The following is a 58,185-nucleotide window of genomic DNA, read 5'->3' as shown; positions in this document are numbered from 1 at the left end:
GGTATAGGAGTGGCCTTATTGGAGGAAGTGTGTCACTGGAGGTGGGGTTTGAGGTTTCAAAAGCCCAAGCCCCTCCCCTCCCCTTCTCTCTCTGTCACTCTGTTTCTCTCTTTCTCTTCTTCTTCTCTTCTCTTCTCTTCTCTTCTCTTCTCTTCTCTTCTCTTCTCTTCTCTTTTCTTCTTCTTCTTCTTCTTCTTCTTCTTCTTCTTCTTCTTCTTCTTCTTCTTCTTCTCCTTCTCCTCCTTCTCCTCCTTCTCCTCCTTCTCCTCCTTCTCCTCCTTCTCCTCCTTCTCCTCCTTCTCCTCCTTCTCCTCCTTCTCCTCCTTCTCCTCCTTCTCCTCCTTCTCCTCCTTCTCCTCCTTCTCCTCCTTCTCCTCCTTCTCCTCCTCCTCCTCCTTCTCCTCTCCTCCCCTCCCCCCTCCTCTTGCCCCCTTTCCCCTCCCTTCTCCCCTTTGCCCTTTCCCCTCCCCCTTCCCCCTTCCCTCTCCTCTCTCCCCTCCCCCTTCCCCCTCCTCTCTCCCCACTCTCCTCTCCCCCTTCTCCCTCCCTCCCCCTCTACTTTGAACCAGCTATTTCTCCAGTACCATGTTGTCATGTTCCTTGACATGATGATAATGAACTGAACCTCTGAAACTGTAAGCCAGCCCCCTATTAAATGTTGTCCTTTACAAGAGTTGCCTTGGTCGTGGGTCTCTTCACAGCAGTAGAACAGTAACTACGCAGACACTGTCACAGCTCTTAGTTTTGCCTATCTAGTTCTAAAACCAATCTCTACAAAACTAGTTGTAGAGCTAGGTGTGGTGTAGCTCCTTCACTTGGGACGGAGTCTTAGTTATGGGTTCCATTGCTGTGAAGAGACACCACGACCATGGCAACTTTTATAAAGGAAAACATTTCATTGGCGTTAACTTACAGTTTCAGAGGTTTAGTCCATTGTCATCATGGTGGGAAGCATGGCAGCATGCAGGTAGACATGGTACTGGAGCTGAGAATTCTACACCTTGGTCCGAAGGCAGCAAAAGCAACTGTAAACCAACTGGGCATAAGTTGAACATATGAGACCTTAAAGCTCACCCCCACAGTGACACACCTCCTTCAACAAGGTGACAGCTATTCCAACAAGGCCATACCTCCTATGGCCACCTCCTATGGACCAATCATTCAAATATATGGGTCTATGGGGTGGGGGCTTCCTATTAAAACCATCACAGAGCCTAAGGTAGGGGGATTGCTTTAAGTTGAAGCCAGACTAGATAATATATAATAAGGTCCTGTTTCTACGCCCCCAACCAAAAAACCCATCACCCCCTCACCCCAACCAAACTTAAAACAAAAGCAACAAATACCTCCAACAAGCTGATGGGGAAACCAGCATAGCATGAGTCTTCTTACAGTTTAGTGGCCTAAGAGTGCACTTCCCATGCAGATGCTGGCTGGCTCCCTCAGTGCCTTCCTATTCCTAGCCCTGTAGTGGTTCTGGACCACCTCTCCCTCACTCCACTGATTTAAGCCACTGAGAATACAAAGGAGGAACATATATATGGGACCACAGCTCATTTCAGTCTCAAATATGACAGCCTACATACTCTACTCTTCCTTTGGGTTTCTGTTGAATTTTGCATAACCCTGCTTAGAGGGAGCAGACTTGGCAAGCAATCTCCTTTGCTAGAAAACAGAACCCAAATAGGAAGTTAGGTCTCCAAAGGGACAGTTGTGCAGACAGATCCGGACCCTGAAGGTGGGTGGGGCTCAAAGCTAATACAAGGACTCTGGCAAAGGAATGGGAGCTTTGGATCTGAGCTCCAAGAGCTGCTCAGATCTTTCTGGCAGGGAGGCCCAGGGCTCTTACGCACGTCTTCCAGGACAGCAATGGAAGCAGAGAACTCATCCAGAGTGCTAGCTGTACTGCTGCATGTTTGAGAACTCCCAGGAGTCAGGGCGGACCCAGCAAACCTGGAAGAGCTAGAGCTCCGAGTGTTGTCCTGGTTCCAAGAGTTAGCCGACGCCAGATGAATTCTCCCCAAATGCAAACTGCAGACTTTCACAGGACTGTTAGTAATAACTTTGCTTTGAGTCTTCTTTGCCCCATCCCACTGTCCCCACCCACTCTGCTTTTCACTTCACAGGATAAAGCTGGGAGAGCTGAATTCAAACACTCCATTCAGATCACATTCCCATCAACAGTGTAGAGGTGCTCTTTCTCTCCCGCTTTCTCTTAGAAAAGACACGCGTGCGGTGTAAGTGTGTTTCCTGGCTTTCTTACTGTAAATTATTTTATTTTATTTTATTGGTGGTTTTTTTGGTATTTTTTGAGACAGTCTCGTGTAGTCCAGGTTAGCCTTGCACTCACTTGCTTTTTAGTAGAAGGTGGTCTTCAACATTTATCTTTACCTCTCAAACACTGGTATTTCAGGTACTTATTATTTTGAGTGGCTATATGTAAGTGCTTTAAACCAAACCCAGGTCCTCTGCATGAACAATGCATCCTCCTAACTGCTGAGTCATCTCTCCAGCCCGAAGAAGAAGAAGAAGAAGAAGAAGAAGAAGAAGAAGAAGAAGAAGAAGGAGGAGGAGGAGGAGGAGGAGGAGGAGGAGGAGGAGGAGGAGAAGAAGAAGAAGAAGAAGAAGAAGAAGAAGAAGAAGAAGAAGAAGAAGAAGAAGAAGAAGAAGAAGAAGAAGAAGAAGAAGCAGCAGCAGCAGCAGCTTTAGTCCATTTGGGCTGCTATATAAAATTATAATCAGGGGTCAATGGTTAAATTTTGGAGGTTGGAAAGGCCGTGTTCAAGGTCATGGCAGATCTTTTTAGAAGAGCACACATTTCGTTCATTATTAAAACTCCACCCTCGGGCTGGAGAGATGGGCCAGAGGTTAAGAGCACTGACTGCTCTTCCAGAGGTCCTGAGTTCAATTCCTAGCAATCACATGGTGGCTCACAACCATCTGTAATGGGATCCGATGCCCTCTTCTGGTGTGTCTGAAGACAACGACAGCGTGCTCATATACATACAATAAATAAATTGTTAAAAAAGAGAGACTGAGTTGAGACACACCCATTGCACTGTCCCCTCTTGGCATCATTTGACGTTAACTGCTTCTTAGATACTTTGCTCCAAATATGTTCACAAAGTGGATTAAGATTTCAATATTTGAAACTTTGGAGAAAGTCAGTCCAGAAAAGTAAAAATAATTGGGGTAGATATCTAGCTATCCCAGACACTTGGTGGAACAAAAAAGGATGGGCTGATCCCGTTCTGTGTCTCTGGGGTACCTGTGCAAGCAAGGGCAGAGGCAAGAAGAGGAAGACAGGAAAAAGAAGGCCACCTGGCTTCATTCCACCTGCATTCCTAAAGAGCAGAGACCAGAAGGAATGGCCACTTGGGGACACACCATCACTACAGATGAGCTTTCTCCCTGGTGGGACTGTGGCCAGATGACCTTGGTTTAATTATAATCAAGAAAGGACCAGAGGTAGGCAAGGATGGTGCAGACAACTGGTAATCAGTGAATCGGGAGACTGTGTCCATATTCCATTCTCTTTCTCCCTCCGTTACAAGGACATCATGTAATGTCTTGCCTTCACCTGAAAGTATAGTCCTATCCTCTTGTTTAAAGGAACATGCTCATAAATTAAATGAAAAATTTAAGGTAATGAGGTTTTTAGTGAACACTCTGTAAACGGCAGCACTTCAAACAAAAAAGGAAACCGCTCAGCATTTCAAAGTACTAATCACAAAAGAACAACCTCTTGTTGGGCATGGATGTGGGCAGAAATATGCACACAACACATTCTAAATTGCTGCCCAATTACTCAAATCTAGGGTGTCTATTACAGCACTACAAGTGCCTTTCTCATTTAGAGTCAGGGTGTCTCTATGTAGCCCAGGCTGGCCTTTAATTTAAGATCTTTTTGCCTTAGCCTCTAGAATGGGCAAGCACCATCACGTTTAGCATGTGAGTGTCTTTTCATTTTTTCTCAGTGTTCTTCAGTTTAGATATAAATGTAGATTAGCCTCCTATACATATTTATGCTTGCTTCTACAATTGCTCGAATCTAGGGATGCCTATTACAACATTACTCTGTCATTTATTTATTTTATGTATATGAGAGCTCTATCTGCATGTACGTCTGAACGCCAGAAGAAGGCATCAGCTGTCATTATAGATGGTTGTAAGCTGCCAGGTGATGGCTGGGAATTGAACTCAGGACCTCTGGAAGAGCAACCAGTGCTCTTAACCACTGAGCCATCTCTCCATCCCCCTACAGAGGTCTCTTGAGTGCAGCAAATGGACATGTCAGTGCAGCCTACTTCCTACTAGGGACATGTTTGCTCAGTACTTTTTAAGCTCTAGCCCTAGGGTCCTGCAAACTCTGGACTGGGATGTCTTGTCCTGATAGGAATCAATGTGTGCTTCAGCAGCTCTTGGTACAGCTCTTGGCAAGGGAGAGGCTTGCAAGTTGGCAGAGCCATGGGCTGGAAGAATGAAGACCAAACAGGAAGCAGAAGTAGGAAGCTCTATCTCTTTTTCCTGGGTCCATTCCATTTTAAAAAGCTAAGCCGGGCAGTGGTGGTACATGCCTTTAATCCCAGCACTTGGGAGGCAGAGGCAGGAGGGTTTCTGAGTTCAAGGCCAGCCTGGTCTACAGAGTGAGTTCCAGGACAGCCAGGGCTACACAGAGAAACCCTGTCTCGAAAAACAAAAAACAAAACAACAAGCTAAGTTTCCAAAGACAGCTAGGTTTCAGTTAGTGACCACTGAAATCTGAATGTCTGTCTCCCTCCCACCCCCAATTCATATGTTGAAATCCTAACCTCTGGGAGAGGGGATTAGGAAGTGGTTAGATTGAGTGTGCAAAACTCTCACAAAAGGGACATCCCAGGATGCTAGCTGACCCTTTCCACCACGTGGTGGGCGACGCAAAAAAGCAGCCAGTTTTCAGGGTTATGGAACAACGGTAGGCTTGAATTCAGCACAGGCTGAGCTTCCCAACAGCCAGAAATGTGGGGAGTGAATCTCTGTTGTTTCCAAGCTGCCCAGTTTGTGATTTTGGTTCTCTGAATGCAGTAATCCGAGCCTACCTGTTTGTTTCAACCTCTACAACCGCTCCTGTGACTTTATCAGCAACTTGGCAGAACACAGTCAAGACAGATGCTGAGAGAAACCTGAGACAACTCTGTTTATCCTACAGGAGAGGGCTTGACTGAGTGAGGAGGAGGGCCTGCTCTGTCGTCAGCCTTTCCAGAAAATTCCCAGACACTCCTTCGGGTCCTGCTTGTCACAGCTTGGCCAAGCCATTCCAGAGAGTTGCTTCCTGCCATAATTAGCTTTAGCTGGGCCGTGCCTTCTCATCAGAAACCCAAGTCTCCGAGTTGCTTGCTGCCACACACCATTTGGCTCCAACAAATCAGTCTTATCTCATGGCTCCCGGCAGCTGGGCTTACGTGTCTCATTTCTGTAAGCCAACTTAGACGAATTACAGCTTCGTAATTACATAGTTTCTCCGCTTCACCAGCCAGGGAAACACTTTGGGGAGTTGGTTGATGCCCCAGGCTTTGCTTTTGCTCTGGCCCGTTTCAACTTTCTTCTTCTTTAAAAAAGGCACCTACTCTCCAGGAGTTCAGAAGACTGATGCCAAACAAGCTGGGACAGTCCCACATCACAGTAACTAATGTGCACATCGTGGTGGGTGGGTGGGTGTGCTCGGTTCTCTCTCTCTCAAATCCTTCCCACATCCAGATTCACATCCTGTTCTTGCATGGATTCAAAAGGCCCATGCAGACCTGCCAAGTTCACAAAGAATCCAAATACAGGCAGCCCACTTCCCAATCTGCAGATGCCTGCTGTCCCCAACCTCTCCATCCATCTACTTCTTGTTTGAAAAAATCTCTTTGAGTTCTTTGGGTCAATCCAAGAAATAAAAAAAGAGCAATGGTGACTTGACATTTTTTTTTTCTCCACGTCTCTATTTTCACAAGGAATGCAACTCCAGGCTAGAGGAAAGTCTAGCCTGTTGGCATGACACTGGAGTATCAGGTCTCAACAACAGCAGCAGATGAGGAAGGTCGGCAGGAGCGGCTTGGGCCTCTAAGATCATACCATGAAAGCAATGGAAAAACTCACCTGTATTAAAACCAGCTCTCTGTCTTCAGGCTTGGGTCAAAAATTGCCTTACTTGGGAGGTGGGGGGGGGGGGGGTTACAGATTAAATCCTATGCTAAATGCTCAGGCCTGAGGATTTATCTGTAGCTATATAGCCTTAGAATTCTTAATGATGACTAACCAAAGATGTCTACTGGAATTTTTCACAGCTCCTAATCCATTACTCTTAGAACATTCTCTAGATGGTGCATGTCTTCGTATCACTGTATTCCAGCCAGGGTGCTTGTCAGCGCTGGATACGTTCTGTTTGTATATGACAGGACAGATCTTCAGGGGAAGATAAAGACTCTGGATATCTTGAACTCAGGGTGCTCACACACACCCATTTGGACACAACCAGTGTGCTGGCTGGTTTTGTGTGTTAACTTGACACAGGTTGGAGTTACCACGGAAAAAGGCGCTTCAGTTGGGGAAGTGCCTCCGTGAGATCCAGCTGTAGGGCATTTTCTTAATTAGTGATCAAGGTGGGGGGGGGCATTGTGGGTGGAGCCATCCCTGGGCTGGTAGTCTTGGTTCTATAAGAGAGCAAGCCAGGGGAAGCAAGCCAGTAAGTAACATCCCTCCATGGCCTCTGCATCAGCTCCTGCTTCCTGACCTGCTTGAGTTCCAGTCCTGACTTCCTTTGGCGATGAACAGCAATGTGGAAGTGTAAGCTGAATAAACCCTTTCCTCCCCAACTTGCTTCTTGGTCATGATGTTTTGTGCAGGAATGTAAACCCTGCCTAAGACAACCAGTGAGTAGGCAGTTAGCTGCGTAGGCTTGTAGACCAGGAGAGGGCTTGATATCAGAAATGAATAGAGTGACAACTCATCTGCTCGTTACTGGAAGGTGAATCACAGGAAGGGCAGTGTCACATGACTGGTCAAGGAATGACTGCTGCACTTAAAAGACATGGAGTAGGCAGGATGGTACCTGGAGGTTGAGAAATGCTCAGAGAGATGGGAAGGAAATGGACACACAGACATGGGAATCAGGAGAGAAGAAAGAGATCCATTCCTGCTATGCAGACGCTCACAGTCGACTGAGCCAATTACAATAAGAGGGCGCTTTATCTCACGTTCCCAGGAAGGTATAATCCAAGCCGAACAGAACATCTGCGAGTTCCTTTCTGGTTTATCCATTTTTTGCATATTTCTCCTAAGGCCCGAACTCCTTTCCCATAAAACAGGTAACTGAGAAGTTACTTTATTATATATAATAATGTAATTACATATAATGTATAAGGATATCATTAGCAAGGTTGTTTTCTTAGATGAATGCAGTTATATCAATAGGATTCTTTGATGCCACGGCAACTTGGGGAACTCTCTTTCTCAATCCCTTTCCATCATCTCTAAAATTAATAGCTTGCAGCATGTGTAAGCTTCATTTGAGACTGAAAAAATAAAACTAAATCTTAAATTTCTCCACCTGTGTGTAACAAGTTTCAAATGATCATCATCGCAAAACCACCCACATCAGGGCATTGGCATGATTTTGCACATGATGAAATAAATAGCCATATGCTAGCTAGCAAATATGAAGTTAATTCTCACATACTAAATATGTAAGAATTTATACTATTTTCTGAATTTTGGTTTTGTTTTGAAGCTTGCAGCTTTTAGGATTCATCCTTTAAAAAAATTAAGAAAAAAAAAGCCACACATTTAAAATTCTTTTCTGGATACAGATAAAATATTTAGTATTATTGTTATTTGCCCAGGCCTCATCAATAATTTAGTAGGTCAACCTAAGGGAGTTTGTACACTATCCAAGTCATGAAGTTATAACCCATCTAATGACCTTGGGAGGAAAATTCTGAGACGTGACCAGGCCCTAGAAAGGGACGTGTGTGAATGTAGCTCTTTCCCCTCACTTCACACCCATGTCTAAGGTTATATGAATAGGCGTTTTAGAGTAGTTGTTATTAAAGATTTATTTTACTTATATGAGTATGCTTTAGCTGTCTTCAGAGAGCATTAGATCCCATTACAGACGGTTGTGAGCCATCATGTGGTTTCTGGGATTTGAACTCAGGACCTCTGGAAGAGCAGCCAGTGCTCTTAACCGCTGAGCCATCGCTCCAGCCTGAGTAGTTGTTATTACAGTGCATGGGTTGCTTGTCCATGACTGCATACTTTGGTTCTGTTGCTGAGAAGTCTCCTTTTCAAGTGTGTGCATTATTTATAAATGATTTTTAATAATGTATCATCACCTATATTCTCAGCCAATGATCAATAAGAAAGAAACGTCTCTTAGCCGTCTTCCTTACAGAAGTGTCACTTTTGTTGTTTTGGTCTGGAGTAACTCAGGGTTGCAGCAGTCATCAATAAATGATGCTGATGTCATAAAAAGAAATCCGAGCTAACTAGAGATGGATGGGGGATGGGGAACTAGCTTTATCTGCCTTGAGAGTGTCTGATGTTTGGTGACTAACGTAACAGAAGAAGTGGTATCTCTCTGAATATGCTGTCAGACTGCAGCATGCTCTCTGGCTGCAGCTGAAACAGTGTGACTCATTCAATGTAACTGCAGTTAGGGCAACAAGAATTGTTTCCACTCTGTCTTACATGTCATGAAGCCTACTGTCCCATAGTAGTTGGTCACAAACTATTTGTTCAGTGAATGTATGATTGAATGAATAGATACAAACCAACATCCTATCAGCTCGTGAACAGTGGGCATAAGAAGTTATGAAGACCATGATGAAGTCCCTGAGACTGGCAAGAAGAGTTTATTGAGAGAACACAATTTGCTAACTTTATTTTTCTTTCCTTTTTATTACTTGCTGTGATTTGAATCTACAATGTCCATATTTCAGTCAGGGTTCCTTAGAGGGACAGAGTGGATAGAATGGACACACACACACACACACATAAAGGAAATTTATTGGAGTGGTTTACAGGCGAAGGTCTGGCTAGTCCAACAGGGACTGTCTCCTGATTGAAAGGCCAAGAATCTGCTAGTTCTTCAGTCCATGAGGCTGGACGTCTCAGCTGGTCTTCAGTCTACACTGGAATCTTAAGTAATTCTAGTTTCAGCAAAGGGATGCCTCAGCAGCAGGACAGATGAACTTGCCAACAAGAGTGAGGGCAGGCAGGCAAAGAGCAGAAGCTCCCCTCTTTCATGTCCTTTTATGTGGGCTGTTACCAGAAGGTGTGGTCTAGATCTAAGGTGGGTTTTCTGGCCTCAAATGATCCAATCAAGAAAATCTTTCACAGGCCCGACCAGCTGCTGGGTTTTAGGTCGTTCCAGATATAGTCACGTTGACAACTAAGATTAGCCATCACAGTCCCTAACAAGATCATGCGTTTAATCAGTTGGGAAGGTTGTAGAATACTTAGGAGGTGGCATTCTGCTGGGGGAAGTGGGTCACTGGGGGTGAGGGAGCTTAGACCTTACAGCCTTAAAGGCCTCCTAGTAGAGACTTCTGTTTGCTTCCTGATGGCAGGTATACTGTGACCCACTGTCTTGTGTACTTCTGCTGACATCCCTTGTCCACCTGGCAGACTGTAAATGCTCAAACTGTGAGGCAAAATAAACTCTTCCTCCTTCAAGTTGCTACTAAGTCTCCGGTCACAGTGTAGCAGTGAGAACAGAAACTACATTGCTAATGTTTATTCATTATATTTGTCATGTCTGGTCACAGCGCAGCAGTGAGAACAGTAAGTAACTCCATTATGAAATGTACTCATATTCATTGCATGCAGTGATGAAGCCATGATGCCAAGAAGTTTCACGAGGACACCTTCAGTCCTGTATCTTTCTCCGTCTCCAGAGGGTCTCCTTCCTCTTCCCAAATAGCCCCCTTCCTACTTTCATCTCATTTACAAAGGAGTCTGCTTTCTGCATGGCTGTGAACTTTATGTCATGTCTTTGCTATTGCTCTTGGGTAATTAGGAATTGGCTATGATGTGCTTATTTGAATAAACGGAGATAAAATGCCGTCTTCTCCATCTACGTTTTGAGAGCACGTTTTAGGCATCACCCTCACACCCTTGTAACCCCTGTCCCTTTCAGTAAATGTTCCCTTTTGGCAGTGCTCAAGAGAACTGGCTCCTGCTGGAGCTGTACCTCATTATCATAGCTTGCTACATTAACATTTTATCCCGTATCTTTATTTCTACTTTATTTTGACTTAATTTTTTTTAGAGACAGGGTCTTACTATGTAGCCATTGCTGACCTGGAACTCACTATGTAGACCAGGCTGGCTTTAAACTCACAGTGATCTGCTAGCAGCTGTCTTTCAAGTGCTGGAATTAAAAATGCACACCTCTCCACTTAGCTAGCTTAATGCTTTCAAAGATTTTCTTCCTTCCTTCCTTCCTTCCTTCCTTCCTTCCTTCCTTCCTTCCTTTCTTTCTTTCTTTCTTTCTTTCTTTCTTTCTTTCTTTCTTTCTTTCTTTCATGCATATGGCTACATTGTAGCTGTACAGATGGTTGTGAGTCTTCATGTGGCTGCTGGGAATTGAATTTAGGACCTCTGCTTGCTCTGGACGGCCCTGTTCACTCTGGTCAACCCTGCATGCTCCCGCCCAAAGATTTATTATTATAAATAAGTACACTGTAGTCAACTTCAGACACACCAGAAGAGGGTGTCAGATCTCATTACAGATGGTCATGAGCCACCATGTGGAGCAGTCAGTGGTCTTACCCGCTGAGCTATCTCGCCAGCCTTAATGCTTTCAATTTCTATATCCGTGTGTTTTCTTTTGCTTTCTTCTTTAACACTACAGTTGTCTTGGTTTTGTCTTATTTTGAGGAACTAGGTCTTATGTATCTTAGACTGGTCTCAAACTCTTTATGTAGCCAAGTGAGGGAGATCTTGAACTCCTGATTCTCATGCCTCTACTTTCCACATTCTGGGATTCCATGGGTACACACACACACACACACACACACACACACACACACACACACACACACACACACACACACACACCCCCCACCACACACACACACACACACACACACACACACACACACACAACACACACACCACACACCCCCATACACACTCGCACTATACACACCACACACACACACACACACACACACACACACACACCTTGGAGTTAGAAATAGAAGGAAGTAAGATGGCTTTCCTTACATTTATTCCAGGGTTAATCTCTCCTGTAAAGACTTTAAGAATTATATCAATATATATCAATATAACAATATCTACATCTGCCTGTTTGTCGGTCTATCTATCAGGTGGGCCTGGAGCTCACTATGTAGCCCAACCTGGTGTAGTGGTGGCACAGATTTGAGGGCAGCCTATGCTACATAGTAGGACCCTATCTCCCCAACTGCTCTTTCCTCACAAAGGCTTTGAACTATTGAGGTTGCTAAAAGTTTTAAAAATGACGGTACTTTGACTTGAACCTTAATTTTAAAAATATTTTATGTGTACATGTACATGGCTGAGTGTATGTCTGTGCACCACACGAGTGCAGGAGCCTGCAGAGGTCAGAAGTACATCTGCAGTGGGATCTCTTGGATCTGGAGTTATAACAAGCTGATGTGTGTGTGCTAGGAACTGAAATGTGGGTCCTCTGCAGGAAAATTAAGTGTTCTTAACCTCTAAGCCAGCTCTCTGACCTTGGACCTTAATTCTAGCTATTCCTAACCTATTTGAACAATGAAAAGGAAAACAAATGCAATTCTACAATTTTAAAACAAGAGGAGAGAGGTAGAAAGTTTACTCTTGGTGAACAATTTTTTTTTCTGTGTATTTCATGTAAGACAACACTGCCAGTCCTAACTGTAACTAGCACATTACACTTGAGCTGTTGGGTTAGGTGATGGACTAGATGAATGTTACAAATGGAAGTAAGGAAGTTCTTCCTGCTTCATTCCAGGATTAACTTCTCATTTAAAGGTTTTAAAAATTGTATATATATATATATATATATAATATATTGTATGGTATAATGTAAAAATATATACACATATACACATACACACACATACACCATATATACATCATATACACATATATACCTCATATATAAATTATATATACACACATATACACACATATACACATACACATACATATATATGAGACAGTCTCACATTGTAGCACAGGCTGGTCTGGAACTCACTAGGTAGTTCCAGGCTGGCTCAGTGGTACCACGAGTTTGAGACGAGCCTGTGCTACAGAGCAAGGCTCCGTCTCCCCACCTGTTCCCTCTCCATAAATGCATTGCTCACCTCTGGGGCTTGTCTGCTGAGCAGGGGCCTCTCTCTGTGTGACCTCTTCTCTGTGTGGTCTCTTTAATACTGTAGCCTGACTTCTTCCTTGTCAGCTAGGAGAGTCTACGCTTGATCTTAGCCAAGAGGCCAAGCAGTTAGCTAAGGGATTTTAGAAACTGAAAACTAGCCTCCTTCTTTAGGCTTGGGCCGAGAAGAACGTAACTTTTGCAGAATTCTATTGGACAGTGTGCGTCATGAAGGCAGCCCAGATTTCCTATGAGAGAATGGATTTGAAATTTGTGGTCTAAGAACTAAACATGTTTGTTATGACTTAATCCTTCCTAGTTTGGGTAGCTATGAACATGTGTTGCTATGCAAACAGTTGTCCATAAGAGGTCAGTCACAGACCTTGAGAAAAGCTGGAGAATGGTCCTCTTGAATTAACCTGCTAAGGCTTTGCTATGCCTGGCGTGGTGCTAGAAGTGGATGCTAGGGATCCACCCCATAATCAGCTTCCAAACGCTGACACCATTGCATACACTAGCAAGATTTTGTTGAAAGGACCCAGATGTAGCTGTCTCTTGTGAGACTATGCCGGGGCCTAGCAAACACAGAAGTGGATGCTCACAGTCAGCTATTGGAGGGATCACAGGGCCCCCAATGGAGGAGCTAGAGAAAGTACCCAAGGAGCTAAAGGGATCTGCAACCCTATAGGTGGAACAACATTATGAACTAACCAGTACCCCGGAGCTCTTGACTCTAGCTGCATATGTATCAAAAGATGGCCTAGTCGGCCATCACTGGAAAGAGAGGCCCATTGGACACACAAACTGTATATGCCCCAGTACAGGGGAACGCCAGGGCCAAAAAAATGGGAATGGGTGGGTAGGGAAGTGGGCGGGAGGGTATGGGGGACTTTTGGGGTAGCATTGGAAATGTAATTGAGGAAAATATGTAATAAAAAATATTAAAAAAAAAAAAAGAAGTGGATGCTATAAGATCCAGAACAGCAGGACCTCTTGGGAAACTGTTTGCCTGGTTGGGGAAAAGTGAGCCCTGCTGGGTAGGGTAGCCATCCTGGTTTTCCTCATTTTGGGGTAAGGTAAAGGCTAGAAAGTAAGATGAAGCATCAAAAATGGGGCACTCGGCTGCGTGAGAAGGCAGCTCCCCCTATCTAGGACTGAACCCTTTGAAGAGACAATAGATCCAAAGGCTTGAAGTCAGGCACGATGCAAAGTCTGGTGGTCTCTCTGATAACTGCAGGCTGATGTTTAAGCTACCTTCACGGATATCTTCATGACATACACTGTCCAATAGAAGTCGGCAAAAGTCACGTTCTTCCAGCTCGAGGCCCAAACCTCAAGAAGGCATCAGGGTTTTAGTTTCAAAAACTCTCTCAGGTAATTGCTCAGCCTCTTGGCTACGGCCAAGTGTAGACTCTCCCAGCTAACAAGGAGGAAACCAGGCTACAGTTTTAAAGCTGGGAACCCTAGGTCTGGGTTTTCAAGGTTTGTGTGGTTAAACACCTCATGTTAGGAATCAGTCTCTCGAAAAGCTTGGTCAAACATGCTAGTGTGGCTTTAGCTCATCTTCCCTGAAGATAAGGAGAGAGGCCATGGCTGGTTGAGGTGATGCAGCACCAGGGATGACAATAGTAACCTGCAGGGTGGCACTTTGTGTCACTTCCAAGAGGCACATGAGTTGTTCTGGGTGGCTTTAAGGTGATGGCCACTCACAATAACTAAGGGTGCAGTAGTGACAGACACACCTTGGTGATCACCAACGAACGGCTCTCTAATTGGACTTAAGACTCAGTCAACAAGAAGGAAACCATTTCTGGTACTGGAAACCAGGCTAACACTCAGTGCCAGTGAAGTCATAGTTACTGGAGGAGAATCTACAACCACTAATTTACTAAATGAGCATCATCAAGTAACGACAATCTATAAACACTTGTCCTTACATCACAGATAAGTGTAGTCCTCGCCTCTCAACAAGGCAACTCTGTTGAGACATTTCCAGAGACCATTACAGAAAACCATAATTAATCAAAACACAGAGCTGTGGGGCCCAGTCCCAATGGATATATCTACAATACAGCCCTCCAACTAAGGCTCAGGGAAGCTTTCAGAGCAGAGACTGAAACGACTAACTGTAACGGCCAGGGGATCAGGAAGTTTGCTGTGAGACTTGTCTTCTAGTAATCTCAGAAGCTACTCCCAGAAAGTCTCACCACAGGACTGGGCGAATGGGAGCTGAAGAAGGACACCAAAGGACACGCCTCACTGGATGGGGAAAAGCCCACAAGGCCTTGCCCCTATAGGCAAGTGGGAAAGCTGGGATCAGGAGAGGTGGTCTCTCACAGGGAAGAGCACATACATGCACACACACAACACATGCAAACATACATATATGCGTGTGATAACAATTAGTGAAAAAAGGATCCCAGGAATTGGAGGAGAGCTGGGAAGAGCATATGGGAGCATGTGAAGGGAAGAACGAGAAGGAAGAAATGTTGCAATTATATATAATTTAAAAAAAAGAGAGAGAACACTATAGGGCTGGAGGGATGGCTCAGCGGTTAAGAGCACTGGCTGCTCTTCCAGAGGTTCTGAGTTCAAATCCCAGCAACCACATGGTGGCTCCTAACCATCTGTAATGGGATCTGATGCCCTCTTCTGGTGTGTCTGGAAAGCAGCTACAGTATATATATACACACACACACACACATATATTACATATATGTATATATGTGTGTGTGTGTTATAAATCATTTTTTAAAACACTATAAAAATACCTGTGCTGAGAAGGGAGTTTCCAGGGACAAGGCGACCAAACTGAAGACTAGCTTACATGATTTGGCGATGGGGTGGAAAAATGGAGTTAACTGAGTTTCTGGACGGAGAAGATTTTGTGCCATGCATTTAGTTTGTAGGATGTGTAAGATCCATATTACACCAAACGATGACCGCTGTATATAAATAGAGGACGTCGTAGGCACCCAGTGCCACAGACCCCATGTCTTCTTGCTGTAGGTTCTTCTTTCACTCACTCCCTCTCAGATCGTGGTCAGCTGATGAGGCAGCCTCTGAAGCCCAGCATCGATTGTACTCCTGTCTTCACACAAAGCAGTCGATTCTGTTCTTTTCCCGTGTTGGCCTGAGTCTCATAATCACAACCAGTGCAGAAAACTTCCTTAACTAGCAGGGAAATCGTGAGGATTTCACAGGAACCATTCTAGGAGGAGAGACGAAGGCGCAGGTGGGTGAGGATGGTGCCTGTGCGCCGTTGGCAACGCTTTGTGGACTTGCAGTTTCACTAGGCATGGCCTCAGCGGCAGAGGTCCAGCACCGCTCATCTGCATGGCCTCCGCCCGCACGCGGCTCTTTTCAGTGATTTGAAACATGAGTGCGATCGCCAGATCTGTGTTTATTGGGCTGACTACCGGCTTTCTCCTCTTGGCAGCAAGTGATCGGAGAGGCTTACGGATGAGGTCAAGTTTCTCTTTCTCGAATAAATATTTAAAATCCTAAGAGGTGGAGACGTTGCAGATAGGAATGATCTAATTCAACTTTCTGCATGCCCTCGCAGGTGCACAGGGTCAACACCCAGGAAGAGCAGGCTCCGTGGCTCTAGCTGCACAGTAGAAAAACAACGGTCAGTCCCTCTGCTCTGCGACAGGCACAAGGGCAGTGCCAGAGCCCAGGCAAGAGATGTCATGTGTTCATAGGGCAAAGAGGAAGTTTTCTTGAAAGGCTGTTTCCAAAGATGTGTGGGTGGGGTTGAGGGGAGCCGATGGGGGATCCTGAAACATCCCAGGGCCAGGATGTCACCCTAGTTTGAAAGGGTAAGAGGTTGGTAATGAAGTTCAGAGACAGCAGCTGAGAAGACCGATAGAGATCACAGCCTCTGGTTCTGAGCACCCCGCCCTGTGGCTCACAGCTACCTGTAACCTCAGCTCCCGTGCACCAGACACCCTTTTCTGACCTCTGAGAGCATCTGCACTCACACATTCCCATAGGCAGACATAACTATACATAATTAAAATTTTCATAAATTATTTGAAATAAAAATCTTTTTTAAAATCCTGGTCACCTTCGAATCACAAATGTTTCCTTCCTTCTCCACTTTGCTTAGCCTCCTGTCCACCCTGCCGAGGCCTTGGTTTATAAACACTGTGGTCAGGGTCCTTCGGAAGCACACTTACTGCCTTTTTGTTTTTGAGACAAGGTCTCGATATGTAGCTTTGGCTTGTCTGGAGCTCGACATGTAAACCAGACTGGCCTTGAACTCGCAGAGACCTCTCTGCCTCTGCTTACCAAGTGCTGGGATGAAAGCGCCAGAACTTTTGAATACGAAGTCAGTTTAAAACTTTTCATACAACTTCAGCCTCCAACCCGAGCCTCCTCTGCTTAGAGGCCTCTCAACCACAGATATTGTTCATCTCCTTTAATTCTGTTTTTTTTTTTTTTTACATTATTGTATTAGGTATTTATTTATTGTGTGTGTGAGTGTATATGTGTGTGAGTGTATTGTGTGAGTGTGTGTGTGAGTGTATGTGTGTGTGAGTGTATGTGTGTGAGTGTATGTAAGTGTGAGTGTAAGTATGAGTGTATGTGAATGTGTGTATGAATGTATGTGCGTGTGTGCGTGCACACATGCGTACGCACACACACATGCAGACATATGAATTTGGCTGTCACTCCTGTACCACAGTGCATAGGTGGCTGTCAGAAGCAACTCTCAGGAGTCGGTTCTGCCCTCAGACCATGTGGGTCCTGGGGACTGAACTCAGAGTTAGCACCTTCACCCCCCAAGCCACCTCACTGTCGCACGCCACAGACATTCTTTATTCAGAGGAGGACTTTGTTTAACCCCCAAGTAGGAAGTAAAATTCAAGCAATATAAAAACACCTTTTTTTTTTTTTTCCAAGTGTCACTTTCATCCTGTTACTTTCGTTCTGTTCTCTGGTATTTATTTAAAGTGCTTTTAAAACAAACTGGTCTGACAGAAACTGCAGTAGCAGGAAGCCGGAGCTCAAAACAAATAACCACACATACATACACACAGAAAGAAAGAAAGAAAGAAAGAAAGAAAGAAAGAAAGAAAGAAAGAAGGAAGGAAGGAAGGAAGGAAGGAAGAAAGAAAGAAAGAAAGAAAGAAAGAAAGAAAGAAAGAAAGAAAGAAAGAGCAAAGAAAAGCAAGAGGGCAGTTTGCAACTAACCAGCTAGCCACTGCAGGAGGCTATCTCCCACACTGCAGGAGGCTATCTCCCATACCAAGAAGTAGCCTTACTCCAGTTGGAAACAATTGCAGATACCAAGAATGAAGGGGGGGGGTTATCCCCTCCCTACACAGTCCTCTCTAGCCCAGGGCTCCTAATAGTCTCGCCTCATTCAAAGCCAAACCCAGGACTGCAGACGCACAGCCACTGAGGGGTGAGCCAGCCACACAGGACAGTGTTTAGTGAGGCAGGGATCACCTCGGTGCCGGATGGGAGGTGCAAATGGATCCCATCCACTAGCCAGCCAGGCAGGGCGAAGGCAGGCAATGTAATAATTTGAATTTGTACTTTCTGCCTTGTCCCAGGTCCAAGCCAAAACGAAAAGCTCAGGCTCTGCTCAGAGACCTCAGTGGTTGACTTCAAACTCTTAGCTATGTTAACACTGCCTGAAACCTGTCCTACCCTGCCCGTATCCCTTACCTGCCCACAGCTCTGCTTCCTGCAGGACAGTGGCCCTATTGGCTCTCACCTCAGCGTCTGCCTATGGCGCTGTCCCCCACCCCAGAATTGCTGGCGTTTCTGGATCAGGCCTGGCACAAGCAGTTTTGTTTAGTTCCATTTTTATTTTGTTATTTTCCCATTTCAGTCCTGTATTTCCAGAGCCCAAGTTAGTGTGAGATTCTGTAGGTGAAACTGGTGCCGGCCGGCTGGAAATGGAACGTACCCTTCTTATCCGGCCCGATCGATCAAACTGTCAGGGCTTGGGCTGTGTAACCTTGGCAGACACTACTCTGGCTGTTCCCCATGAGGCATAGCACAATGTACCCTAAGATGCTGCGAGCTGAAGCTCCTGAATTATGCTGAACCATCGGGTTCTCAGCCACAACCAGAGGATTCTGGGAATCTCTTTCTATCCCTTCCAAATGACAGGACCTCTACAGATACTTCATACTCTCATCTTTCTAGATGCTCAAAGGAGTTTCTCTTGCATTTAAAAAAATATTAATTTCTTATTTTTCACTACGGGTATGTGTGTGTGTGTGTCTGTCTAGGGATATGTGAACAGGAGTGCAGATAGTCTCAAAGCCTGGAGTGGGTGCTGGACCAGAGATGCCATATCTGGAGCTGGATGTGGGTGCTGGTATCCACACCCGAATCCTCTGAGGAGCAGTGTGGGCTTTTAACTCCTGAGCCATCTTTCCAGCCTCCCTTGTATCTGTGTAGTTAAGTCAGCTCGGTTACAACGTCTGTTGTCAGGACCTGGGTCATTGTCACTCTGCATTGCTAAAGCACAGGACTGTGGTGGGAGCACGTCAGCCTTCCTTGTGGGAGCACGTCATCCTCCCTTTCACTATTACTGTCATTGGATTCTAAGAGCAGTGTCGCAGGCCAAGAAATGGCCCCATAAAAAAGAAATCACAGAATCTGTGCACACTACCTTATTAGGAAACAAGAAAAGCCCTGGCAGACGTGATAGACATAAGGATCTGGCCGTGAAGATCTTGGTCTGTGCTGTCCAGGGGGATCCTGTATGTCTCTTTATTAGATAGTCATGGAGAAGGTCCCCACATACAGAGGAGAAGGTATGTAAAGACAGGGAGGTAAGGACATAAACATAAGACCAGAACGGTGCCTGGCCAAGCATGAGAAGACCAAGAGGCAAGCATGGTTCTGGACAAGGGCACCCAGGACCTCTGTTGCTGGTGCCTTGACTCTGGCTTTGGCCTTCAGAACTGTGAGACCACGCACTTCTATTCTGAGCTCCCCAGTTCCGTGTTGTAGTGGCCTTGGGGAATGCACACAGGGATGTACTATTTGTGTTCTGCAGGGTTTTCTTACACAATTATTGTTCTGAGACAGGGTCTTGTTATATTGCCCAAGCTGGTCTCAGTCTCTTGATCCTTCTGAGCGCCAGGTTTACAGGCTTGTGCTAGCGTTTGTCTGGCCTGTTTATGTGTTTTTTTAATTGGGTGAGTGTTCTCGTTATAGTGTGAATATAGCTTGTTCCCACCAAAATTCACGATGAAGCGTCAATCTTCAATGGGGCAGTGTTTGGGAGGTGTCGGGCAGTGGGAGATGTTTGGTCATGGGGTGGGGCCCACATGAAAGAATCAATGCTTTTCCTCTAGTGGTAAGCTGTGGCTCTCACAGGCTGAGTTACTGTGAATACTATTGTTATAAAACAAGTCCACCCCCAAGGCTTGGCTCTCTCGCACACACTTGCTTCTCCACTTTCAACTATGAGTTTAGCACAAAAGGCCTTCACCAGTTATAGCTGCCCAACCTTTGTCTTACCTACTTCTAAACCCAGGAACCCCCCCCCCCCCGCCCCGCCCCAGCCATCTATTCTTGAAGAAATTACACAATCTTGAGCCGTTCTGTTGTAGCAACAGAAAGCAAACTAAGATAACTCATTACCTGAGTTAGTGTTTTTTTTTAAGATTATTGTTCCTTTTAATCTCTAATAATATATGCAAATCCCAATCAAGCTGAATTATGGCCACAGAACCAGTTGAGATCACTCCTCCCCTAAGTGGAAAAGTTCTGTCTGGTTCTTACCCATTTTGGAGAGCCCTTTCCCAAGATCCTCCTGGAACAGACTGGCAGGAACCTGGACTCACACTGGACACATTGCAGGCTTAAGTGTATACTGGAGAAAACTGTCCTGTGCATCTCAAGATCAAAGCTAATCAAACAAACAAACAAAATACCATCAGTGAGGACAACAAAGGTGGCCAGCGGAGACAGATCAGTCAGGACAGTGCGTACCTTGAAAGCATGAAGATCTGAGTTCTATCCTAGAAGCCACAATCAATCAATAAATCAATCACTGGGCGTTTTAGAACACACTTAGAATGCTCACTCTAGGGAGATAGAGTGATGTTCTCTGGGACTTGCTTGCCTGCCAATCTAGCCTGCTTGGCCAATTCTTGTCTTAGGAAGAAAGAAAGAAAGAAAGAAAGAAAGAAAGAAAGAAAGAAAGAAAGAAAGAAAGAAAGAAAGGAAGGAAGAAAGAAAAGCAAAAAGAGCAAGGTCCTGAGGAATGACATCCAAGAAAAGTGAATTTAAAAAATCATTTTTATATATATTTCCACTGAGAAGCTAAGAACATGACAGAAGTAGGAAATAGCAGAGAGAAGAGGAAGGGCTAAGCTTTGTGGTCCAGGTTTTGATGCTGGAAGTATCCAGAAACAGTAGATGTCAGAAGGGGACCATGATATTTCACAACAAGGTTGGCAACTCATCCGGCCCTTGCAGACCATCCTCCACATAGCACCTTCATTAGTGGTTCCAAGCCATGTGGTAAACTGGTATTGGAACTAGGCGCATCAGGGAAGTCACGGTAATAAGAACAACTGAAAACCCATGGCACAAATCTTTGACTGTTGTGATGGTTTGTATATGTTTGGCCCAGGGAATGGCACTATTAGGAGGTGTGGTCTTGTTGGAGAAAGCATGTCACTGTGGGCATGGGCTTAAGACCCTCACCTTAGCTGCCTGGAAGCCAGTATTCTGCTGGCAGCCTTCAGATGAAGATGTAGAACTCTCAGATCCTCCTGTGCCATGCCTGCCTGGATGCTGCCCTGCTCCTTTCTTGATGATAATGGACTGAACCTCTGAACCTGCGCCAGCCCCAGTTAAATGTTCTTTATAAGAGTTGCCTTGGTCATGGTGTCTGTTCACTGCAGTAAAACCCTAACTAAGACAACTGGTGCTGTTATTAAGATTTTAAGTGTCTTTAATGTCACTAGGGGAAATGAGCATGGCAGGAGGAGGCTGCAGAGCTTCAGCCTAACAGGAGATTGTGTCAACGCTAGGGAGACAGGAGCCTTGCCTTGAACTTGGAAAACAAACAATTGCAGGGATGGGAGAGTCTGGAATCCATTCAGTTTAAGACTGTTTGCATGCTGCCTTAGTTAGGTAGGGTTTTCACTGATGTGAAGAGACACCATGACCAAGGCATCTCTTATGCAGGACAGTGTTTAATTGGGGCTGGCTGTACTGGTCTTGATGGTTAGTCCATTATCATCATGGCAGAAACATGAGTGTCCAGGCAGGCATGGCATTGGAGGAGCTGTGAGTTCTACATCTTGTTCTGAAGGCAAACAGGAGACTGGCTTCCAGGCAGCTAGGAGGAGAATCTCAAAATCCACCCCCACAGTGATGCATTACCTCCAACAAGGCCATACTCACTCCAACAAGGCCACACCCACACTAACAAGGCCACACCTCCTAATAGTGCCACTCCTTGGGCCAAGCATATTCAATCTACCACAACAATCAGTTACAGGGATGGGAGAGTCTGGAGTCAGTCAGTTTACTTGCATGCTCAGGTGTTTATTCTCATGCACACCAGCTACTCCTAGAGCGAGAAAGCAATGCCTCTCTTTGAGTGACCACACGACTGGCTTTAATCTATGTTGATGGGAGAAGCGGAGGTAGGTCTTGGTGGACCATATCACTCTTCTTCACAGAGCTATCTAGTCATTCTTTCTGGAAACAGTGCTGGGGCAGTAGGGTGACTGAAATCTGAACTAATGAGGCATATGTTTCACAAAGATGGAGGAATTCAAAGGCTCCCAACACAAAGGCGTGATAAATGATTAAGGAGATGATCTGCTAGCTGCTCCTATCTCATCATCACACACAATGATTGTATCAAGTTATCACCTTCTACTCAACAAATATCTGCAAGTGAAGTTTTTTGTTTTTTTTTTGTTTTTTTTTTTTTTTTTGAGACAGGCTTTCTCTGTGTAGCCCTGGCTGTCCTGGAACTCACTTTGTAGACCAGGCTGGCCTCGAACTCAGAAATCTACCTGCCTCTGCCTCCCAAGTGCTGGGATTAAAGGCGTACATCACCACCGCCTGGCGCAACTGAAGTTTTTGTTGTTTTTAATCTTAGGAAAAATAAGGGCTAACTTGGGGTGAAATGTGTAATGAATCTTTCCTCTCCTTTTAGAAAATCATGGTCGATCCAGGCAGTGGTGGTGCATGCCTTTAATCCCAGCACTTGGGAGGCAGAGGCAGGCGGATTACTGAGTTCAAAGCCAGCCTGGTCTACAGAGTGAGTTCCAGGACAGCTAGGGCTACACAGAGAATCCCTGTCTCGAAAAAAAAAGAAAAAAAAGGAAAGGAAAGGAAAGGGAAGGGAAGGGAAGGGAAAGGGAAAGGGAAAGGGAAAGGGAAAGGGAAAGGGAAAGGGAAAGGGAAAGGGAAAGGGAAAGGGAAAGGGAAAGGGAAAGGGAAAGGGAAAGGGAAAGGGAAAGGGAAAGGGAAAGGGAAAGGGAAAGGGAAAGGGAAAAAGGAAAGGAAAGGAAAGGAAAGGAAAGGAAAGGAAAGGAAAGGAAAGGAAAGGAAAGGAAATCATGGTTAACTTGCGTAGCCCAGGTTAGCTTCCAACTTCTATCTTAGTCTTTTACCTGCTGGGCTGATGGATCTTTTAATATCTTCTCTGTGAGCTGTCTTTTTGTAGCTTTTACCTAAGAGGCAATTACTTTGATCCTATCTGCAGTTCCCTTCCCTTCCCCTCCCTTCTTCTTGGCATTCTTAGCTGTTCCTAACCGCCAGGAACCCACTAAGGAGAAGCCCTTCATTGGCAGAGTCTAAGCGTCTTCTTCTTGTCTTAGGTGGCAGGTGCTGGGCTCTGGAGTAGCATCTGTGGGTTTAGGGCTCTTGGTGAGGTAGCAGCTGGAAGTGGAGCAGGACTTTAGCCCCATGCTTATAACCAGGCAGAGCATGATAAACATGCTGCACCAAATAGGAGCAGGAGTAGTCAAGGCTTCAACAAGCCTGAGGTTTATACAACAGAGTTTCTTTCCCCTTTAAGAAACAGAGCTCTGAGGCTGGAGAGAGTGGCTGGAGAGATGGCTCAGTGGGTAAGAGCACTGACTGCTCTTCCAGGGGTCCTGAGTTCAAATCCCAGCACTCATGTGGTAGCTCACAGTCATCTGTAATGGGATCCAATGTCCTCTTGTGGTGTGTCTGAAGACAGCTACAGTGTACTCATATAAATAAAATAAATAGTTCATGTCTCAGAAAGCAGAGGTAGTGGGAGTCAAGGCCAATTTGGTTTACAAAATGAGTTCCAGGCCAGTCAGAGCCACATAACCAGGCCCTATTTAAAGAACAAAACAAACAAGCAAATAAACAAATAAATAACAATGATAGCAAGCATAAAAAAATTACCAGCTTTTTAAAAAATACTATTTTGTACTCATTCACTATCCAGCAGTCTCAGTAATTATTTTTAGAAATCCCTACAGTTAATAATTCTAAGAAAATATATGAAATCGATTCAGTCTTAAGGCATACAAAAACCAGACTTCTTGTTTGATTCTTGTATTGAATGACCTGATTATGTCATGAAGTCACAACTACACTATTACATTACATTGGTTTGCTCTTGGATGTGCGCAGGAGTTTCCGACACAGGTATCTTTGTTTGTTTCTTCAGCTGTGTGTCCTCATCTGAGACAATGTCCCGTGTCTTTCATCAACCCATCTGACATGCTAAGAGCTCGAATGGTCTAACCTGATGCGAAGGAGTTGGCACTACACCCCCCACCCCCAGCCACACTTGCTCTTTGTGAATATTCCAACAGCTCATTGGCTGCAGCTGAGGGACTGTCACGTTTATTCTGTGAGTTTCCTACTGAAAAATAAATGCTGTTATTCTATTATGTTACTATAATGAATAATTGTGTACACATACTATCAATTTTCTTTCTCCCCTGGGCATCAAGGAGAACTATCTCCATGGTATTAATGGAACATGAAGGACGAGTAGAACTTTCTAAGATAGCTTTCAGCACTGGCCTTCGAATTCCTCTTTCTCCCAGACCAAGTCTGTACTACATTCCTGGTCCTGCCTTTCATCCTGAACCTTCACGCTCTGACACCGGTTGCCTTGGTTTGTAGGGTTAGGCAAGTCCCTGGAAGCCTGGTGCTACCCTGACCAGACGCGGAAGTGGCTTGGATATGTAAGCATTTCAGCCACTCGGTCCAATCTCAACGTCTCCCTGCCCCTCCCCCCATCTTCTCCTTACCCAGAATTCCTGTTACTGATTCATCAACTACCCAACAGATGGACAGTCAAAAGAAAGACGCTGACCACCAAGTGCGGTCGATGAGAATCTTATTTTCCAAATTGTGTCATAGCGGTAGGACCACCTCATTAGGGCGTCTAGAAGAGTACCCGATGTGGCATGGACAAGTTTATCTCATATGCATTCGCTTCTGTCAGTCATCCATCCACTGTCAGTGACTCTCACACATGCCCCTAAAAACCAGTGTGCTGTCGTCCAACAGCCAGCATTCAAAGCTTTCGTTGTCACTATCGTATTTGAACCTCCAAGCAGCCCACGGGTCACCAAAGCAAATATCAAAGTTTGGGGAAAGCAAAATAGTTTGTTCCAAGCCAGAGAAAACTCTTGGATTTAAATACCGAGGCTGTCTGACTTTTGTATCCAACCTGTCTCCACTCTGCATCTCCAGGCAAGAATAAGAGAACCGCTTTCATGCAAATACTAAATTCTCAGTAAGTACCGGGAACCCATAAGGACCCGGAGCCAGGACCGAGTTAAGCGGCCAGGAAGCCGGTCCTTCAGTGAGGTGGAAGGGGCGGAAGCCCGCCCTGCCTGCTGGGACACATTTGCATCTCTAGCAGAAGTTCAGTTTTCTTTGCCAGGGGTCTATTTCAGCGTAAGAGGTGGTAACTGTCCAGGGCCTGAGGTCTTTGCGTTCTCATAAAAGGTTTTGTTTTTCTGGTTTACAGTTGGGAGGTGAGCTGGGTTTTCCTCTGCAGGTGGGGGTTGGGCAATGGAGAGTTGTGGATGAGCCTTAATTAGGTTAATTAAGGCTTTGGCAAAAGAAGAAAATTGTTCCTGGTAGATTTCTTTAGAGCCTGGTAGGTGTCTCCCAGTTGAAACCTGCTACGTTACTGTGTTTAGTAGGAGGAGACAGAAAAGGAAGTCTGGATTTTAACTTAAGGGTCCCGTGACCTGATCATTGCTGCAGATGTGAGGAGACTGGAGGCAACAGCTCTCAGGTTTCTGTTCTGTGTTGTTGTCTCCAATGGAGAAAAATGTTTGTCCAGTTTCAGCTCAGTAGACAGACAAGAGCCCGGATGCTATGACACTTCACTGTCTATCCTAAAGCCCATACACAGAGAAGGGGTTGCTATTTTATCAAGCAGATAAAATATTTTATTAGCATATATTCATCACACAGAATAATGGGTCTCAAAAGAAAATAGACCAGAAAGTAGTTTCTCTTTTTTATGTTTGTATTACTGTACTGCAATTTTAAGGGTTTGACCTAATTTTTGACGTTTATTATCATGTACTAATTATACATAACGATGAGTTGTATTATGGCATTTCCCTATGCACACTCTGTATTTTGATCAGGTTCACCCTCCCACCCGACCCCCTCACACTTATTGCTCTCTCTTGTCCTCACACATCTGTAGATCTGTGAAGGTAATATGGTTGTGAAAGTTCCTTTTTCCTACAGTTAAGTAAGACCATTTCTCTGAGAGACACCTTCTGTCTGGGCTACAGAAGGTTCATGGCAGCTGTCAGATGGGTTTCCTAGTGCTCAGTACCTTTCTCTGCTTTCTTCTCCAGGTTGAGCCCTGTCCCGCCACATGGGAAGAGTAAATGAAGAAAGAGACTGGAGTCTCTCCTCCAGCATGGTGAGGGACTAGGTATTCCTGCAGCTGGAGGAGCCACCTGTTTCCCAGGCTGTGCCCCTCCCTCTAGTTGGTCAGGACCTGCCCCTGGAGCTTGCTGGGGCATGCTTCTCTTATAATGGAGGCACTGTTCAAGCTAGATGGGCAGAGCCTCGCATGGACGGCAGCCAGGAGCATCCAATGGCAACAAACAGCAAGTTTAGGAGAGATACACGTGGGAAAAACGTCAGTTTAATGAGAGCCGCCAACCCAGGGCTGGGAATTCTTCTTGGAATGAAATCTCAAAAATATGAGAGCCAAGGGAACTGGAAGAGACAGAAAAACTCCCATCTACACTGGAGAAGGTGTATTTCTCAATGGGGCCCTGTCTACTGGGGTTTGTTTCCCTGGAGTTTTGCCATGAAGATCTTGCCTGCTTTGACCACACACACACACACACACACACACACACACACACACACACACACACACACACTCACACACACACACACACTCTCACACACACACACACACGCCCCTGAAATGTGCTCACACTCACATACACGCAACGAACAAATAAATGTAATACGTTTTTCAAAGAGAAGGTCTTGCTACAAAGTCCGGTCTGGAATCAAACTTGAAATCATCCTGCCTCAACCCCAAAGCACTGGAATTATAGGCATGTGCCATCACACGTGGCTACCTGTTCAACTTTTTTTATTTTCTTGTTTTCTGGGGGCGGGGTGGGGGGGAACGGGCAGGGTCTCTTTGTGTTGTCCTGGCTGGCCTGGACCTCACTATGTATGTAGACCAGGCTGACCTTGAACTCAAAGAGACTCTGCCTCTGGTTTGGGACACCACACCCAACTGTTTAACTTCTCGAGGAGCCGTATATCATTGCCCCAGTGTCTACACTAGATCATATTTTATCAGCAATACACAAGGATTCCAATGAGATACTGAACTTATTATTAGCGAGAGGCTCTATTCTGTAAAAGGCGTCTTCCAAGAAGCTGATTTTTGAAAAGAAAGAAGAATGCAGGTCCTCAGAGGAGCTAATCCCAGTCACGTGAGCATCTGGATACCCAACTAGCATCTGGGGGACGAAAGTGGGATGAGGTCTCCTGCAAGCCGATGGGGTCCTTCTCTAAGTCTGTTTCATACACGCCTCTATTGTTCTGTCTGTGCGCCCGGCTGAGCATGCGAGAGACTCAAGGTAGGCTTTCTGGCTGAGCATGCGCATAGGATCAAGGCAGGCTTACTCGCTTACACTTTGCCTCTTCTGTTGAAGAACTGAGGAGGCTTCTGAAAGCTCACAACAGAGCGTAAGGTATACAGTCAGAGTATCAGGCAGAGGAAGGTATGGAGGATGCCTGTAAGTCACGTGACCAAGCTGACCCAGCCTCTGCCTACACTCTCTTTCGGTCTGGCCTGTGAGGGTTGCTTGGTAGAGGAATGTTCCGGGGAGGTAGGGGTGATCACTCAGTGCACATGTGCGGTATGACATAGCTTCTACCCTCGGGCTCTTTCAGCCTGTGAGTATTGCGGTGGAGGAATGCTGAGGAAACGCAGGAGCGATTACTCCATTCACACTCACGCAATCTCCAGCCGCAGAGGAGGAGGTTGCTTACGTCATATATACCTTCACCTACAGTCTCCCTATGGGAACAAGAAAGAGAGCTAAGACTCTCGGTTGATCAGAAAAGAAGCCAGTTGGGAAGGCAGAGGCTGTGGATCTCAGAATGGTCTCAAGTCACAAACCCTAGGATTAAGCACTTAGTTCCACTACTTGCTAATCCAGGAGCTCTTTGGGTTTCCGTTTTTCCATCTGTACAATAAGGGCAATGGTAGAAACTATACTGAGAATTAAATGAGCTAGTGAGTCTAAGATGCTTAATGTGGACCCTGGTACTGGCTAGTGGTCTGGCAGGGTCAGCACCTGCTCTTTCTGGAATTCTTTTGGAGATGTTCCCGCCACATTGGTCTCGGTCATCTCTATCCCCAGCCTCTAGCCAAGTGCCTGACTCCTAATAGGAGTTGAGTATGTTTTCTACTTGGATTATGTAACTGTCTTTCCTGTTGGTGATGCTCTGCGCCACACACTCTCATGGTGATAGGTGACAAAGTTGAGAGGCATGAAGCCAGGCTGGTTGAAGGCGTTCCTGGCGAGGTAACACCCAGAGACAACATGCTCAAGAGCTGGATGAAATTCAAGCTGTGGAATGCAGTTGACCAAGACTGCCTGGGTCAAGAGCCTCTCCCATGCTTTGCTCTTGCCTTCTCTCTCCACAAAGGAATGTGTCTTAGACCATTTCTTTGTACTCCAGAAAAAAACGTGTGAAGTGATGGGGGAGGAATGGGAGAGCAAGACTACTGGGTTACAGCCAGAAGCAGGAAGCTCTGGGGTATTGCTGCACAGCATGGAGATCAAACATGGTCTGTATGACGCAAGAAGGACTTCTCACCGAGTAAGAAGGGTTGGGGATCATTGCTCACAAAGAAATGATAAAGTCGATTTAACCATTGTACAACATACACATGTATCTCATGGTAGCCCATTGAGATAGTTAATTTTGATTTTTTTTGTATGTCTGTTGAAAATTTAAAAAAGAAAAAAAGCAGTAAGGGTTAATATTCTATACCACCAAGTCGATAAAATAAAGGAAAAGTTTAAAAGCAAACCGAAAGTATATAAAATAGTAAATTAGGATTTGAACCACATCAGCTCTGAAAAGTTCACTTCAAACCAACAACTGTTTATTGACTGTGGAAGGAGTTACAGGTTCAAGGTTCTTTGCTGGACACAGGGAAATTCAAAGCTGAGCGAGAAGACATCCTGATCTCAAAGGTACCACTTTTAAGTAAATGAGTGGTCCATGGATATCCAGTGCAGGGAAAATGCTACGCTAAGAAAGTGAATGAATAAACGATGCGCTAATGAGACAGGGGAGGAGTCCTGTCATCTGCCTTCATCTGGAGGAGTGACAGTAGCCTGTGTGTGTGTGTGTGTGTGTGTGGTCATGTGGACTTGGAATTTGGCAGGTGCGACTGGGAGAGGCAAACAGAAGGAAATGGAAGATTTGGGCAGCCGAGGAAGGACTGAAGTAGGTGTGAAGGGGGAAGACAGTGAGTGCTCCAGTTTGAGATGGGACAGAGTTGAGCAGGACAGTATGTGGTCGGGATGGCTGTTATACAACCATCCTGGCAGAGAGACACTTGTGCCTCTCCTTCCATCTCTCAAAACTGAGGAAACAGACCCCACGGAACTGGAGTTGATTTAAGAGTCTTCTTGGCAGCGGTAGTAGGGCATGGGGGTGGGGCCGGCTAGATGGGGTGCTTGTCTTTCAGGAAAAGGCTTGTCACCGAGGAAGAGTTTTCACAGGTATGATGACAAACCACCTTGCAGGATCAATGATAAGTGGGATCACGCCCTGACCAGGAACGCCTAGTTGTGCTGACCTCTTGCCCTGTATTAAACCTAAACCTCAAGTCAGAATCTCAAAGATGGACATGGAAGGTGGGGTGGTGCTGGGGTGGGTGGGGAGGCCACTGAGTCTCTGTTTCTCTTTCCAGGCAGCTACACTGAACACATCTCTGTTTTTCACTATTACCCATCTCTTTAATTGGCATATTGAAGATGGATGCCAAAGCCTAGCTTGTAAGGGCTACCAAGCCCCAGATTTGACCCTAAAAGGTTGATGAGGCTGGAGCTTTGGATGCGGATGCTGGATACAGGGATGGACAGGAAGCCTGAGAGGCTCTGCTCACACTTACCATGGGTTACCATGGGTTACCATGGGTTACCATGGGCTCTAGGCAGGATGGGATGTAGCACCACAGTCAGGGATCTCCTGGAATATGACACAGACAGAGACCAATAGCTTTGTGCCAATCTTCCTTCGTCTCCTCTACACTCTACCCCCAAGCCCCACCGACACAGAGGATTTCTCTGTCTGCTCACCCTCTCCCTCTCTTCAACTCACGGGGAGGATTCTGGCTTCGCTGCTTCCATGTTTTCCTACTGAGCTAGAGGTAGGAAGGAAAGGGTTAATCTTGATTAGGGGCCATCAAAGTGGCTCAGGGTTAAAAGTGCTTGCCAATAAGCTTAGCAACCCGAGTTCAATCCCTGGGACCTCCATTAAGTTGTTCTCTGACTTTCGCATGCATGCTGTGGCTTGTAAATGCCGCCCCCCCACTCACATCACATCACACACACACACACACACACACACACACACACGCACACACACACACACAGAGAGACATCATGATGATGATGATAGTGATAATAATAATAATAGCTAAAACTGTTTGGGGGGAGTTCCAGGATTACTTTTTGTATCTTAAACTTGGGCAATGAGCTAAACAATAGTATATAGTAAGTCCAGAAGACAAAGTCAACCCATATAATAGGAGCTAAAAAGGAATCTAGAAGAAAAAACTCTCCCGAGCTAGGTTTTAGGATAAAGGAGGGTTTGCTGATGAAGGGCTCTGAGATGTGAAGTGCATTGCTGTGGTGTGGCCAGAGAATGATTGCCAACTCTGGACACTCACATTTCTATATGAGCCTTCCTGGACGAATATGGGCTGGACTTGTCTACAAGTCAAATACACCAGTGATGATAGGGCGTCACTTCAATGATTAACTATCAAAGGCTATGATCTCAGTCCTGTTAGCAGACTCTCTTTCTGTCTCTCTCTGCCTCTGTCTTTTTGTCTCTGTCTCTCAGTCTCTCTGTTTTTCTCTGTCTGTGTCTATGTCTGTCTGTCTGTCTCTCCTTCCATGTTGGAAAGGACCACATACCAAGGAACTAAGATAGCTTGCGAGCAGTATCTCATACAGCACTACAGCCCTCAATGAGGAACGGAGTCCTTCCAACAACTGCTTACTAGAAGGGGATCCTGCCTGTTCCAGTTTTGTTTCTATTGCTGTGATAAAGGCCACAACACAATTGTCTTAGACACTGCCCTATTGCCGTGATGAGGAACCGTAATAAGAGGAAATTAATAGAAGAAAACATGTAATTTAAAGCTTACAGTTTCAGGCTAACTGGTGATCACCGTCTTGGAAAGCGTGGTTGGAGAGTTTACATTTTATCCATAAGATGGAGGCAGAGAAATGGGGTGGGGGCAAGGGAGGGAGAGAGAAAGATACTAGACTCAGCACAGGAAATCCTCAAAAGCTTACCCCCTGTGACACACCTCCTCCAGCCAGGCCTCCTCCTAATTCCTCCCAAAACATTTCTTCCAACTAGGCAATAAAACATTATATATGAAACTATAGGGATGGACCGTTCTTATTCATTCAAACCACCTCAACAACCAAAGGCAACAGGGGCTGGAGATTGTTTTTATCTTACTGTCCCAGATAGTAGCTAATCACTGAGGGCCGTGGGGCTCAAACTGCCTTCTTAGTCAACCCAGGACCACCTGCTCAGGGTTGGTACTGCCTCAGTGGGTTGGACCCTCCCCATCGATGAATTAATCAGGAAAATGCCCCCACAGACTTGCCTACAGGCTGACTGATGGGGGCATTTTCTCAATTGAAGTTTCCTCTTCCCAAAGTCCCTATCTTTTTGTCAACCAGCACCACCCACTCCTTGTCGACCCGACACACAAATGCATCGTTATTAAACCATAACCTCTCCTTTCTGTTTACTTCCATGACTTCATTTTAATATCACATGTAGAAATATAACTTTAAAGGTGCATTGTTTTAAACCCCTAACTAGAAGGACTTTGCCACTCCACAGAGGGTAATTAGCACATGCAGGAACCCTACTGAGAATGTGAGACTTGAGTGAGGGGCAGAGATTCCACCCCAGGACATGGAAGTGTTGAGGGCTGCTCTTGAGAGCCTTTATGGAAGGGACCTCCTCCAGCTACAGCACTGCACAAACCCTGGGTCTGTGTTGGGAGGATGGTGACTCAGGCAGACTCTTTAGGATGTGACAGCAGAGGCTGTCCTAGTTCTTCCTGTCCCCGTGTGGGCTGGCCTGGAACACTCAGTTCTCCTCACATATCACTGGCCTCCTCACGGCACGTGAATGTGAACCTTCTGGAAACACCTGCTTATCTTTGTGATGCTTGCCTCTCCGTCTGTTTATTCATTCACGTAACGACTACGAGCTGGACACTTCTGTGTATGTGTGGAGTACCTCTTAGGAATGTGTAGGACTAGAAGTGTTTTAGATTTGTTATTCAACATATTTTGGAATATTTGCATAGCCAAAGAGATGTTTAAGAGGGGTTGGAATTCAAGTCTACGTGTGGTGCCTGTTAACTTCATGTACTCTGGTTAGACAGTCTGAAGGTAAATTTATGTAATGTGTTTTAGCAACTTGTACAGGAAATATCATGTTATGCTATCTTGTACTTAAAAAGTTTCCAGGTATTGGAACATTTGGGACTTCTGATTTTCAAATTAAGCATACTCAATCCGTAGCGTGTAGATATACGACTAATAAGAGATAGCCTCCACACTCTTTAGAACTTATTTTGACTTTACTGTTATCTTTTTGATTGCTCCTCTCACCACTTCTTCTTCTTCTTCTTCTTCTTCTTCTTCTTCTTCTTCTTCTTCTTCTTCTTCTTCTTCTTCTTCTTCTTCTTCTTCTTCTTCTTCTTCTTCTTCTTCTTCTTCTTCTTCTTCTTCTCCTCCTCCTCCTTCTCCTCCTCCTCCTCCTCCTCCTCCTCCTCCTCCTCCTCCTTCTTCTTCTTCTTTTTTTTTGGTTTTTCGAGACAGGGTTTCTCTGTATAGCCCTGGCTGTCCTGGAACTCACCTTGTAGACCAGGCTGGCCTCGAACTCAGAAATCCGCCTGCCTCTGCCTCCCGAGTGCTGGGATTAAATGCGTGTGCCACCACGCCCAGCTACATGGGTATTTAATATCATTGGTGGTGACAAAGGGTTCACTAAGCCTGAAATCACTTAGGGGGACAAGACATATGCTGTGAAGAACATGAGCCCTTAAGGGATATGCGATGACAGTGACCCCAGTCAAGAAGTTAGAGGAGCAGCTATCCCAATGCTATCCCAAAAGTCCCCTATACCCTCCCCCTACCCTGCTCCCCTACCCACTCACTCCCACTTCTTGGCCCTGGCTTTCCCCTGTACTGGAGTATATAAAGTTTGCTAGACCAAGGGGCCTCTCTTCCCAATGAAGGCCAACTAGGCCATCTTCTGTTACATATGCAGCTAGAGACACGAGTTCTGGGGGGTACTGATGAATTCATATTGTTGTTCCACCTATAGAGTTGCAGACCCCTTCAGCTCTTGGGTACTTTCTCTAGCTCCTCCATTGGGGGCCCTGTGATCCATCCAATAGCTGACTGTGAGCATCCACTTCTGTATTTGCCAGGCACTGGCATAGCCTCACAGGAGACAGCTACATCAGGGTCCTTTCAGCAAAATTTTGCTGGCATATGCAATAGTGTCTGCATTTGGTGGCTGATTATGGGATGGACCCCCGTGGGGCAGTCTCTGGATGGTCCATCCTTTTGTCTTAGCTCCAAGCTTTGTCTCTGCAACTCCTTCCATAGATATTTTATTCCATATTCTAGGGAGGAATGAAGTATCCAAGAGTTGGTCTTCCTTCTTGATTTTCTTGTGTTTTAGAAGTTGTATCTTGGGTATTCTAGGTTTCTGGGCTAATATCCACTTATCAGTGAGTGCATATAAAGTGATTTCTTTTGTGATTGGGTTACCTCACTCAGGATGATATCCTCCAGATACATCCATTTGCCCAAGAATTTCATAAATTCATTGTTTTTAATAGCTGAATAGTACTCCATTGTGTAAATGTACCACATTTTCTGTATCTATTCCTCTGCTGAGGGACATCTGGGTTCTTTCCAGCTTCTGGCTATTATAAATAGGGCTGCTATGAACATAGAGGAGCATGTGTCCTTATTACCAGTTAGAACATCTTCTGGGTATATGCCCAGGAGAGGTATTGCTGGATCTACTGGTAGTACTATGTCCAGTTTTCTGAGGAACCGCCAGACTGATTGTACAAGCTTGCAATCCCACCAGCAATGGAGGAGTGTTCCTCTTTCTCTACATCCTCTCCAGCATCTGCTGTCACCTGAATTTTTGATCCTAGCCATTCTGACTGGTGTGAGGTGGAATCTCAGGGTTGTTTTGGTTTGCATTTCCCTGATGATTAAGGATGTTGAACATTTTTTCAAGTGCTTCTCAGCCCTTCTGCATTCCTCGGTTGAGAATTCTTTGTTTAGCTCTGTACCCCATTTTTAATGGGGTTATTTGAATTTCTGGAGTTCAGCTTCTTGAGCTCTTTGTATATATTGGATATTAGTCCCCTATCAGATTTAGGACTGGTAAAAATTCTTTCCCAATCTGTTGGTGGCCTTTTTGTCTTATTGACAGTATCTTTTGCCCTTCAGAAGCTTTGCAATTTTATGAGGTCCCATTTGTTGATTCTTGATCTTACAGCACAAGCTTTGAACTTGTGGCAGTCCTTCTGCCTCAACCTCTTGAGTATTTGAGTATCGTCATGGTAGACACAAGTCACCATGATGGGCTGAGACTTATCTTTAATTCCAGTGATTATCCATTACTGTGTATGCATTGAATGAGAAAGTAGATGGGCAAATACATAAATATATTCTATTCTATATTCTATATATTCTATAAACAGTGCAGGGCCGAGTCTGTATAAACAGAATAAATCAAGAGCTCTAGGAGACCAGAAGTCCAGTTGTTTTTCTCCTTCCTGAAGCTCTCCTATTGAGATTTATTCTCATTGCTTTTATCTCTGTTGAGGACTGGAAATTTAGCTTGGTTGGTAAAGTGCTTGCCTGGCACGTATGAAACCCTGGGCTCCACCCCAGCACTTCAGCTTCTGTCTGTACTTTCTTCCCGACTACAGTCATTTCAATGTGAGATCTTCCCACGGGCTCAAGCATTTCTGTACCTGGTCCCCAACTGCTGCTGCTGTTTATGAAAGGTTCTGGAATCTCTAGAAAGTGAGGCCTCACTAGAGGAAATGTGTCACTAGAGAAAGACTTGGAGGTTTTATAGCCTAACCCTACTTCCTGCCTCCTCTCTCTGTTTCCTGCTCCACTAAGATATGAAGAAGCGAGGAGGCCCAGCTGCTCATGCTCAGCTGCCCCTTGATTTGTTTTCCTCTCTGGGGTGGGCTATCCCCTCTGGCTGTGATCCAAAGTAAAGCTTTCCTCTTAACTTACTCTTGCTTGCTTCGATGTTTTGTCACAGCCTTGAGCAAGGTCACTAACACACCAATGAAACGCCAACACTTCTTTGTTTATACCACCAGCTCCCTTGCTGGTTCACCTCTCATTGCATTGCTGGTCAAACAAACTAATAAAAACAAATGAAAATTGGACTTGGATCCACTGATTATACAGATAAAGGGGTGGTACATAGTTGAACAGTATCTCCCTTGTCTTGTCTCCTTTTCTATTGCTGCGATAAAACACAACGACCAAGGCAACTTATAAAATGAAGTGTTTACTTTGGCTTATGACTTTAGAGGATTAGAATCTATGATGGCAGGGTCAAGAAACAGCCGAGAGCTCACATCTTGCTCTACAACGATGAGGCAGATTGAAAGCAACTGGGAATAGCGTGAGTCTTTTGAAACCTCTGTAACACACCTCTTCTAATAAAGCCACACCTCTTAACCCTTCTCAAACAGTTCTACCAACTAGGGACGAAATATTCAAATATACAAGCCTGTGGGAGCCATTGTCATTCAAACCATCATGTCCCCCAAACTCATGTCTGCCAGAAAATTATACCAAGACCTTATTTGGAGCCAGGACTTCTCTTAGTTTATTTGAGTTCTTAAGACTCATGACTTGATAATTTACAAGTAAAATAATTTTTATAATCATACAGCTATGATTATAAAAATACATCAGATTCTATGTCTGCTAAAGGCCTGTTGCATATGGGTGGGACATCTAACCCTTTACACGGTAGATAGTACAGAAGTGCAAAAAAAAAAGGGGGGGGGGACAAATAAATACTTTGTTCTTACATAGCAAGAAAGGAGACCAAATTCTATTCATGAGGTCCACACTCCCTTTTGCTGAGTATAAAGAGTTCACCTTTCTCTTCTGACTTCACTTTCTGACAATTCTAAATGTTTCCCCCTCAGCAATGTGTGGTTTGGAGCTCTTTTGAGAATTATTCTGTCTTCCCCATGTTCTCACCAGGCAGGAAGTGTCAGTGAACATCCCCTTGGGTGGTTGGCATCATGTGGACGTTCTCCACTGCCCGTGGCTTCCACAGAGGGTAATGTGTGGAGGCTTTGTTCTGGAGCTCCCTGCTGCCCCTCTGTCCCTCTTTTAGGCAGCAAGGCATTTTGTTTCATTGTCTCTGGAACAGGATGACACTGCAGAATCAGGATGACAAAGAAGGCTTACTAGCCTACTGATTCCTGGCCCAGGGACAAACACAATGAATTAGGAGAGAGAATAAAAGCCAGGCAAATCTCCCAGCCTGGATACAGAATCAGTGGTCAGAGGAGTAAAAAGCATATTCAAGGCCACTAGGGCACAAGGCAGAGGTGAGTAGGCCACACTGCTGAGTGCACTGGACGCTGTTCAGTCCTTAGTCATTCCCTCCAACTTCTGCTGGTGTCCCCTGCTGAAGAGTTTCACTCACATATCTGTTATCGGGAGCCTCCACCAAGACTGTCTCCCTTTCCTGGAGATAGCCAGTAGATGTTCAATTTGAAAGAGCAGAGGCTTACCCCCTTGTCTCCACTCAGGATAGCTGTGAGGGACCACCAGCCCCAGAGCTACCCAAGGAGGAGACAGAGGCCCCTGTGGCAGGTATACTTAGTTCAGTAACTCTCTGTCCATGGCAGCTGTTGTGCATGAGGGTCTCCTCACTTCTCACTCCCACTAACACCTCCCCCACAAACATTCTTCTCCTGAAGGTCCTATCGCCTCCTTGGAAGACAAATGCAGAATGGGAGAAGTCTACTTTGTTGGCACCAGGACCAGTGAAACCTGTGACATCACATAGGCGGGAGCTGCAGACCTGTTGCCAAGACATCAGCCACCATATTCTCAGAATCGACTTGGCTCACCTCCCACCTTTACCTGTGTTACATCATTATCCATATATATATATATAAGGGGAATACCCTTCCTTTTCTGTCTCTTCCCCCATCTCTTCCCACCATCACCTTCCTTGCCCCTCTCTCTCCTAATAAACATCTTACACGTGGAACTGTTTTGGCCTGGTATTCTATGTTCAGACTCGAGCCACTATTCTAACACATTATACTTAGGCCTCCAGAGACCCCAAGGCTCAGCCTTGTACAGGAGAGTTGAAGGAAAATGATGTGTGGTCAACATGAACAGAGACAGCTTGGATGAGCCCCAGAGTTGCCCACAGCCCAGAGCTTCAGTCAGAAGTCTGCTGTGCGGTTAGAACCATCTCTATGGTCAGGGGAGTTGGACAGTGAACCTGACTCTAGGGCTGGGATAAAGAGCCTGCAGCCATGTCCCAAGTGGACTTTCAAATAGGGGTAAAGATGCTTTGCCATGATGATGATGATCTCAAGGTGACAGTGTCCGTCTCCAGCTCTCTCTGTAAACTCCTCAAGGAAAGGAAACTGAGTGGCAATGGGGACAAGATCTCAGTAAAACATACGGTCCTCATTCACCTAGTCACCTTTACTAACATGGTTGTGATCCACAAGCCGATAATGAAAACAAAGCCAAATTAAAAAAAAAAAGCAATGAATTGTAGAAAATATTCAGCAGATACAAGGTAAAATTTAGCAAACGTAACATCAGAAAAAAATGGACACAAAGAAAGACACAGACTCCAAATGAGAAACCAATGAAAGGCAGAAATGGAAGCCACAAAAAATGGAAATAAAATAGGATAAATATGTAAAAAAGGATGTTGCTTCTTCACAAATAATTAGAGGTACAGAATTTTTGAGAGATTATAGCCCAATTTAAATTCTTAATCCTCCTACTGTGGCTTTCAGGAGCTGGGATTATAGGCATGAACCCCCCCACCCCACACACACACATCTGACCCACAGAGGCACCACCTGTGCCTCTTGCGGCATTTGAAACTCCTTTGACAAAAATAGGGTATTGATGTCCCACAAAGGGTGTGGTCACCTCTCTCTTTGTGTTACTCTCAAGTCAGTAAGATTTCTCGATGTCAGTCACCTCGAGGGTGGGACACTTCTTAGACATGAGGCAGAAACTTGGGCATGAAAAGGAGCCTTAATCCTGTGCAGTTCTCTAAGTTCACAGAAACAAGTCTACCAGCGTATGCTCAGATAAGGCTGCCAACGTGAATAAGGTAGAAAGAGCAATTGTTAACACACTGATGTGGTGACTGTACTACCTGCTTGCAAAGCATGATGTCACTTGCTAAGTAGAGCTGAATGACCTGGAGAAGAAGCTGGAACAATAAACCGTTGCCCTTAACAACCAGTTGACTGCCATGAACACTTCTTAAAGGCTCAGCTCCTCTCCCCACCCCCTCCCCCGACCTTGTGGTTTTAGAGCAGTGGTTCTCAACCCTGGTGGTGGTTGCAGGTACCAGGGTGACCACATCCATCTTGACATGAGTTCTCTGAATCTGATTTTTTTTTTTTTTTTTTGGTTTTTCGACACAGGGTTTCTCTGTATAGCCCTGGCTGTCCTGGAACTCACTCTGTAGACCAGACTGGCCTCGAACTCAGAAATCTGCCTGCCTCTGCCTCCCGAGTGCTGGGATTGAAGGCATGCGCCACCACTGCTCGGCCCATCCCAGTTTTCTACTGTGCACCTTGCTCTTTCCTGGCAGTGGCCACGAGACCGGAAGCTTCAGCTCCTTCCACCTTGACCCCCTGACTGCCTGTAAGCCAGAAAACATCTTTCTTAAGTTGCTTTTCTCGGGATATTTCATCACAGCAACAGAAAAGTTAGCAAAGCTAAGCGTGTTTTAAACGTATGACTATCTAGGCTTGATGGAAGTTTGAAATGTTGTATTTACCTTTTGGGGTAAACCTAACCCATATAGTAAGCTTTCAATTACGTAATCGCATCTTTAGCCCCACTATTAACACTGCTCATATCGGAAACACTGTTAAGAATTAGTGATAATTTACAGAGTTCACACCTCAGAGTCATTTTCTTTTTTGTACCGGTGCTAGAGATCGAGCATGAAGCTCTGTTCCTGCTACACAGCACTCTGCCACTGGCCTGCGTCACCAGCACTCTATGTAACTTTCTGTTAGTGGAACAAAATTGCAATTAGCCAGTGCCGCTTAATATAGGAATGGCTAGATAAAACCTGTCCACCGGTGAAACCTTCTTTGTTGCAACTATTGAAGACTGTGGTGGTGGGATGAGACAGCTCCCAAAGGCTCAGAGGTTTGAACACTGGGTCCCAGGGGCTGGTGCTGTCTAGGTGGATTTGGGCTTGCTGGAGGAAGTACGACACTAGATGATTTGGTGAGAACCAGGTTCAATAAAAGACTATCTCAAAAAACAATGTGGAGCTCAGTGGAGGAAGATAAAGATATTTACCTAGCATCACCTCTGACCTTTACACACACGTGCACACTCTCACACACTTATACACATATTGCATACATGTACACACACACTCATATACACATTCATGTACATGTGCACACACACATGTACACACAATCACATACACTCATACATACACGCTAATACACATATGTGCACACACACGTGCATACTCTCACACACTTTTACACATATTGCATACATGTACACACACACTCATATACACATTCATGTACATGTGCACACACACATCACATACACTCATACACACACGCTAATACACATATGTGCACACACATGTGCACACACTCTTTTATTTTAAAGGTACCAATCACATGCTGAGAGCTGAGCTTAGTCCATTAGGGATCCAGTGCTCAGGGACAGTATTGGCTCCCCTTCTGTCTGTACTGCCATCCCCGCTCATTACCCATGGCAACATCAGCAGTGTCCTGGTTTGCCTCCCAGATGGCACCATGGATTCACAGGGAAGTGGGACTCAGAGAAGTGAGTGTCCCGGCCAGCACTGCACAGCTAAAAATAGCAAGCATGGATGTGAGGCTTCCAAGCTGACCCCAGTTTTCCTGACCCATGTGATACTTGCTGTTTCTACTTTCTTCTCCACTGGGAATCGAAGTCTATTTTTTTTAGCTTAAATTTTTTTTCTTAGTGATTTACTTATTTTTATTTTATCCATATGAACTTTTGCCTGCATGTACGTGTACCCTGTTCATGCCTGGTGGCCTCAGATGCTGTGGTAAAGAGAACTTGGGATGACCCATAACTGGAGTTACAGACAGTTGGGAGCTGCCACGTGGGTGCTGGGAATGGACCAGGACCCTCGGCAGAACAGCCAATGTTTTTAACTGCTGAGCCACCTCTCCAGCTCAGCTTTACGTTTTTACTCTACAATAATTTTAAGCCTGCACAAAGCTGCAGCAAGAATGAGAATTCTGAGTGTCCCTTAATGTTGACATCTGTCATGACCGTGGTACATTAATCTTAATCACGATGTAGAAACTACTATCATCCCCATTCACTATTGTCTTAGTCAGGGTTTGTACTCTGCACAAATGATCCTGGCCAAGAAGCAAGTTGGGGAGGAAAGGGTTTATTCAGCTTACACTTTCCACATTGCTGTTCATCACCAAAGGAAGTCACATCAGGACAGGAACTCACACAGGGAAGAAACTTGGAGGCAGGAGCTGATGCAGAGCCCGTGGAGGGATGTTACTTACTGGCTTGCTTGCTTCCCTTGGTTTGCTCAGCTTGCTTTCTTATAGAACCCAAGACTGCCAGCCCAGGGATGGCACCTCCTACAATGGGCCCTCTCACCCTTGATCACTAATTGAGAAAATGCCTTACAGCTGGATCTCATGGAGGCATTTCCTCCCAGCTTCTTTCTGTTATAATTCCAGCTTGTGTCAAGTTGACACACAAACCCAGCCAGTACAACTCTACTCCTGGTCATCCATTTTCTCCACCTTTCTGTCATCCCCCCCCCCCCGCCCTCTCCCCTGAGCCCCCCCCCCCCATCTGATCCAAGATACTCACAGTTGGAACCCTTTCCCTTCTATGTAACTGAAGTCTTAGAGACGGGCTTTTTAACACCAGGAGGAACACTGCATAATCTGGGGTTTTCTGAGTCTGCTTAGAAACTTTTGTTTATTCAATGACCTCTCACAAGAATACAGTCTCGGGGGCTGGTGAGATGGCTCAGTGGGTAAGAGCACCCGACTGCTCATCCGAAGGTCCAGAGTTCAAATCCCAGCAACCACATGGTGGCTCACAACCATCTGTAATGAGATCTGACGCCCTCTTCTGGCGTGTCTGAAGACAGCTACAGTGTACTTACATATAATAAATAAATAAATCTTAAAAAAAAAAAAAAGAATACAGTCTCACTACCTCTTCTAAGTAGGAGGAACAAGATTTTCTATGATACAAAATATCACTGACTTTTAAATAGTGTCTTTGCTAAAATTTTCTCATTAAGAGGGAGGGAGAAAGGGAGAGAGTGAGAAAAATAGATAAAAGAGAGAGAGAGAGAATATCAAAGTTGAGTTTTTAGTTTTCAGGGTTGAGAGACAGCTTGAATAGAATATAATCTCTGGGCATTAGCAAAGCCAACATTGCAAGGACTGGGTCTCCCCGGATCTGAGACAAGTCACAAGGTAGTCAAACTTTCCTGGCGCTTCAGTGGGAACAGCATTTAGCTAATTCCTAGAAAAGAAAACACTGAACCAGTCCACATCTGCCGGTTAATCTAAGAGAACACGCTGGCTCCCGGTGCTTACTACCCCCCAGGGAGGAGACAAAACGGAGCTCGCTCATAAATTAATGTTTCTGCAAGCAAACTAAAATTTACTGCTGTTCTTCAGGGAGTTCTGCCTTCAAGTAATGCAGTGAGAAAGTCCTCCCTACCCCCCCCCAACATGCACTCACACACACACTCATATAGACACTCACATACACATATATACATTCACATACACTTACATGCTCACACAGTACATACACATTCACACACACATAACAGATACTCACATCCAGGTACACACACACACTCACATACACACACACATACACTCACATATTTACACACACTCACATACAGGAATGTGCACATAATCACACACACACATTCTCACACACTCATAAGCACATATGTAGACGCGCACACATGCACATACACGCCTTGACAAAGTACTCTTGCTTTACATTCAGCTCTTTTTTTCTATTCCCTCCCTCCCTCCCTCCCTCCCTTCTTCCTTCCACACATACTTTCTGAACCATTGCGCGTGTTGCATGATTTTTAGGTGACATTTCTGGAAACAGCAGTGAATAAATGAAATAATAAATTAGGCATGTTCATCCTTCTGGAAAAACAGTAAGTGACAGGACGCTGGTGAGGGCCACTATGATTTTAAGCAAATGGTCAGAAAAGGTCCAGTAAGTAGCTGAGGCTGGGTGCGATGGGGTGCGCCTATCATCCCAGCACTCAGAAGTCAGAGGCAGGGGGATGGAAAGTTGAGGCCAGCCTGGGCCACAATAGAAAGATTCAATATAAAAAAGAAAAAGGAAAGGAAAGGAAAGGAAAAGAAAGGAGAGGAAAAGAGTAACTACAATAAAACTGTGATGAAGTCAGCGAGAAAGAAAGCCTTGTAGAGATCTGAGGGCAAAGCTGGAAACCCGAACTACAAACTACAGGAGTTGGCAAAGACGACAAGCCGAGAGAGGTGGCAAAGAAGGCAAGCCGAGCCAGTCCTGCGGCTGGATCTCGTTCTTCTCTCAATATTTTATGTTTGTTGTCACAGAGAGTTGCATTAACGTTGATGCTACATTAAAGAGCTACTGTCTTGACTCCTGATCGGCACATTGACCACATTGATGTCACTTCCTCCTAGTGTGGCTGCAGTGGGGTGGAGCCAGGGGGAGGGACGAGGTGGGGTGGGGGTGGGGCTGCTAGGAAAGCACTGTGGAATTCAGAGTGAGGAGGGACTGGAGGGAGCTGGGTCTCCATTCTGCATTTACTGGTAAGCCCCTGGGGTGCTGTGTGTTTTCTGAAGCTACCACAGCAAGTCACCACAAGGCTGTGACTGACACAACGAAAGCTTGCTGTCATTCTGCAGACTAGTAGTCCAGCATGGCCTCAGGGGACAACATGAAGCCGTTGATATGACTGCATCTCTTACTAGAAGATTCTTAACCAATTCCAAAGTCATCTAGGATGACATTTCCTAATACAGTGTAGAAAAGTCTAATCTGAGAATGTGATGTCACTCACATTCTCCAGTGGCTTTATTAGAATTTCTGTATTAAAAAAACATAAGGAAAAACCTCTTGACTGTTAAGGGGGAACTTGAGGAGAACATCTCCGGGGATTACTAAATATGATGATTTGAAGACTTTCTCAAGATCTTCTCAGCAGGCTTTCAGAAGCTGGCTTCTACTTCTTTGTCTTGCTAGTGACATTTGGGGACAGTGCTTAGAGGACTCAGGTTGCCTTCCCCTTGCTGCTGGCTTCTGGCCCTCTTCCTTCATATCCAAGGTCAGCATATCGGTTTCTGCAATCCACTTTCCTCCTCCATGGCAGGTGAGGGGTGGGGTACGGATGCCACAGTGTGTGTGGAGGTCAGAGGACTGTAAAATTGTTTCACTCTGCCCACCTTTATATGGCTTCTGGGTATTGAAGTTGTGTCACCGGGCTTGTGAGTTGTCTCCCCAGCTCCATGGGAACTAGTACGATCAGAGTGGGCCACTTAAACAAACCAGGACAGCCTTAAGTTAAAACTGGCCTGCAAGCACCCCTTTAAAGGTCCTTTTTACTAGGGACTGTAACCTAGCCATGGCCTCCATGGATCAGGACTTAGGCATCTCCAGGGAACTGCTGTTCTGCCCACCACGAAGGATTTGAGCGTTGGCTGATTGCTTGCCCTCTACCTGGCAACTGTTCCCTCTGCTCAGGTGAAAGCAGCTAGAGGCAGTGGGTGGGACAGAGAGGACAGGAGAAGAAGCAGGGGACAAGTGAAGAGGCTCTAGCTACAATTCGGAGTGGAGGCTCCAGCCAAGGGAGGGGACAGCTATGCAGGACAGAGTCAGGCCGATGACACTGAGTCTCATGCATTAGCTCGACTAGGTTACAGTCTGCAGTTACTGAAACACTAGTCTGGGACTGCAGTGAAGATATTTTATGTGTGTGACTAAGAAGATAGATTAGTGGATGAATCACTTTTTGGTATAACATGAGTACAAACAGCCAGGCAGGTAAGATGGCTGTCTATACTACCAGCACTTGAGCAGCAGAGACGGGGTTCCCAGGACAAGCTGGCTAGCTAGCTGAGCCAGGAATGTCAAGCTCTGGGTTCAGTGAGAGACCTTACTTCAAATCAAGTCACATTCCTCCACATCAACTTTGGACTTTCATATGAAAGCCCACATAATGCAGGGACACCTGCACACACATCATGCTCACATGAAAGAAAACGTGCATATATGCACGCACACACATACACATGGAAAAATATCCCTAATCCTATACATTTTAGTTAAGGGAGCAGTCTAGATTCACGGCACATCTGAATCAACCAGTTGGAAGGCCGTAAGAGCAGAGCTGAGGGGTTGCATGGGGAAGTTCATCCCATGGACACTGACTGTCCCGGCTCATGTCTCATACTTGCAGGGGCCTCACGGAGTGCAGACTCGGTATTCCATCGGGCAGTTCTCGGTAATCTGGTAACACGTGTCCGATGCCAGTTCCAGTTCTCTGGTTGAATCTGATAGGTACAGATCCCAAACCCATGTTGGACATGGTGTGGGCAGGATAACCTGGCAGGCCTGGGAGTCAAATGAAGAGAGGAGCTGAGGGCTGCTGCAAAAGTCTCAGGATGGCTGACTTGTCTCCTTCTGAAGTTTCTAGACTTGACTCTGACACAAAGGCCTTTGGGAGAACAGACTCAAGGGACAAGGGGTGATGCTTCGCTTCCCTCATTGGAGCCCCTTTCAGAGGGGAAAACTCACAGGCAGGAACCTGCGTGCCAGCCCTGACCCAGAGCAACAGTGAACAGTCCCCGCTGTGTTCCACAGCGCTCATCCAGAAACACTGCGGGGTTTCCATCACATTCTGCAGTCCACAGGAAACCTGGAAGCTGAGTCTTTTTCTTCTGTGATCTCTGCCTCCCCTGCTGGCCTGTGCTCTATGGGAGCTCATTAGCTGAACCCCAGGACCAAGGACAAGCAAGCAGGGCTGAATAGAGACTTTATGAACAGCTGCTACTCCGTGGTGTTGTCTCCTTGTGAAGAAAGGGGTGAGCCTGGAAGTAGAAAGCAGGGGATTTGGTTTTGTTATTGCGTAATCTTCCTGGAAGGCGGGCGAGGGGGGTGGTAAGAAGAGCATTTGTCACTTGAACTGTCTGCTTGGGACAGTATTCCCTGACCCCTTTCCAGGACTTCCATAACTTGGCACTGAGTTGGCCCTTAAGTTGGCAAACAAACCTTGGCACTGAGCAACACTTAAGAGGTAGAAAGAATGTTTTCATGCCTTCAGCAGCTCCAGCAGACTCTGAAGGCTGAGCGGTAGCAGTTCTATCGCCTGCCATCCAGCCCCAGAGTAGAAGGGTCCGGCATCTCCAGCCAGGTAGCCTGTATGTCAGGCTCACATAGGCTATGTATGGCATCTCCATCTCGGGAGAACAAGCGTTGATGCTTCAGTTCTGGCCTCGTCATTACCAATGTCCTTCAATGGTCCCTCTTTACTCTGAGGGGAGCAGAAAAGGGGGTCTCATTTGGATGCCATGAGATAAGCTAATTTCTAGAACCTTCTCTATCTTCTGTCAGTTCTAGTTTGGATTAGCGATTAGCTGTCAGAACCAGACAGACAACTCTACTCAGACAAGTACCAGATGGGGAGCGCTGAGTCCTCGGGTGCCGAAGGGACCTCAGATGATTCCTACAGGGCCTGTGCTTTCTTCCCCTGCTTAGAGAACAGCACATAGGTCCTTAGCGGCTTGCACATAAACATAAATGAAAGATCTTTAGCCCCATAAGAAAGAAAAAATAAACAAAAAACCCTGAGCAGCCTGGTTTGGGATAAAAACATGCAGTGTACATGATTTTTGTAAAAATTAACTTTGGCCAGAGCACTTGGGAAGCAAGCAGCATCTAAGCTGAGACAGGCAGTCATGCCTGAAAACCTGTCTAGTTGACAAGCATATGCAAATGAGGAAAGAGGGAGGCCTCCCTGGTCCTAGTCAGCAGGCTAGGCTGACGGCCATGACAGGCTTCAAACTGACAGTTAAGGAGACTAGGCCTAAACCTCTGTTTCCAAGACCTGGGAAATTCTTGGCGAGTCCAGGCCTGCCTCAGAAGGTGCCCCACCACCTGGCCTGAGGCAAGGACAATGGATGAGTCAGCTGCAGTTTCCAGATCGACTCCCCCTAGCAAGTTTCCAGCCCCTCACACCTCAGTAATGGAATGTCTATAGAGATGGACCCAACAGATTAACGTAGAGGTCACCTACCCCAGAATTCCCTAATGTGCTTTAAATCAGGCCTGTAAGCTCACTTGGTTGACTCTCTCTGTTCTGGTAATGGGAGAGCCCAGCATGCTGGACTACAGAATAAAACACTCTTTGTGTCTATATACTATTCAAGTCCGGGCTTTCGTTCTTTGTGGAAATATGGACCCTTACAGTAGGAAGGAGGTAGCCTAGCATGGTGTGAGGTACTGGGACAGAGCAAAGAGTCTTCCAGAGAAGAGGGTGAGAAGAGACTCTTGGCTCCATGAAAAAGCTAAAGCCAGCAAGAACATAAGGCGGGAACTTGAACAGTGTCAGAGCTGTGAGCTGATCTGTGGGGTTTCTGCCCCTGGCTAGTGACGTAGCCCGGAGGAGTCCTTGCCACCCATGCCTTCGGGTAGAGGAGGAGTAGGATTTGCAGAGCGTTCAGAGCTTCATCCTGGTACCAAGGCCCTTACCCACAGCTTTGCGGTGCTTGTCATTATGTACCCACAGTAAACCACAATCCAAAAGTATCAAATGGGAAACTCTAAAAATAAATAACTCAAGAACTTGACATTGCGGCCTCTGTCAGGAACTCTGCTCCCATCAGCTCCCTCTGACTCCCGGATGGGAATTATTCCCTCGTGCAGTATAACCTCACCCTGCCCATCAGCGCTTACTTCGTTCCCAGCCGTTTCAGCTCTCAGGCCTACTGTGGGGTTACAGTAATCTAGATCCACATTATGTTTATGTTGTTGATCTTGAGTTGTGCTTAATTTTACTTATTAAACTTATTCTTACTATGGGTATCCATAGGAAAACACATAGTATGTATACAGTGTGGTTCTTTTTTTGTTTCTGCCATCTTCTGGGGGTTCTTAAATCCCCCATGAATAAGAGAGTATATCCACTTGGGGGTATAGTAGTGCACACCTTTAATCCCAGCAGTGGGAAGCAGAGGCAAGTGGGTCTCTATGAGTTTGAGGACGGCTTGGTTGACAGAGTGAGTTCTAGGTCAGCCAGAGCTACATACTTAAATTCTATCTCAAAAAACAAAACAAAACAAAAAACAAAAAACAAAATCTCATTCTGTTCATCAGATTTCTTTTCTGACGGCCGTGTAGTTTGCACGTTAGCAAGAGGCCACACTGACTATACTTGTCTCACACTTTGGCTGTTCCCAGGAATATTTAGCAAAGGGAAATGAGGGTAGAAAGCAACATAACCTGCCTTGCAGAAGGTTGTGCTTCTGGGCAGGATGATGATAAAGCTCATGTATCTTTAGTGATTATGGTGGTAGGGAAGATGCTGTCCTTTGCATTCCATGGCTACTAACTTATTTAACCTAATTCCTCCTCAGTGGATAAAAAGTCTATGCACAGAGAAGTTGTGTAATTTTCCCAAGGTCATAGAGAGTGAACCAGGCTTCAAACTCATACTTCACAGTTGTGGAATTTTCCATGAACTAGAAACAATACGCTGTCTCCAGCTTGTCTTCAAGTAGAAAATGGGACAGGAACATGTAGGCAAAATGATGCAGAATTGTCTTTGATGTGGATGGCTTAGACCCAGAGTGCGTTCAGAGCATGGAACAGGAAGGATTTGGGGCTGGAAGCTTTGTCTGTAAGGAACAGAAAAACCAACAGAAAGTACTTATGAATAGGTACTTATTTCCCACAGCAGAACCAGGGTCTCACTATGTAGCCCTGGCTGACCTGGAACTCACTATGTAGACCAGGGTAGCCTCAAACTCATGAGGACCCACCAGTCCCTGTCATGTGTTAACTATGGTACCCTTAACAAACAAGATGGCCACAGGTCTTCCAGGTATCATGTGTCAAGATGTAACTAGTGAGAGATTTTGCCTAAAGACATGTGACAGATTATACTGGTCAATGAGACAAAACTCAGGATTCATATTTATGACTTAGCTTTAGGGCACTCAAAACAAGATCTATAAGACAAAACCACCGGTATGCCTCTAACCTGCAAGCTTCGTTTGCCTAAGGACAGATAACTTCCTGGGATGCTGGAGGCTGTTCCTGTACGATAACAACCTAGTGTTTTCACTTCTCTGAACAAGCTTGGTTGCACCAACCACACAGGCTGTGTGCTTGATCTCATGTAGGCAGGAAGTATGTCAGGATGTGTGCTAGGCTCTGATTGGACAAAGGTAGAATGTACACAGCCTCGTGGCTTTTGATTTTATAAGCCCCTGGCTGATGTACTGTGGCACCATACTCTGAAAATTCCAGGTATGGACCTGGCTTTACCCATGGTCTTGGCCAGCATTTATTTAATAAAGCTTGCTTCAGATTTGGCTCAAAAACTGTGGTAGTGCTTTTTTTCTTGATTTGTGGGATTAACACTGTTCTTTTACTCTGACATCAGGAAACCATATGCCCGTTCTTTTATAAGTTGCCTTGGTCATGGTGTTTTATCACAGCAGGAGAAAGGTGACTAAGGCACCTGCTAAGCCACCTCACCAGCCTTCTCTTCTCATTTCCTTGCCTCTAAGCTGTGGGTGCACAAAAAGCTGATCGTGGCCAGAACTGAATGCATGTTGCTGAGTCATGACAAAACCATCCACAGCCAGCTCCAGATGTTTTTCCAGCACTGACTCCCCATCCTGCCCAGCATCCCCAGGGTGTCATCACTACTGTCCTCCGGTCTGGTTATACGCTGATCTCCCTCACACCTACTCAGGAGGGATCTATTTCTCTCCTACTCTTCAGCCTTACTTCACTCTGCTTTTTATGAAAAGAGATTTCTCAACGTGGAAAAGACTTAGATTGGGCCGTTCCCTATGAAAAGAGGTTTGGGGGAAATACTGGCTTTGAAGCTGCTCACAGTTGCCAGAGAGAAGGCTAACCATTTCCCAGCTCCAGAGAGACAGCATTGCATCCATTAGGGCTCACATAGGCTGGGCAGGGACATTACATGTAGCTTTAATGAGACTGGGCTGTAATTTTATGTGAGTCCCCCTTCTTCCTGAGGGTTTGTTGACCTCCAGCCAGGAGAAAACAAAGGTAGTAGAAACATCGAGCAGGGTTTGGACAGCTATGAGTATGACAGAAGAACTCCTGGAGACCTCTGCAGTGAGAGGTCTACTTTACTGTTCCAGGGAAAGGATATGCAAGAGCTTTCAGGGCTATGAGTGGAAAGAGCTACTTGGTCATAGCATAGTATCTAACTATCATGGGGGGTGGGAAGGGCTGACTGGTCATAATATAGTACCGAATTATCACGTGGGCACAAAACCAGAGTGGGACTTGTGTGCTGAGTTGTGCAGCGTTTGAGGACAGTTCTACACAAAGTCATTTTTCAGACAAGGCCGGGCACCTGTGCTTAAGGGACACTCTCCAGACAGGGTCAGGTAGAGAAAGAGAAGCCCCACTGAGAAAGAGAGTCCTCTATTTCACACTGAGCTCGGAGAGCTGTCTGGACATGGGGGTTGGCAACCTTAACAGCAGGGTTCTCCAACATTTTTGTCTCATACAAAAGCCCTGATAAGAAGCTAAGAAGTACGAGCCTGTGATGTGGAAGCAGAAGAATCAGGAGTTTAAGGTCACCATCATTGGTTATATATGGAATTCAAGCCCAGCCTGGGCCTCATGAGCTGCTCTCTCCTAGCATGAAGAATTCAGGGCATTGACACAGGTTGGAGGGCTTCATGGTCCCTTGACCCTAGACTGCTTTGGAGTTCTGCTTTGTTGCTATATTATAGTCCACAGTGGCCCTTCAGCCATGAAACCTGCCTTCCAAACAGCAGGAAAAGTAGAAGGGAGATGACAGGCCAAAGGGCAAAGGCCACCATTTCCTGGAAGCTGCCCCAGAACATTCCACTGGCCAGACCTTAATCTCCCTGGCACATCTCGCCACAGAGCAAGATGGAGCATGGCATCATATCTCTCAGGGTTCGCCAGAGAAACAAAACCAGTGGATGTGCATGTGCATAGAAACTGACTCTGGTGGTTACAGAAGTTGAGTCCAAGCCTGAATGATGCACACAGACAGACTAGTCTAAAGACTGTCTGTTGTACATTCAGAAAGATCCAGTGCTGTGGATAAGCCTGAAGCAGTCTACTGGAGACTTCTCTCCTTATCTACAAAGCTAGTCTTTTTCTTTTTTTTTTCTTTTTTCTTTTTTTGGCTAAGCAAAGCTTTCAGTGGGTTGGATAAGGTAATGGTGGCCTTCCTAATCCTATGTTCATAATCAGCTGAATCAACCTCACTGAAAAACATCTGCATAGAAATTCCTAGAATAAGGTTTGCCAAAATATCTTGGCCTGTTATGGGCCAACCAAGTTGACACACAATATTAACAATCCTTGTATCTTTAATCAAGTCAGCCAATGGCAGGTTCATAGTAGGCCAAGTGGCAGGAACCTGCAACCCACAGGATAGATATGTCCTGGGAACACAGTCACCCTCATTCACATATACTGTCCTCGACTCCTTATGTACTGTCATGGCGGAGCTGAGTAAATAAAACCAGGCCATATGCTGAACCTAAAATAGGTCCTGGAACAGTTGGCTGACCTCTGACCTCCGTTCTTGATTTTGTTTGTCACAGCATCGCTCTGTACTCCAGACGGCCTTGAACTCATAATCTTCCTGCCTCCACCACCTCCTGAGCCCTGGGATTCCAGGCTTGTGCCACCATAGCCAGCTATGACCTTTGCTGCCAGTGGCTGGTTGCCTAGCTAAACACTGGAGGTCTGAAAAGGTACAGAAGGAAATCAATGATGGGCAATCAGTGACCTCCGCACAGAGGAGCACAAAGGGCTGATCCGGTGTAAGAAGTCTGCCGGTCATTCCACAACAAACGTGCTTTGAGCAGCTTAAGCGATACTGAAGGATATAAAGGAGCAGAAGAAGCCCTTTGCTCTACATCAGGATTGACCTATTGTAGGGCCAGGAGGAGGCAACGGTCCTTGAACTCACAGTGGCTGAGAGGATGAACTAATTACCAGCCGTGTGGCTCAACTTCGCAGAACCTCAGGTTTCTCCTCTCTACCGTGAGCAGAGTCCCATTTTGTCACTGGATCGTTCTAGGAATTAAACAAGGTCACTTATGTAGTACCTAGCCCATGACAAGCCCTCTCACCTTGCTTGATAATGAAAGAAATAATAAATTAAGTGAACTTTGTGTGCATGCCAGTCTCAGGGCCGTCTGCATACTAATTCATTATCCTCATAATTGCCCTATGAGGTGGGCTTGGCCATTATCCCCATTTTCTGAGAAGGTCATGGAAAGATTGTAAGAGTCCATGATTTGTGGAAGAATGATACCCCAGACTCAAATAGTATGTAAACACAAAGAGTCTTTTATTTTGCAGAAGTCCAGCATGCTGGGGTCTACCTTTTATAAAGATGGAGATCCAGAAGTAAGCTCAAAGACCTGATTTAAAGCACATTAGGGGAATTCTGGGGAGCAGTAGGTGACCTCTATCTTAATCTGTTCGATCTATCTCTAGGGACATTCTGGGACCATCGCTGGGGTGTGGGAGGCTAGAAGTCTGGAAACTGTTGCTGAGGAAGTGTGGAAACTGCTGCTGACCCATTGTCCTTGCCTGAGGCCAGGTGGTGGGGCAGCTTCTGAGGCCTGGACTTGCCTAGATTTGCTCAGTTCTTGGAAACAGAGATTTAGGCCTAGTCTCCTGAACTGCTCTTTGGAAGCCTGTCATGGAGTTAGCCTGTCTCAAGATCAGGAATCTCACCAGGTCACAGAGTTGGCAGTTAAAATATAGCCTGCCTGATCTCTGAACCCCAATGTCAAGCTGTCCCCACACCTCCCCTTGCCTCCCCAGGCCTTGATCCATCTGTTTTTAGTCCTCTGGCTACAGGGCGTTCATGGTGTATCAGGGAAGCCAAGCACATGCTTGAATAAGAGGCTCACTGACAATAGGAGGCAGTGGAGAAGGTGACACGTGAGTGGTTTCATTCAGATAAGGGCAGTTGTCAGGGAAGGGGTCAGTGGAGATGGGGCCAAACAGGGTGATGACAGACAGGCAAGAACGAGAAACTGGAGGACAGGCAGTGTGCCTGGCATGGGGCGTTGAGTAGGTGAGGGAAAGCAGCAGCATAGTTGAGAAATAACAAGCAGCATGGGAAGTCCACAGGGGAATTCCGAGAGAAGGGCTAGACGCTGTATCAGACGAAGAAGGAACATGGGTGTGGGTGTCTGAAGCCGCAGAGTATTCACCTGACGGCGGGCAGTCCCTCGAAGGCTTTGAGCAGTGAACTCGCGAGATGCAGGCAGTATCTCCTTACAAATACAGTAGTGGTTGAGAGAGGTGTGGCGGGCACAGGATGTTGGGAGACTAGAGGCTATTGGCCTGATCTGGGCATGAGGTAATGAGAATCTGAAGTCAAGCATTAGCACAAGGTGTCGGTGGAGTGACAGGGACGTGAGAGATGTCACAGGAGCTGAGAGTCCCCAGGGATGGCTGCCACAATATGGGTAAGCCTGGACACTAGGAGGCGATTGTTTAGAACAGGGGAGCTCAAGGGGGCCTCCATTCACCCCAATCTTCTGTAAGGTCTCTGTATCCGGGGAGCCCCTCCATGTCCTCCAGAGGTAGACCCAGAAGCCAGGAGCTGTTAAGTGGCTGTACAGAGTTAGTTCTAGAGGTCAGGAGGAGTGGCTTTCAACAATCAGCAGAGCATTGTTTCATTATCTTAACTTTGAGCATGTGTTCTCTCTAAATACCAGAATTAGTTACTTATCAGGGTTCTCTGGACAGCCTCTGGGTAAAACAAACTTTGGAATTTTAAGGACCTTCTTCAGGTTGCCCACAGTACTGGTTTGTAGGTATATCTTATTATAAAAACTGCTTAAATTGTTTTTTTTTTAAATTGAGGCAGTTTGTGATAACAAGAAGTCCTTTAAAAATAAAGAAAATAATTAAAATATGGGAAAGCACGGCTGGGGATATAGCTCACTTGGTGGAGTAGTTGCCTGGATGAAATAAAGTCTTGGGTTTATTCCCCAGTAAAACACACACACACACACACACACACACACACACACACACACACAAACACTCACTCACTCATACATACCCACATTCACAGACATACACACATTTACACACACGCACACACATAGGCATACACACAGAGACACAGACACACACACATTTACACACACATCACTCACACACAGACATACACACACAGACACACACACACACAGACACACATTTACACACACTCACACAGACACACACACACACACATTTACACACACACATACACACTATGGTGCCAAGGACCAGCCTCATCTTGGAGAGGGGGTCATGAGGAAGGAGTATTTGAGAGTGGCAGAAGAAATGACTTGAGATTAGTGGTGGGTGCAAGCTGACAGCTCTGTCTTCTGCTCGAGTTGGCTCTTCAAAGAGCTGTATGTTCAGCTCTTAGAGATCAAATCCCAGTCTTTTATTTATATATCAACTCAGTCATTACCCCAAGTTCCCTATTGATTACCCCACCAATCAGCATTTTATGACCTTAGCTCCTTGATTCTTAGAAATCAGCAAGTACATTTTTAAAACGTGGCAAATGAACTCAGAGACCTGCCTGCCTCTGTAAGCACAAACATAAGTTTAGCTGCGGGGGGTGGGGGGTGGGGCGGAATCCCATCCTGAGATCCTGAGATTACCATTCCCATTATGCCTGGATCTGAACTTGCTCTGTCCCAGGCTGACCTTGAACTCAGGAATCTAGGCAGAGTCTTTGTAAGCACAAACAATAAACTTAGCTGGGTGGGATGTTGCCCTGAGATCATCACTCCCTATATCTCTTTAACTCTTCCCTTAATATCTTTCTGACTCATTAGTGCAGCTGTCTCTGTTCTTTTAGGTCTATAAAGCCCCGCATACAATTCATAGTGCATCCTTAAATTTTGCACAGTTGAGAAACTATATATTCTTGAACTCATATTTTCAGAGTTCTTTCCCACAGCTTTAAGGGCTGTCTTGAAGGTCACAGCTTTTACCATTTTGCTGAGAAACACATTCTATCCTTCTGGACTCATGCTGTTTCTTATTATCATGGAGTTATTAACCTTAATGGGGAGAGCATTCCCTGAAGGAAGAGCATGAAAATATGTACATTATTATACAAACAAGCTTTACTCCTAGCAACCGTCAACATTGTGCTCCAGGAACAAGAACTGTCTCATGATGTCCCTTCCACAGCCATGCAGGACTTGGCAATATGGGTAAGTCACAAAAGTTGTATATGTGTGTCTACCCAAAATTCCTATGCTGACATTCTAACCTGTAATGTGATGGTGACTGGAGATGGGTCCTTCAGAAGATAATGAAGTCGCAACGGTGGAACATTCTTAAAGACCCTGGAGATCTCTCAACCCTCCTTAGCCATAGGGAGCATAATGGAAGAACTGTTCATGAACCCTTCCTTGATACCAGCAGAACCTTGATCTTAGATTTTCCGGTCTCCTTACTGAGAGATATGTTTGTTGTTGGCTTACAGAACTCTGTTAAGAAATCTGGAACCAGCTAAGACAGTTTTGCATTTGAAAACATAATCTGAATGCACAGCTAAAGTGAGCTTCCAAATTTGACTCTGAGACTCCTACTGTCCTAGATAAAATGAGGAATAAGGTGAATTTCCTTAAGTTAATTATGAAGATTGATCTAAATTCTTCAAAAAGATTTTTTTGAAATGATTTCTACTTTTAAGATTATATCATTTCTTCCTTCACTTTCCTCAATCCAAACCCTCCCATGTAGCCTACCTTGCTCTCTTTACAAATTCATGGCCTATTTTCATTCTGTAATTTTTGACACACACACACACACACAGATATATTAATATACATATACATACATACATATACATATATTACTAATACATAAATACAACCTGCTCAGTCTATATAGTGTTACTTGTATGTATGTTTTCAAGGATGACCACTTGGTATTGAATAACCAATCAGTATGCTCTTCCCTAGAGAAGACTATTTCTTTTGTTCTCAGTATTTCTTAGTTGCCTATGCTTACTTTCCTTAACGCCAAAGATGTAAGGAGAAAGACCACTTACCCAAATCATTATGGACCAATTAATGAAAGCAAGCTTTTTTATTTGTATACACAAATTGCCTTTCCCCAAGGTGGGATTCATGAGGTCAGCCTTGGATGTGAGGAAGATAAGGTTTTTAAAGCTCAGGGGTAGGGAGTTTCCAAATGGGGGATTTGTCAGGGTTGCAAGAGTTGAACATAAGCATAAGAAGTTAGTCATAATGGCCTCCTTACAAGGTGGTTTTAACAAGGTAGTTATAACAACAGATAGTCAATAGCAACCCTCTGAAACAAAGGTAGGATGGCAAGATGCCTATCAACAACTTTTTGAAACAAAGACATAGTTCTGGCACAGGCAGCACAGCGCCATTTGTAGTTGAAGTTACAGGTGGGGCATAGCTCTATCCTTGAGAAATAGAAACTTAAAAACCAGGCATGGTGGCACCTAGCACAGAGGCAGGAGGGTCTCAAGGCCAGCCTGGTCTACAAAGTGAGTTCTAGGTCAACCAGGGCTGTTACACAGAGAAACTGTTTCAAACAAACAAATAAACAAAAAGCAAGCAAGCAAATAAACAAAAACCCCAAAGATTTAATCATAAACAGGTGTGAACCTAGTCTTTCTATAAAATGGTTTTTACGCCTAAGAATGTAAGTCACACAGCTGGTTTATCACATGGTCTAGTTGAGGTCCCAGAAACCCCTCCTTCCCATTTCCATGTTAGCATGTCTATTAGTGCCCTTGTTCATGTCACATTGGTGAGGTATCATGGGGACAAGTTCTGACATTTCTAGGAGATACAATCTCACAGCAGACACTGTGTTCCTCTGAAACTCCTTCTGGTCCCCCCTTATGAAACCCTCTCCAAGCCTTAAGTGGGTTCTATAATTGACCTAAATTCTTAAATCCCTATACTTACAACTTAAGTGTGAGAGCGTCAAGACAGAATTTTGATATGAAGACAGCAGGCGTCCTTGTTCAGAAAGAATCAGCGGCCTGATGGTGCCACTCCACAGGAGCACTCTACAATCAAAGGGAAGCACACCTCTCTGGCTTGCTTCTGCAGAGGGGGAAGCCAATAGGCTTTGACTGCAGAGGAAAGCAGGACCAGGGGAGGCATGACCTTAGAGGAGGGGAATGTGGTTTGGAGCCTGCTTTTGGCTTCAAGGACTTGGCTAAGTATAAAATGCCAGTCTGGATAAGCACTTTACCTAACATAACTTGCATGCCAGTGATTTCTCTGCACTCAAGCACAGGTAGAACCTGACAATTAGAGTCCCTTGGAGATAAACTTCATGAGTACTAGAGAGGTTTGTGGGGCCTTCCAGCTTTTTTTGGGGAAAGGCAGCTGTCTTAGTCAGGGTTTCTATTCTTGGACAAAACATCACGACCAAGAAGCAAGTTGGGGAGGAAAGGGTTTATTCGGCTTACACTTCCATACTGCTGTTCATCACCAAAGGAAGTCAGGACTGGAACTCAAGCAGGTCAGGAAGCAGGAGCTAATGCAGAGGGCATGGAGGGATGTTCCTTACTGGCTTGCTTCCCCTGGCTTGCTCAGCCTGTTCTCTTATAGAACCAAGACTACCAGCCCAGAGATGGCACCACCCACAAGGGGACCTCCCACCCTTGATCACTAATTGAGAAAATGCCTTACAGCTGGATCTCATGGAGGCATTTCCTCAACTGAAGCTCCTTTCTCTGTGATAACTCCAGCCTATGTCAAGTTGACACAAAACTAGCCAGTACAGCAGCCATTTAAATGGTGTGGTGTTCTTTCCTGAAGTATCTCGCAACACGAAGGACAGTCTGGAGAGGTCTTTGTTAACATTTATGAAGACTGAACCAGAGACTTCCAGATAGCTCATTTCTGATGTCCTAGAAGGAACCGCTTCTGCCTTACTTCCTCTGTTGTTCTGAAAGACCCACAACGTGAGGACTCTCCCACGTTTTGACTCAGGAGAGGCGACACCCCAAAATCACCCACAAGAAACGGGTCTTGCTGCAAATTGCAAGAGGATTTTTATTCAAGAGCGCTCTCGGGCCCATGGTCATACACCACGCAGGGGTAGAGGACCGGGGCGCCCCGAGTAGCTGGGTAAGGGGGTATTTAAAGGAAGAAACCGAAACTCAAGGAAGTGGGGCGGGCGTTGTTGGAAGATACCAAAGATACCAGTTAAGAGTCACAAGGAAGTGTAAAGTTACAAGAGTCACAAGGAATACCTGGTAATAGTTAACTCTCAAGACAGCTTTTAAGAGCCCCTAACAATAGCACATTTGCATTGCAGGTTCTGGGTGACTTTCTTTGAATGAGCACTCTTTGAACCCAGGAAGCGGGTGGGTAGAGGAATGTCGCTATCTCTTTT

General features: G+C 45.4%; 2 long non-coding RNA genes across 2 annotated transcripts, besides 1 other annotated feature; both read left to right on the top strand.

Annotated features, from left to right (window-relative positions):
• The first annotated feature begins 24,369 nt into the window (after positions 1-24,369).
• On the top strand, positions 24,370-37,446 carry Gm34598. The gene is made up of 3 exons (XR_880411.1): positions 24,370-25,100; positions 26,191-26,599; positions 37,164-37,446. It is a non-coding gene; the product is annotated as a predicted gene, 34598 (long non-coding RNA).
• Positions 37,447-43,237: 5,791 nt separating this feature from the next.
• Positions 43,238-46,922, top strand: Chaer1. The gene is made up of 2 exons (XR_880410.2): positions 43,238-43,313; positions 44,960-46,922. It is a non-coding gene; the product is annotated as a cardiac hypertrophy associated epigenetic regulator 1 (long non-coding RNA).
• Positions 52,550-53,663: an enhancer, noted in NCBI's record as "VISTA enhancer mm770". NCBI's record gives its function as "enhancer in: heart[7/9]" and the evidence as "EXISTENCE:transgenic organism evidence [ECO:0001131][PMID:17130149]".

The sequence above is a fragment of the Mus musculus genome, chromosome 5, assembly GCF_000001635.26.
Source record: "Mus musculus strain C57BL/6J chromosome 5, GRCm38.p6 C57BL/6J".
Taxonomy (NCBI): Eukaryota; Metazoa; Chordata; class Mammalia; order Rodentia; family Muridae; genus Mus; species Mus musculus.
The sequence above is the reverse complement of the archived record's forward strand: the minus strand, read 5'-3'. Positions and strand labels throughout refer to the sequence as shown.